This window comes from Elgaria multicarinata, chromosome 3 (genome assembly GCF_023053635.1).
Source record: "Elgaria multicarinata webbii isolate HBS135686 ecotype San Diego chromosome 3, rElgMul1.1.pri, whole genome shotgun sequence".
NCBI classification, from domain to species: Eukaryota; Metazoa; Chordata; class Lepidosauria; order Squamata; family Anguidae; genus Elgaria; species Elgaria multicarinata.
In genome coordinates, this window is record NC_086173.1 from 64,480,886 (window position 1) to 64,551,211 (window position 70,326).

At 46.0% G+C, this 70,326-nt stretch overlaps 2 protein-coding genes across 2 annotated transcripts; one reads left to right on the top strand and one right to left on the bottom strand.

The window, feature by feature from the left end:
- Positions 1 to 546: 546 nt before the first annotated feature.
- On the bottom strand, positions 547 to 29,157 carry HOOK2 (hook microtubule tethering protein 2). Its single transcript, XM_063120536.1, has 22 exons — positions 29,090 to 29,157; positions 24,247 to 24,332; positions 23,705 to 23,777; positions 21,380 to 21,430; positions 20,242 to 20,374; positions 19,667 to 19,734; positions 18,954 to 19,016; positions 18,306 to 18,386; positions 16,001 to 16,158; positions 15,782 to 15,922; positions 13,618 to 13,819; positions 12,741 to 12,851; positions 12,454 to 12,541; positions 11,167 to 11,236; positions 10,271 to 10,408; positions 7,634 to 7,721; positions 5,470 to 5,504; positions 4,735 to 4,817; positions 4,275 to 4,378; positions 3,968 to 4,075; positions 2,725 to 2,796; positions 547 to 1,878 (listed from the first exon to the last, which is right to left on the bottom strand). Exons 1-22 carry the CDS (start codon positions 29,135 to 29,137, stop codon positions 1,705 to 1,707), a joined length of 2,175 nt encoding a protein of 724 aa, XP_062976606.1. The 5' UTR covers positions 29,138 to 29,157; the 3' UTR covers positions 547 to 1,704.
- Positions 29,158 to 67,590: 38,433 nt separating this feature from the next.
- Positions 67,591 to 69,586, top strand: JUNB (JunB proto-oncogene, AP-1 transcription factor subunit). Its single transcript, XM_063120526.1, has one exon. The coding sequence runs from the start codon at positions 67,988 to 67,990 to the stop codon at positions 68,945 to 68,947; it is 960 nt and encodes a 319-aa protein (XP_062976596.1). The 5' UTR covers positions 67,591 to 67,987; the 3' UTR covers positions 68,948 to 69,586.
- Positions 69,587 to 70,326: the final 740 nt, after the last annotated feature.

The window sequence follows — 70,326 nt, forward strand, 5'->3', positions numbered from 1 at the left end:
ACTCAATCTCATTCTAAAAAAAGTCAGCAATTCCTATTTAACTAGGAGCTACAACTAACAGGGGACATTTTCCATGACTGGATGCTTGCTGTAGCACTACCAACAACAGAGCCTATTGCCAAGGCCAGTGGATGCAATTCTTGAACAGATAATCAGTTGCCACTCCGCTTTGAGCAACAATTTTCTGCTGTGCCAGCCTTTCCGTAGCAATACTAAATTCAAGGAAGCATTGTGCCTGGCTGTCAGGAAAAACCTGAGGCGGCACCTTGAGTTTTAACTGGTGGTAGCATATGGTATCAGGTTCTGAAGCAGGATTAAAAAACACACAAACACAAAAATACACACTTCTCAGGCCCAACAGAGACATAAAAATTGGCCTGCTATACATAAGAGGTAGTGGGAGAGAAATTCCACCTCAAAACAACTGCGTGGCTGAACTCCACCTACTCCATTAAAAGTAGTGCAAGAAACTGGTGTAAATTACCCTCCCAGAGTAAGGTTGCCCAAAAGTGCAGTGGTCACTACTAGAATAATCAAGCTACAGGAAATATTTCATAGCCTTTTTATTTGTAGTGTAAAGATTCTATAGACATATCCCTCTACATCACTGTATGCCAGGTTTCTGTCCAATAGAAAAATAAAGAGGCAGAGGTACCGACCTGGATGAACAAGATAGCTTTACAAAATGTATCATTTACAGCATTAAAACTATGACCTTTACTAAAAATAAAAATAATAATCAAACTTTAAAGAACAAATTTAAAAAGGACACTGCATCTTACAGTTCCTCTCAGGATGGGAATATGATCCAAAAAGGAAAGGCATACTAACAGGAAAAACAGAGTAACACTTTTTTTTTTTTTTAAAAAAAGCACCAAACTCTAAATTTTGCTGTGAGGACAGTACAGTTATAGGTGTGCACACAGACAATCAATGGGCAGGACCACACACTCTCCTCACCCGCTTAAGTCTAAAGCCAGTTTAGTGTTTATAAAGTTTGAAATGGTTTTGTTTTTTTGCACCAAGGCCCAGTCCCTTCTTGGAAGGGAGCGATAAGCCATTAAGCAAAGCTGTGTCAGATGTGCCTCAGGCACTGCAGTAGCCGAGGTGGGTGGGGGATGGGAGTTACTCTGCTCATAAGATCAAAACTGGAAAAGCCACCTTGCGCTTATGCCTTCATTCCCAAAACATAACCAGAGTGTTTCTGCTTTATCCTCACGGCTCCAGCAAAGGAAATCAGAACTACCAGGAACAGAAAATATCCCCTCTGTACCGTAGGAGGATGGGATCCCTGGGGAAGGAGCATTTTAAAAATGGCAGTGACAGGGCTATGCAGAAGCCACATACAAAACCAGAATTTAGGAGGAGGAGGGGATAATTCAGGAGTAGTGGCAAAGGATGCCTTCCCATCACCCAGGGCTCAGCCTTTGTAACAGTCCCCAGCTGTGGTGGGACAGGGAATAGGTAAGTCGGCATCTGCTAGAGTGAATCCAACTCCATGCTGCCAAAGATTCCTCTCATTTCAGAAACAAAAGCACTGTGACTTGGCATAGGAGGAATCCTGGACAGTGAAGAATTAATTTCAACTGCAGCATTGGAAACTGGAGTCCCTAAAGAGTGACCACTGCATGGAGAAGAGGAGCTCAGATTCCACCTCCTTTCGAAACACAGCACCCAAAGCATACACCAGGAAGCTCTTTCAGATCACGATAACTGAGAAGGCTTGTCTGCGCCAATGTATCGAAGCAGCAAGGGCTGGGCTCGGCCCAGGTGGCCCCGTCGAGCATTGGTGGCCAATCTTTGTTGGGCCAAGAAGGACTGGACTGTTGGAGGGGTGGAGGATCGCTCCTCTGTAGCTCGTTGGTGCAGCGCCAGGCCCTGTAGCAGGGGAGAACAAGGAGATTTTGATGTGCCATCAGACCCTTGGATGACAATTCTTCAATAGTATTCCTCCACATGGCTCTGATCAGGTCTGAATGTACTCTCTGCAGGAAGTTAGCTGATTGGACACTGCTTGCAGTACGGGACTTCCGCATCTTCTCCTTCCCCCTGCAGCTCCCACATCCTCTCCAAATCTGCTGGAGGGTTTGAATACCCTCTGGAGCAGATTTAGAGGGTGTACAGAGGGCTGCAACAGAGAGGAGAGGCTGCAGAAGTCCTGTTACACGAGTAGGTGTCCTTCTGCTGGTGGAAGGCAAGATCGGGATCCAAACCTCAAAATTCTGCATCAAAAGAGGTCACGTTCTGTGATCCAGACATGCAATGATCTGCACCATTCGCTGCCCCTTAAGCCTTTTGGCGACGATCAAGTGTAGTGTGTTACAAAAAAATACTAAGCGTACATGTGATTGTTTTACACAGTTAAGTCTACTTTCACTACACATGGAAGACAGAAAATATGTTGTTCCCACAATCCCCACTGCATCCACACACACTGGAAAGTCCTTTGAAACTCCCTTCTGGCTTCAGACATTTCACTCAGAAGAGGCTAGTGCCTGGAAATGTATTTTCCACACTTCTAACTACAGCAAAAGCAGAGATGGTCAAGATGTTAAATTCTGAGAGAAATACCAAACTTCACATGCACAATTACGTCACTGTCCAATGCATACCGACTGCACCCTATTGTCCAATGTGTACTGCAAATATCCCACAGCCTAAATTCTGCCTGCTCTGCTCTCAGGTAGTGCACCAGCCCCTCCCTTACATATATGCCAGACTCACCATGTTATACCAGGCAGTGATGATCAGCTTTTCTTCTTGCTCCTGTTGAGATTTTGTCTTCTCAAAATCAGTCTAATAGGAGAAAGCAAGAATTGAATATAATCCCTTTAGTAATTATATATGTATCAGGCCTACTACTAAAGTTAAATCATTTCTTTTACTTCAAGTATTATCAGGCACGTTACCAAATTGAGTACCGCAAAAGAAAAGATCTCAAGAACTTTTTGGAAACTCTTCAGCTACCCAATTCTACTCTTGAGCATTATCAAGTCTGAGTCTAAATCTTTTCCTTTTTAATATAAGACCCAATCTTATATTCAATAACTATAAAGAATAAAGCCACAGGATTAGATGGGTTAAGCACCTAATTTTATCCAGATTTTGCTCTAAACCAGGGGTGGGCAACTTTGGGAAGCCTAGGGACTATTTTGGGGGGCCCAGACTCTCCCCATGAGCTGTGTGCCACATGTGTCCCACCCTAAGGGGGAAAAGAAGAGCTACAGAGCATTACTATGGTGAAAATTAACTTGTTTACAAGCTAAATTTAATCCTTTTGGCACTCTGTAGTGGCTATGGAATATCAAACGGACTGAGTTTAGCTTGAAAAATATTCTTTTTATATGTCAGTTTGGGGGGCAGCAGGAGTTACATGTGGACTGCAGGCCAAACACTTGCCCACCCCACACTTGCCTAGTGAAATGGGAGGGGGGGGTTGTCATTCCAGATAGCTGGAACCAGGCCAAAATAGTGCTAATTCCTAAAGAAGGAAAGAATTTGCTCAATACACACTCATGTAGACTATAAAATCATGACCGGTATTTTAGTAGCTAGATTAAATGACACAACTGGTAAATACATACTCTCAGATCAACCAGCCATAACCCCGTCAACTATGTTTATGACTATAGAAAAATTGGGTCATATTTCAAGGTTCAAAATTAATAAGCATTCTGCTCTAGCTTCATATCTGTAAAGACTAGTGGGGCTACACTGCATTCCATGGTTCCCATGTGGCCCAAATAGAATGGAACCCCATATATAGGACATTCAAGTGCTAGATGATCCACTGCCAGGCAACATCCAGGTAACAATAGCATTAGGTTACCAAAAGCCCAGAAGTCTTCTGATTTCTCGGACATTCCAGCCACTTGACACAGTCTGATGTGATACTTCACCCAAGGACACTCCCAAAGTGTAAGAGGGGCTGGACCCCCTTGTCCTTTATAGAGAAAGTGGAGCTCACCTCCAGGTGGCTTATTTTCTTATCCTTTTCTTGCAGCTGGTTTTTCAAAGCCTGGATCTCCAGAGGAACCACATGAGGCTGCTGCTTGGGATCCAGCTTCTTGATGACCTGTGGAAACGTCGAGACAACTTCCATAATGATTCGGCTTTTTAAAAACACAGACTGTTTAGCCACTAGGAAGGCCCTGAAGCAGCATTACTGACCACAGGAGAGTGCGTGATCTACAAAGCCATACTGCAAGACTTTGCCAATCCATTTCCATGGGTATACAGAGGGTGAGACAAAGCAGTCGGGAGACTTTGCTTACTGTGCAGGCCTTGTCCATATAGCGCTTATAGCGCTCCTCCATGGCTCTCATATCTTCATCCTTCTTCTTCAAAGACTGCTGCAGCTCATCAATCTTCTTGGCAGCTGTTGAAAGAGGCAGGACATCAAAGTTGCCCAGACTTCCAAATTTGGATAGTGGAGAGAAAAATCTTCATACTTAGCCAGCCTTTCTTAACCCACTATCCTCCAGATGTTTTGGACTGTAAATCCCAGCATTCCTCACCACTGACAATGCTGGCTAGAGCTGATGGGAGTTGAAAACCAAAACATTTGGAGGGCACCAGGTTGAGGAAGACTGCTCTTAAGCTAAGGGAGATCTCAGAATTTCTGGATTTGGTCATTTTGAATCTTACAGGAAACTCCTCTCACCTGGTGGCCAGAAAAGTCTAGGCTATGTAGCTGGGAGTCTAAGGCAATGAAACCAACATCCAACCACTTACTGTTGCTGTCCACTTTGGGCTCCAGTTCATCAAGGCATTCCTTCTTCTTTTGAAGCTCTGCATGGGCCTCATGCAATTTTTCTCTGGCCAGGGGATGAGAGAAATGGGGAGTTAGGCAACAAAGCCCTATGAGGAGAGACTGAAAGAACTGGGCAAGTTTAGCCTGGAGAAGAGAAGACTGAGGAGAGACATGGCAACACTCTTCAAATACTTGAAAACTTGTCACAGAGGAGGGCCAAGATCTCTTCTCGATCCTCCCAGAGTGCAGGACACAGAATAATGGGCTCAAGTTACAGGAAGCCAGATTCCGGCTGGACATCAGGAAAAACTTCCTGACTGTTAGAGCAGCATGACAATGGAACCAATTCTCTAGGGAGCTCATGGGCTCTCCCACACTAGAGGCATTCAAGAGGCAGCTGGACAGCCATCTGTCAGGAATGCTTTAAGGTGGATTCCTGCATTGAGCAGGGGGTTGGACTCGATGGCCTTGTAGGCCCCTTCCAACTCTGCTATTCTATGTGATTGGCTTGAAGAATAAAGGCCAGAAACCCAGAGAATAAGAGACCAAAGCCCTGGTGTGGGAGGTATGGAGGAATTGATATGGTGCAAAAAGCACAGGTAGGACTTATATCTATCCAATGCAACCAAGCAAGTTTCTTGAGCTTCCTGTTCATGGAACCCTCTTCCCAACCCTGCCCACCCACCCACCCCGAGACTGTGAATGGAATCACTTACAGGTGTTCCTCCAGCTTCTTTTTCAGCAGAGAAGACTAAAAAGAGATAAAAATGATGGTTTATGATCTTTTGTTATGCAGAGTTAGTCAGCTACATTGCTTGCTAATCCATTTGCTAAGGTAGCAAGGAACAACCTGCCATGTGTTGTCTGGCTACTAGAGTGTGACCTAGTGCTATGTTCAGTGAACGCTGCATCAAACATTCAAACCTGTGTAGCTTCCCTGAGTCTGATGCACAGAAGGCCTGGAAATCTGCACTCAGGTTATGCCAGTCAGCTACATACATTTACTGGCCTTGGAGGCTGTATCCTAGCTGGGTGTTGAGGGCAACAAGAGTTCATGGCTTTTGTTCAGATCTGTCATCATGAGCCAGGGAAGATAGGTTGGGATGCTGCTGGACTCAGAAGCACTTTGTTAAAATGAAACAAAAGGGCTCCATTCAGTTTTGCAGGCACGGATACCTATGCTGGCGTTGCAGAGGGCAACAGGTAGATTTTTTAATATAAGTGAATGCAGAGCCAAAATTTACTTGGATTTATAGCACATGTTTTCAAACAGTTTCCATTGTCTCTTCACAAAATTAACTATTATCACACCACAAGAGCTGGACTCAAAAGTATGCAGACTTCATGAAATCATATCTTCTCCCACCCTGCAATTTTCTATGCTTCACATCTACCTATGCTTAAGAACCTCATAGGAAGGGATATCTGCAGAAATAAAAATCCTTCATCGAGAAAAGCAGAGTTCTATCACCTGCACATATGATGCAGACGCAAGCAAACTTAGCTTGACCTGTACAATTCATTCATCAGCTAATCATAGACACAAGGAATCATGTAGGGAATTCAGTTTTAACCTTAGCTTATTGGTATTCTTGTTCAGCTTAATTTTAGTGACCAAGATCTCACCAGGCATGCGTCACACACTGTGAAACTGGTCTTCAGAGCCATAAACGCTAGGAACATTTTTAAAAGCACAAATTAGGAACTTCCATGTTCAGGAACTGGAATATTGTGCACTTGTTACCCTCATACAGGAAACAATACCCTCTGCTCTACCTTTTTCTCAACTGCTAGTTGCCTCACCTCTCAGCAAGGGCTCTCAACAATCAGGAAATTATGACACATTCCCTTTCAGTGATCCTAGTGAGGCAACAACCCTCATTTTGGGAAATGGCAAACTGACTCTTTATAGACTGTATTAGTATAGGAGATACACTATGAGTTTTACACTCGTAATTCCTAGTGCACTGGTGTCCCACATGCTGCCCCTTATTTCAGAAACTGTGAAGCAGCTCGTGATTGTAGGTTGTTGTGCATAGATCTTCAGAGAAATTTTGGAGTACACACAGTAAGTACTGTGCACCAGTTCAGAAACAGATTCAAACCACTACCTCTTCAGAATATTAGCCCGTCATTTGGAACAGCAATTACCAACCCAAATCAGCACCTATGATTCTCAGCTTCACTTCAGCAGGGAGAAACCCGCACTCATGTCCCTCCAAGCCTTCAGAATTAAGGCCCCTTAACAGCTCTTTCCACATGAACCCGGAGTAGTCACCCCCTCCTTGATGCACCGAGACTGAACACTGACATAAGAGAAGCGACAGCGAGTTTGCAGCAGAGCAGGGTAGATGATGGAAGCAACACAGGACGTGCAAGTACTTACAATGGCCTGGACAGGACAGCCAGCAAATCAGAGGGGAGAAAGAGAGGGTAGTTAGCATAGTGAGAGGCAAGGGAGGGAGGGGGGCGTGGGAAGAGAAGAGGCGTGTTTAGGAGATCATGGCAAGTTTCAGAACAGGCAACAGGGGAGGAGAGACAAGGCTCTTAACTAGGGCCAAAACCACACTAACACAGCTTCCAGACAAGCAATGCTCTCAGCCAAATAGCACCCCGCTGCCCAGCATGGATGCTCCAAGCTGTGATTTAGCCGCTCCCAAGAGTGCAGCTTTATGTGTGCTGTATATCTTGGCAGTTCTATAATGTTAAGGAATCTATGCCATCCACGCTGTAAGAACTTTGTCAAGTGGACACCTCAGTTGAAAGGTGGTCAGCACTGAGGTGAAGAGTAGACCAGCTGCTTCTGTGAACATTTCCTTTGACACCTCCCCCATCAGCCCAACTTAAGGTCTCTTAGAGGCCATTCCCAGTGAGACTCACATCTTCTGCCTTGCTTCCTTGCTCCTGGAGGGCCCGCTGGAGATCCTCCACTTGTGCCTTGAGCTCAGAGATCTGTTGCTGGCTCAGTCTAGACAGGGAAAACAAGGAAGTTGGGAAAAACCAGCTGCAAACACGAACAAAACCTACAGTTAATATAGATTTATCCTAGCAATAAGGCACTAGGATGAAGCTACATCACTTAACAGTGCAAATCTGATGCATTTAGTTCAATGGGGCTTACTAACAAGAAAGTAGATATAGGATTAAGAATGTTAGAAGTGCCATGCTGGATCAGACCAAGGGTCCAGTACTCTGCTCACACAGTGGCCAACCAGCCATCGGCTAGGGATGAACAAGCAGGACATGGTGCAACAGCACCCTCCTACCCATGTCCCCCAGCAACTGGTGCACACAGGCTTATTGCCTCGAATACTGGTGATAGCACACGGCCATCAGGGCTAGTAGCCATCGATAGCCTTTGCCTCCAGGAATTTATCCAACCCCCTTTTGAAGCCATCCAGATTGGTGGCCATCACCACATCCTGTGGCAGTGAGTTCCACAATTTAACTATGCGCTGTGTGAAGAAGTACTTCCTTTTATTTGTCCTGCATCTCCCACCAATCAGTTTCATGGGATGACCCCGGATTCTAGTATTTTGAGAGAGGGAGAAAAATGTCTCCCTATCCACATTCTCCATGCCATGCATAATTTTGTACACCTCTATTGCGTGTCCCCTTAGTCTCGTTTTTTCAAGCTAAACAATCCCAGTTGATATAACCTTCCCTTGTAGGGGAGACATTCCAGCCCATTAATAATTTTAATTGCCTTTTATTTGCCCCTCGCAGTCTTAAGACTGCAATCCTATGCACACTGACCGGGCAGTAAGCCCCATTAAACACAGTGGGCCTTACTTCTGAGCAGATGTGTATAAGACTGTGCTGTCAATCAGCTCTCCTATTCCTAGAGACCCCACCCCTTCTTTAAGGTATGAGGGGGAGCGAGAGGAGCAGCCTTGTTCATCATCCTCCACAGCTGGTAAGGAATAAACTTGGCCTTGTTTTCCACAATGCAGGGGGAGGACCATCGTTACTAATAGAGACGTGAATACGCGAGGAACATGAAATGTTCTCCATGGCTTGAAGTAGGAAGTAAATCTCTAAACAAACACCATTATTTATGCATTATTCTACAAGACTCCTAATGAGGAATAGCAGATGAAATTAGCTGAGATTGCATACAACCTTCATGGAGCCCTAATGCTCATCTCTAAGAAGCGTAGTGCCCCAATATGTATTTATTTATTTATTGCATTTATATACCGCCCAATAGCCAAAGCTCTCTGGGCAGTTCACAAAAATTAAAATACAGAAACATAAATCGCAATATAAAACCCCAACATAAAAGTACAACCAGAATAAAACCGAGTAGCAATGCAGAGACTTGACAGATACTCCCCAAGTATTCCTTCTACTTGGATTAAAATACCAAGCCCAAAACAAAAGCCCAGCCTATCTTGCCCTCCAAGCCCCCAAAAGGACAGTTCGCTGTGGGCAAAGCCTCTCTCGGTTGGAGGAAGCATTTACAGCTGGGGACAGTGGGGGTTTCCAAGCTACCCTGACCTCTGGCTACCTTTGACAGCTGTATGCAACCAGGGGAAGCCCTGCCAGGATCTCTGCTGACCACAAAGCTATCAAAGGCCGGCCGGCCAGTGCAACCTGGGGGAGGGGTGGTGGTGGTTTCTCAGGCTATTTGGGGCTTCTTTGAAGGTCATGGAAGTTGGCCAAGCACCCACAAACTCAGCCTACAAATGACAGGCCCACAGCAGAGAAGAGGTCATGCGCAGTCTGGACTCATGGAGGCTTGCAGCCCTCGACAATCCCCAGTTGCACATAACTTTTGTTGTTGTTGCACCTTGTGTTTCTATGTTGGGAGGAGTTAAGGGGCCAAATTTCAATGGTCTGAGAGATAGTCAAAGCTTTTCCCCATTTGGGGGGGGGGAATGAGTTGGCCTGTTTCAGAGCCACTCGCATGTGAGCAGAGGGGAGCTTGCCCATCGCTAGTTAAAAATGCACAAGCTACGAAGAAGCTCAGTAAGAAAACATTTGTCTGAAGTTCATATTAAATCACGAAAAAGTGCTTAAGCCCAAGTGCCCCCCTCTTTGAATATTTACACGTGGTTTCATTTAACAGGCAAGCAGTAAGAGTTGTCCCACTGTTTGCAAATATTAATGGATTTCAAATGCTGAATAGAAGTCTAGATTTCTATGCTAGTACTGCAGAATTTAACAACTTGGAGAAAGCTATGCCAAGATGGCTATCTGGCATACCTTATTGTTATTATTATTATTATTATTATTATTATTATTATTATTTATTTATTTATATAGCACCATCAATGTACATGGTGCTGTACAGAGTAAAACAGTAAATAGCAAGACCCTGCCGCATAGGCTTACATTCTAATAAAATCATAATAAAACAATAAGGAGGGGAAGAGAAAGCAAACTGTTTCCAGTTAAGAAATCAATGCCATAAAATACTGTGTCTCTCTTTTTCAGGGGTTAGAGAAGAAAGACCAGGACTTGTAGGTCTAGCCCTCACACAGCAGAGACAGTAAACCTCTCCAGGTCGGATACCTTTGCTGTGCCTCCAGCTGGTTCTTGGTGCGATTTGATTCTTCCAGCAGTCCCTGCAATTCAGCCTGCTGCTGCCGGTAGGACAACTCCTGCGCACATAACATCTTGTTCTCATGCTGCAGCCGCACGATTGTCTCTCTAGGCACGAGAAACAAAAGTGTTAGGATCATCCGATAGGGGACACGAGACGCAGCTTTAACTGATGCTATAGACTGGGGGAGAAAATTTGATTTCACGCACCTCCGACTCCTCCCTTTCCCAAGAACTGGACTTAAGAGGCAGAATAGCTCCTAGAGAGGCTGCAGCCGCTATGATCCAGCTGTTTGCATATGTGTGTGTGGGGTGGGTGGGTGGGGGAACTCCTATCAAAACAGAGCAATGCATATTGGGATAGATGACCTTCAGGGATTATCCTTTTGTATTAGTAGGATATTATTATTTATTATTATTTATTTATATAGCACCATCAATGTACATGGTGATGTACAGATAACACAGTAAATAGCAAGGATATGTTTACTCCTGAACTTGACTCTAGTAAAGCCAGGCCCTGACTGGTAAGAAATATGAGAAGGCTGGGGTACAAGCCTGAGCAAACAAGCTGAAGGCATCCTTGGGACTGGGACCTCTACTTGCAAGAGCAGGGGAGAAAGACACCCCCACACCAGAGAGCACCTGCCCATCCTATTTCTCCATCAAGGACAGCAGCGGTGGTAGAATCTCTTCACTTTGCTGTCCTCATAAGCAAAGAATCTTTTGACCACAGTAATTTATGCTTCCAACTGATGGAAGTATTACCATGAAGAATAGTAAGCCCCTGATCTGGCCTAGGCCCCTCAGCCTTCCCCCCGCCCCCGCAACCTCCAACACAGGATCCCCTGGGAAACCAACTTTACTTGAGTTCTGCTGGCATAATCTCAGCTGCCAAGTTATCCACAGGAGAAGCCATTTCTTCTAGCATAGTATCTGCAAGGGAGCAGGGAGGTAAGAGAACAGGAGATTATTTTTACTCTGCCTTTTTACAGAAAGGTGCAGGTTTATGGGGAGGGAGCAATTGTCCCCAAATACTGCACTGGGATATATGCAGGCCCCTAAAATGGGATTATTACAGTCTTCCAAATCACTTGATTCATCCACAGTTGGTCTACCCTTAGTTGAAGCAGAGTTATGTGGCCTAGTAATGCTAAGCATAAAATGCTTAATGCTAACATCTCCCATCATGCTACCCTTACCCATCAGGAAAAGATCAGACAGGGAGAGTGCAGGCTGGGAAATGCTACCCAGGCTGAGATTGATAACCTTGTATCAGGCAATGCTGAACAATACTGCAGGGTCTTCTCTATAAGCTGGTTCAGACACTCGAACAAGAAACAGTGAAAGAAAGCAAAAGAGAACAAGGAAGTGTACATTCATACTGTAGGCAAAGCTTTTGGGAAGTTAGCATCTCACACATCTTTCAGCAAGGCTAGAATTCATAACAGACTAAAATCTAACCCTTCCAACTCTCCAATGGCTGATACAATTCCAACAGCAAAACCAGCTGTAACCCCAAAGTCAATCCATATCACAACATTCATTCAGCAATCAGATCAAAACTAAATCAAGGGACATCTTGACGAGATACACATCTAAACAATATTGTCTTAATTTGACACTTAGATGAACATAGAGAAGGGATTGGCCAGATACCGTGGGACACTCATACTCTGGGAACGACCAGAAAGGCAGCCCTGACCCACATCGCCACCCTCTAAATTTCAGATGGAGCCGGGCTGCCTCCTCTTATGGTCACAATCAATGGGCAGGTTCCCTGCTTCCACTCTGAATCCGCATGTGTTTGTTTATTTTTATTTATTTTTTATTTATTACATTTATATCACGCCTTCTTTCCTCCAAGGAACCCAAGGCGGCATACATAATCCTCCTCCTCTCCATGTTATTCTCACAACAACCACCCTGTGAGGTAGGTTCGGCTGTGACTGGCCCAAAGTCAGCCCCAGTGGGTTTCCATGGCCGAGTGGGGACTAGAACCCGGATCTCCTGACTCCCAGTCCAACACCTTAGTCACTACACCAAAACAAAAGCTACGTGCGACTGCCCTTCCACACACACCCATCCTCCCCCTCATGCAATCCAACAAAGCCTCCGCCAGAACAAATACTGGGAGGTTCTCTTCAGCTCACCTGCTTGGTTTAGGAATTTTTGCTGCACCTGAGCACATCGCAGCTCTTCATTGGCTTCCCGAAGGGCCTCCCGCTCTTCAATCAGCCTCTGTAAAAAGATTCAGTTATCACTCCGGAAGGAGGGGGTGGGGGAAACTTAAGACATCAGTCTATGTTGTTGTATTGTATTGCCTCAAGTAATAGAGTCTAGATGCCCCAACTCCTCCATATTTCCGTTCTTGCCACTAGATCTTCACCCCCCAAGTCAAGGGGAGCAGTACCCATCTCGAGAACCAGTCCTTCATTACCTCTTTTTCTTTTACCAGTGCCTCGAACTTCTCCTTGAGGTTCTTGAACTCAAACTGCCATTTCTCTGCCTTCAAGGCCTCCTCTGCATGTCTGCTGTGGAGCTCTTGCACCTGAAGAAGGGAAGAATGGGGGTTTGCTGGGGTACTTTCGGTGCACTATTGTCTCCTCTGCCTCCTTCTCGTCCCACCACCTTCCTGCTCTGCAGCTATTAGCAGCGTTCAGCCTGGGCTTACTTTTAGGTCTCCTATTAGCCAAAGTGAGACTGCTCGAGACAACAGACCTGCCCTGCAAAGCTGCTGGACAGATTCAGCTGCTGGTTCAACTTTGGGGCTTTGTTTTATTATTATTATTATTATTATTTATTTATATAGCACCATCAACGTACATGGTGCTGTACAGAGTAAAACAGTAAATAGCAAGACCCTGCCGCATAGGCTTACAATCTAATAAAATCATAGTAAAACAATAAGGAGGGGAAGAGAATGCCAACAGGTACAGGGTAGGGTAAGCAGGCACAGGGTAGGGTAAAACTAACAGTAGAAAGTAACAGTAGAAGTCTGCACAACATCAAGTTTTAAAAGCTTTAGGAAAAAGAAAAGTTTTTAGTTGAGCTTTAAAAGCTGCGGTTGAACTTGTAGTTCTCAAATGTTCTGGAAGAGCGTTCCAGGCGTAAGGGGCAGCAGACGAAAATATTGTATTACTCGAGAGGTGTTGCTTATGTCTGGATACCACCAGCCCTGGCCCAATGCTGCTCTAACTAACCTGTCTTTTGGGCACCTTCAAGCCAGACCACGGCACTGGCTTCTCACAATTGTTCTGAGTTTACCCTCTGGAAAGCTTCCAGCTGCCTACGTGTGGCCTCTGCCACTGTCTCACCTGTCTTTTGTATGCTTCCAATTGTGCACGCACAGCATTGGCGCGCCGCAGCTCCTCCTCCAGCTCACAAGTGCGCTGCATGTAGACAGTGTTCCGCTCCTCGAGCAGCCGGACCTGTCGCCGGAGGTCACCCAGGTCTTCCAGCTTTTTCTTGTATGAGTCTACCATGGCCTCCAGCCGTCCCACCCTGTCTGATGAGTGGCTACAGTGAAAGAAGAAGAATGGCAGAAAAGTGAAATGCTTTACCTCCCTTCAATATCAGAGCGACTTGAGCTATCACCTCCTATTCTTTCATTTTTTATCCAATAAAGTAACACTATAGAAAGCTTCAATGTAAAGCAACAGAAACTGCCTCAGCAAGGTCAGAGAGTGCCAAATAGCAGAATAATAGTGGATAAGAAACAAAATACCCCATTCATCTCAATCCAAAAACTGTACGCTCCCATGCGCAAACTGGAGTTATCTGATATTTTCTCTTGCCAAATGGGCGTCCAGCCCATGTACTCTGGCCCTAGAATTCATGGACACAGTAGCGACTAAGGAGCGGAACAGAAGCCAAGAAAGACTGTATTTCTTGGTTGCTCCTCTACATACAGGCCAAAACTGACTGATCGATATACACATTTTACAGTTGTAGAATTGAAAGATCTGTGCAAAATGGTCTCAAAAACTCTAGGTAAAGAAAGAGAGAGAGACTCTAGATAATATTGCAAAGTTTACACAAAGTTACTTAATGGCATTCTTTATATTGGTTGAAAACTCAAATATGGGAGAAAGAAGCCTAGCAATATATAGAAATAGCAGACTATGAATACTGACAAAACCATTCCAAGTATGCAGGTCCATTGCCCTCAAACTACTAAGTATACCAACTAACCAAGTTATTTTAAAAGGAACTGGAAATACGTTTCCAGGCTTTTTGACTGAAATCAACCCAAGACAGCAGAGATTTTAAAGATTCAGTAAAAATAACAGATTTTACATCAGAAGCCGCATTCCACATACTGAGACGAAATTCCTGGACTTCTAAATTATAGATACTACAACCTAGCACTTTCTCAGAGCTTCAAGCTAGGAAAGACACATTATTAATCAAGGCTTCAATTCAGGGGCATGAGCCATTCACAAATTCTCTGTAGTCGCAGTTCCTACAGAATTCCCAACTGTTTTTTAAGCGAGCAATTCAGGTGTGGCAGAAGAGTCTCTCAAAGGAAAAACAAAACAAAACTCCAGGAATATATTGCTTACAGATTGCAACGATTCCTTTCTAAGTAGCTTTTCTGTCCAACTCCTGGTCTACATATTAGTACGGAGGGAGGAGACACTGGAAGAATTAGTTTGAGACTGGTTGCTGGTTTAATTAACTTATACCCCATCCCACCTTTCCACCAAAAATTGTGCTCGTGGTGGTTAATAATAATGAAGTATAGGTTAAAAACATTTTAATTATAACATAAAAACAGATCCACAAGAAACACAATTGGGAAAAAAAAACAATGTTAGCATGTGGGTGGGGTGGAAAGAGAGCATGTGCAACTTTGAATGGAAGCGCAAGCGTAGCGCTCCTCAAGAGTTGCTCGATTTAGTCTCAAAGTGAGGCTTTCAATCTCCTCCATACGTGGCATTCGGCCATCACTAGCAGTTTGGGATTCTGCTGTTCTGCCTTCAGGAGTGGGGGCGCAAAGGACCCTATGGCCCTGTTCAGAACCATGGATTTAACCACATTGGCTAAGCCAGAAAGCCAGGCCGTGTTCAGAATTCACCTTAAACCATGGTTATAACAGTGTTGAATAAGACTTTTTGTCTTAGTCACCATGGTTAAAACCGTGGTTTAAGGTGTCTTCTGAACGGGACCTATATTAAATACGGGAAAGGATGTGTATGACAACTGACCATCTACCCAACCAGGTCCACACGAGAAGCTCAACAAGCACCAGGGCAGACACAGACCCTTACTAGTCCAAGGGAGGAGAAGGATCACCTATCAGGCAACAAAGAGCTCTGTTTGCTGAAGATCCACGAGTTGGAAATGTGACACAGCAGGCCTAGGCTAGACCATGGGCCACTTCCTATGTAACAGAGCTACAAAAATGAAGTGATACTTCTATATTACACCCAAAGAATATTTCACAGTATTACAGCCGAGCTATCAAGATGCACTCACCGGAGTACGTCCATTTCATCTTTAAGTGCTTGTGCTTCCTCTGCCAGGCTGGTCAGCTCCTCATTGCGGTGTTGCAGCTCCTGCACCTCTCTCTCTAGATCTTCACAGCGCACCCGGAAGTCATCTCTGCCATTTTCCAGTCTGGCCAAAAGACATCTCGTTAGCTAAACTTTCTGGTTCTAATGCACTGGACCCGACTGCTTTTGGTATTTGCCTTACCGAAAGTTCTCCTCTTGCAGCTGCTCTATCTGGGTCTGAAGTAGAAGCAACTTCTTGCCAGTGAGCCCAGCAGCATTTGACTCTAGAGAGCATTTCTGCTCTCGGAGGGTCTTGTTCTCTAGCACCAATGTATTTTTTTCTTCCACCAAGATGGAGATCTGAAAGGGGGAAGGGAAGGGAAGAAGAGTCAGGCACTCCAGGAAGTCGCAGGGCCACAGAACGCAGCACTGCAGCCATCAAGATTCCAGCATATGGGGAAACCGATAGGTATTCTAAAAGCCCAACAGCCTGTGAAGTTTAGCCTCATCCTACATGTGAACTGGAAAGCAGAGAGCCGGGGGCGGGTTCAGACAGAGCTCCTGAAGTCTTGTCTGTTGACCTCTTTGCCTTGCTTTAAGAACAGACTGAAGAGAAGCCAGGCCTCCCACCTTCCATCAGGCTGGCACACAAAGCCCCAAATGGTTTCCTACTTGCTGCTGCTGCAGCAGCAGCTATCTCCAGACTGCTGCATCCCCGGATGTTGTGAGTTGGGAAGCCATGCAGCTGGTAACAGAGGAGGATGGGCAAACATTTGTGTGTATGTCCAAGGCAGTGTCCGCAGTTGGCCTCCTATGACTCACAACCAACAGCTATCGAGACGAACGTTGTCCACTTCCTGCGCTAACCAACAGCATTTCCTTGCTGTACTCTAGCAGTTCCTGTTTGGATTTTGACTATCCAAACAGGAGCTGCTAGAGTACAGCAAGGAAATGCTGGCAAGCAAGCATGCTCACTCTCTAGCAGTCTCTCGCCAGGGCTTGTGCTCCCTCAATGGAAGCGAAGGCCTTATTACACGGAGGCGCCTACCTGCTTCAGGGGTGCTGAATTGCTGCAAAAATTAAATCTGGGGTGGGGGAATGTGTGGCTCTCCAGCTGTTTTTGGACTGCAACTCCCATCAGCCCCACCCAATGTTCAGGGTTGAGAGAAGTAGCAGCCCAACAACTTCTGGGAGGGACACACTTTCCCCATCCCTGGATTAAATGCTGCTAACTGAAGAGGCCACAAACTCAGCCCGCCTTAGAATACATCCCATAAGTCTAAATGATTAAAAAAAATAAGTCTTCATATGCAGTTTATTAGAGCCCGTAGGTGAGGAAGTGTGCATTCATGGCTCTATTAGTAGAGTCAGGGGTCTCTCCTAGCTCCAGCCAGGCACAAGACCACTTCTGTACCCGGTGCAAGCAACCCCCTCGGGCACTCTCAAGCAGCTGTTAACTTGTCAGCATGGGACATGCTCATGCAAGGAGGTTAGGCTGGCCCCAGCAGGCACGGGGGCGTCACTGCTGGGTGAGCAGCTTTGTTATCATAGGCAAGAGCTTGGAGGGAAAGGGAGGGAGGACACTCACCTTCTTGAAGGGGGCTGCATCCCCAGGGGCACTTTAGCACCTTGGAGGAGTAAAGGTGGGGGAGGGGGGGTTAAGGGAGAGAGATCAGCCTGTCCCTTCTCAGATCCCCTCCCTACCCACAGTCTCCTCCTACTGCAGTATCCAAGAGCATTCACAGTTACAGGCCCTCTATTTCCAGGGAGCTCCTCTGCAAGGCAATGGTCTGGTTGCCAGTGCTCGTAAAGGGAAAGGAGCCCAGGCCGGCCGGCTGGCCCAGGGAACACAGGCCACTTGACAAAGCAGGCACAAAACCCAGACCCAGGGGCAGCCCCAGAACCACCAGGCTGGTCTTGCTCTTCATCCAAAGCACCTCAAAACAACTGAGAGGGGGGATGTCAGGACAGAACAGGTACGCACACACCACACTGCAGCCAAACCCAGCTGGCTCCATGCTGCTCAGCAAGCCCACAACATTTTCAAATAACCACAAGGCGCTGGACTGCATGGTGGAGGGGAGGGGAGGAGGACAAGTCCTCACTTTGCCTTCTCCAAGGCGGGACAGAAGAATCAAGGGCTGGAGGAGGACTGGTCCCAACGTATCTGTAAACTCAGAACACGTGGCGCCGTACAATAGAGGGGAAAACGTTAACCGAGAGACCAGAAACGGCACGTCAAGACACCTGCAAATGTCCAGCCCAAGATATGCACTTTCCCAGACATCAGCATTCACCCCGCCAGAATGCACCGACCACTGCCGGGGACAGACTGACCAGAAGACACCTCAAGCTGCCCAGCTTTCCCCTTTGACTGAGCACTGCAGAGCTCCTATGAGCAGCCCTTGGCGGCCACCACTTGAAGCACATTAGAAAGTGCCTTCCAAAGCCCCCGCAAGCAAGGCTGTCTTCCACCTGCAAGAGCCCTGCTCCCAAGAGGCACCCACCTGCTGCTCTAGGTCATGGCAGCGCTGGCGCATATCATCTGTCTCTTCTAGGTCATCGCTGAGGAAGTAGTACTTCCGGGACTGCAAGGCAAAACAGGAGTGTGGAAGAGGGCAAAGACTCAGCGAAGGGCCGTTTTATCATAGTCACTATCCGATGCAAGCAACTCAGACCAGCCTACGCCTAGCCTCCTACCTTCTCTCCACCTCTTTTCACCCCACCAGCAAAGGAATGGCTCTCCATTCCTGTTCATTTGCCTACTGCAAGGGTGTTGACCCTCAAGTCCATCAACCAAATCTGGCCTGCCTGGGATCCCAATCCCACCCTCCAGGGTTCTCCGGATGGCCATGCCCCAATTCCCCTGGCCCTACCTAATCATTTGGTTCCCCCCTCAGTTTTTGCAGAGTTCCCCCTCCCCAATTCTAAAATCTCTCTCCAAAGGGTCAATTACTGGCAATAACAGCTTTAAGGTAAACTATGTTGGCATTTTGATCCTGCCCCTTCTGCTTTCATCCCTTTGGAATTCCTGAGTGCTTGTCTGAAATGGAATTTGTCCCTTGAGATGAAAGAGGTTCAGTGGACCCTTGGTCCATTGCTTTTGCATCATTAGACTTTATTCCACCCACCCCAATATACAACATCATGGGTACCTGGCTGTCAAAGTTCCCGTACGTCTCTGAGCTCAGTGTGTCTGATGAATCTTTGGTCAACAGCTGCAAGAGAGGAGGGGAAAGCATTAGAATCTGGCTGCATACAGGTGCCTGACATACCTTTCCAAGCCGTGCATTCTAGGAAGCAGCCATAGGATAAGAAGAACACATTGGCCAACTTTCATCTAGGAAGGAACCAGGGTTGCCATGGAGTAGGAGCACTGTTATTATTGTTGCAAAATGGCCAAGGCCCTCTGGACAATTCACAACAATTCGCCAAAAAAATACAAAACTCCAACATTATAAACATTATAAAACAACACTATAATAAAATATGATCAAAAACAATTAAGGTTCAAACTCTAAAACAATTAAATAGCTAAAAACAATTTCAATACACAGTTTCAGTAACAGACTTGTGCAGTACAGCTAACATACGTGCCCCATTATAAGTCATTAAATACTTGGGAGTAGAGAGCAGTCTCAACCTGGTGCTGAAAAATTAACAACCTTGGTGCCAGGTGGGCCTCAGTGGAGGAGCTCATTCATTTCAACTAACAGAAAACTGGAAGCACTTGCTGGGAGGGGGCGAGGTTATAGGTTGATCATGAGAGGCACTTCCTAGCCAGGGAGATGGCTGGTTATGTCAACTAAGCATCCTGTTCCAGAGCCTAATAGCTTCATGCCAAGCTACAGACCACAACCACACTCACCTCCTGTATTGCTGTCATAACAACATGCTGCACAGACTCCTCTAGGGTCATGATTTGCTGGATGTGATCTGCAAACAGATGAGGTTAGGCACTGACGGTAATGTCCCAACTGCTCCTTTCTTCTTCTGCCTAGTTCCCCATGCCACCCCCTTTCCAATTTATGAAGGTTGGGTGGCAGAGCCTCTGGGAGGGAGGCTAGATGAGGGAGGGTTTTGCAGGTACAGCAGAAGGCCAGGAGCTACCACACACAAGGATCTCCTCTGTCTCAAACATGTTTGAGCAGATGATATCCCAATGGGGATCAGGACTGAAGAAAAGAGAAGTGAGGTGAGACCCCAATGAGAAAGAGAGGAGGCATCAGCACAAGGAGAGCCTGTAGCTGTATGAACAAGGCAAGAGCCACCCAAGTGCAGCACTAAATTCCTGTGAGCAGGATAGCAACGCTCCAATAAATGGGACAGTTGATAGCTAGAACCTCTCCCCTGGGTATCTAAAGCACGTGTCGCAGAGACAATCCTCTCCATGAAGCTCCACAGTGACATGCCCGATTGTGCTACTCACTTGCAGACACATACCTTGTTTCCTCTCACAACTGATGGCACAGCCAAGCACCAGCTGCAGCAACTTGCCCAGCTCAGCTGTGTCAGACAGCTCTCCAACCAGGGCTACATCGGGCAGCAGCTGTTCTGGGACTTGGTGGCCCAGGACCTGAGGGATATGCAGAGGAGAAAGCAGTAGAAATAGCACCTGACAGCCAGTGGACTTTCCAATGTTTCTGCTGCCGCTACCTGCTTCACTCAGCTCATGGCACCTGTTGGTAGCAAGGTGTGTGCCAGGGAGAACAGACGGCAAAGGCAGTTTGTACAGGGGCTGGAAAGTTGCTTTTAAGGCTCTTTAATTGAGACTTGAAACAAACCACCTGCCTAGTAGTCTGTGGCAAGCAGAAAATGCCTCCAGATTGCCAAACAGGGAAGCTTTTGAAAACTGCAAGAGCCTTTTTCAGATTATCAATGAGCCATGTGTTACGAATAGATGGACTAAAAAATATATGTTACGAGCTAGTAATTTTGGAGGAGCTGTTTGCAAGGCTGCCTTCGCTAGGGATCATCTACTGTTATTATTGTTACATTTCTACCACACACTTCCTCCAAACACTGCAGGGAGGCATACCCAGACTCCCCAGTCCACCCCACCCCACCACTATGCCAACAAGCCCACCCTACCCCCACCCCTGCCATTTTATCCTTACAATCATCTTGTGAGGTAGGTTAGGGCAAGGGGAAGTTACTGACTCAAGGTGCTTTGAAGTTAAGCAGAAATTTAAACCCAACTCTTCCCAGTCCCAGCCCAACATTCTCTCCATGACTCCAGCCTGACTCTCAGTTGATTTATACTTTTAAACACAGAGCAGTGGGGAAATCGCAACTCTAGAACAGCAACAACACGCTCAGCTTATTTAGAGTAGAGCTATCTTATCAAAACTATGGGTAGGAAGCAATGAATGCTAGGCTGGAGCTATGAACCCCAAAGCTTCAGTTCTGGCTTCAATATAGCCAGGCTGGGCGATTGCAAACTTTCCCCTTTAGGCAACAAAGGAGCTGGTGAATGCTAATCAGATTCCCTTAATTTTCCATAGGAGTCTTGTCCCATCCCCAGCAATGCAGGGATTCCTTACCACCATGCCAGCAAGCCCAGCCCAGGGAAGATACTCACATCCTGGGAGTATTCAACCACACTCTGCAGGACCTTCTTCAGGTTGCTCACCTGGGTGCAAAGTGGGAGAAAGACGACACATAGATGGGCGTGTTTGTCCAAGTTTCCACTAGCCCCAACTCCCAAGTCAATTATGCTCCCACTTAAAACAGGTAATGCAGTCACTGAGCTGGAATCTAATGCTGGCATGGGAAAAGAGACAGCCGTTCCATCTTCTCAGTAGGCTTCAAAGCTACTTTGATGGGAGGTAATAGTGCTGCTGCTTCAGTAGGCAGCAGAGCCCAGAGATGAATGCAGGCCAGGCCTCCTATATTTAGATGACATGCCTTTCTCCTAATACCCACCCTTTTCTTCAAATCGCACAGCTGGGCTGACTGATCCAAGATCAACCCAGGCCAGTCAACACAACATGTTAGGAATAGCTTGTCTAAACCTGAATTTTGCACAACTCTGTTGCGGCTGGGAGAGCTAAGTTCCACTGCCATTTTGCGCATCCCCTCACAGAGCACCATGGCTCAAACGATTTCCATTTTGTTTTACCTGGGGAAGAACACTTGGAAAGCTAAGCTGAGAGTTGGGTGACCAGAGCAAATCAAGCGGATGTTTCCCACTGAAAACTCTATTGACATGGATAAGGGATCAGCCACAGCCGCTATTCATTGAATGTGGGACCTCCTGAGATAGTAAACATCCAACCTCCACTCTCTCCTACTATAGCTTCACTATACCCCAGCTTTCCCTGATCTGGTGCCTGTTAGATGTTCTGGCCTTCAACTCTCATTAGCCCGTACACCATGGCTAATAGTCAAGAATGCTGGGAGTTGTAGTCGAAAACATCTGGAGGGCACCAGATTAGAGAAAGCTACTGCGCATCTATTGAATTGGCTACCAGTGCCTTGAGAAGTAAAATGCACTGTACCAGAAATGCTACAGCACAATCTACTCTTTTGTTACACAGAAAATGAGACAATAGTTCACTTCTTGCACACTTGTGAATTGCCCTTCCAGGACCACTCTTCGTACCTCAACCCTCTTATGCCCCCAAGTCTATTAAGTGCCACACCACACCAGAATTCCCCCTGTTCCCACTTGCCTCCCTTTGAGTTCCCTTTCCCCGAGTCCTCATTCCTGATTCTGAGTTTATGAGCTCTTGGCTGGTGCCCACTTTCAGAGCTGATCATCACCCCCTTTTTTCTTGCATTCACAAAGAACTTAAAGGAATGACTACTTATTAATCCTCTCACCCTGCCTACACCTCCTTCTAAGTATTTTCCTTTCTTCTCTAAGTCCCACTGCACTTCCTCCTTCTCTCCACTTTCTCCGAAGCCATACTTGCACAGCTACACCACCAACTCATTCTCAACCTCCTCCCCACACCTCTCTCTTTTCCTGGGAAGTCTCACAAGCAACCATTTAATTGCTGTATAACAGCGGTGGGGAAACTCTTTCAGCCTGAGGGCCAAATTCAATTTTGTAGAAGCTCTTGGGGCCACGTTCCAGGGGTGAGGCCAAAAATACATATTTAAAAATAAATAAATCAGTATATTTTAACCTAAAGCTCTTGCTGCCAGGAACGAAGCTTAGGAGAGGCATATCAAGTTTTTAGAATGGGAAAAACACTGCACAAAAGCTAGGGAACCACTAATGATCAGTAGTTGGAGGAAAGGGAGGACCCTCTGGGGAACTACAAAGGGCCAGATTGGGCCCACAGAAGGGCTGGATTTCATACCCGGGCCTCTGTCTCTGTTGCCATCCTATGGGTACCCTACAAGGGCACTCCACTTCTCAGAATTAATTATCCCAGTTATTAACATTTGGTTCCCTGTTCTTTTGTTAAAACATTACTAGCCAGGGTGACTGTGGGCTCATCTACACCAAGAAGGATATTCCACTATGAAAGTGGTATATAAAAGGCAGGAGCCACAACAAGCAGCATATGGAAGTATGAAAGCGGTATATAGTATGTTTCAATGGCCCCCAACAGTTGTCAGTGCACTTCAGTACCGCTATAAAGCAGCAGTGTGGCTCCTGCCTTTTACATACTGCTTTCATTCCGCTTTCATAGTGGAATATCCTGCTTGGTGTAGATGAGCCCTGTGTGGACAGTTTCCCCCCCAGCATGCATTTGAGTTAGATTTTCCCAGCATTCATTTTCCAGAAGGGCTTATTCCCTACACACAGAAAAATACTTTAAGAATGTGTTTAGAGACACGTGTGTCTGAGCAAGTGAAGCAACACTCTTTTCGAGATATTGATAAACCAGAATCTCATGACAGTATCTAGGATTGTCTGTGGCACATCAATTCAACCCATCCCACTTCATACCTTCAGCCTCCAGTTGTCACCAGTATCATCTTTAATTCGCAGGAGCCATGTTTCATTGAACCAAGAGGGGTCTCTGGAAGGGAAAACCATAAAGCCATTGGCCTTGATTGGGGCAGTGGGGAGGGAAGTGCTCAGTATCTCCAGGATCCCCCACAGAAGCTCCAGGTGACAGGTTATGCAGTGGCCATTCAGTGGCTTTGCTGGCCCTGTATCTCCCGAATCAAGAATTCATTCACATGTTCCCAATGTGACAAAGAGTATAACTAGCAAGCGTTCTCCCCATTCCTAGTTGTCTATCATTCTGCTCTGCACTAGCACCATACTGTTCAGCTACAGGCTACTCGTTAGAAAAATAGTAATAAATCTAATATTTGGCACCACACATTCAAGTTGTCAACTTGCAAATCAGGGCTGGGAAGAAAAGATGAGACATTTGTGGGTAGGGGGGCAGGCAGGGATTTTCTGTCTGGCAGTTTCATGATTAACTTCAAGAGAACCCTTTAAGATACTTCCACACTCAGCTAGAGTCCCATGATACTTACATCTTGTGCAGCACCTGGGCAATTGTAACCCCACTGGCCAGATCCTCCTCCTTAGCACATGGGGATGGAACATGAAATGTTTGCATCTGGAAGAAGCAAATCAAGCTGTTAAGTGATACCCTGCTCTGAGAGAGTGAGTGAGAGAGAGAGAGAGAGAGAGAGAGAATGACTCAATCTGGGAAAAGGGGAAGCCCAATCCAAAAACAGAAACAGCTCTGGCCTACATGCACCCTACAGAGACACAAGTGGAAACTGTCAGGATGGTTGGTGGTAATGTTGAGATACGCAACTTCTTCTGGATAACCCTCGCCTGATGTGCATGTATATATGAGAACTTGGCATTACACAAAACGTTGGCTCTGTCTGACTCAACCTGCAACCCTATGCAGAGTTAGATGAGATTAAAGACCAGCGATTCACTTCCAAGGTCTCTATAATTTCTGAAGACAGTTAACAGAACTTAGAATTCTATGCCAATAGATGAATTTGCAGAAAGATAACAGTGCCACCTCCACCCCCACAAACAATGAGCTCAACACGAGTACTCCTACATGCCTGCATGGTACTCATACACACAGTGAATCACTAAGCAGAGGCAGCCCAGCTGTCACGCTCACAGCCAGGACTTCTTTGAGTACAATGGCACAAAAGTCTTGCAATAGCCACCTCCCCTCGAAGGACGAAGATGCCTAGAGAACAGCTACAGGACTTACACCTAGGAGATTTGGGACCAAGAAGGAATGCCAAGTGTGGAGTTTGAAAACTGGACCCTTCTGGTTCCTTAGCACTGCACAAAATCTGGCCTGGCAGTGACCTTGGCTCACCATTGCACTATTTGCACAGCGTCTCTTGCTTGTTTGCCCATGACTTCCTCAATCACTTCCAAAATGCTTTTAAAGTTCTTCATAATAAAACCAAAAAGAATGCTAAAACATACAAGTAAGCTTCCTTAATTTGCACTCTCATAGAGTTTGGGTTTTTCTGGTTCCACTACGATTCCAGATTTCTCTTACCCACTTGGTAATAAATATTTGCTCTGGGTAGGACTAGTTTTCATGTCTCCTCTTCTGATCATCACATCCAATGAATTCCACAAATTATCTATGGGGAGAAAGCCCTACGCCCCCTTGGACCGTTGGGTATCTGCTCATAATTACATGAGTTGACATCCTAATTCTCACAGCTTGTAACGCAAATAGGTAAATGGAAATATCTTTTGCTGGGTTAATTCCTTCCTTCCTTCAGTTGCACAGAACTCTCATTCATGCAGGAATCACATAAGCTCTCTTAGACACTGAAATAAAAAACAGGTCCCTAAATGTTGGATTACAAGCCTCATCAAACACACCTCAGTCAGCATGGCTACTGGTCAGTGCTGATGGACATTGTAGTTCAACAACATCTGGAGACCCTAGTATAGAAACCACTAGTATAAACCAAGAATGTATTTTATTTCTAATTTATTTTATTTATTACATTTTTATCCCATCATTTTTCCTCCTTAAGAAACCCAAGGTGGAGTACATAATTGTCCTCTCTATTTTATGCTCACAACAACCCTGTGAAGTAGGTTGGGCTGAGAGTGAGCTTCCATGACCAAGTGGGGACAAGAACCTGGATCTCCCAACTCCCAGTCCAGCACTCTAGCCACTACACCAAGGAAAGAGTATGTGCCTGTTCCCTCTGTGTTTCTTCTCTCAATGGACTACGAGGGGAAGCTTCATCCTTTTTGCTGAGGCAGTGCATCCCATAAATATAAACAGGTCTCCTACAATCTCAGATTTTGACACCTGACCTCAGCATGCCTATGACTAGAAAGGTCACTCCAGTAAGGGGCAGTCTTAGCAGCTCTTGCCATGTAAAAGAATCCTGAAATGAACTGTCTGGGAACTCAGGCTAATCTGCCTAATAACGGCACAGCACATGGACAGCCATCTTCCCTTCACAACTAGCTTGATTCCCACCTCCAGCCTTCTCATGCAAAGCTGACAGATGTTCACTTCTCTCTTTAGGCATGACAGCAATCCCACTCTGAGTCTGGAAGTCCACTGGTCACCTTGCAATTCAGTTTCCTGACTGTCCAAGCCCCATAAGAGAGGTCCTTTCCTGCCAGAAGGGAGCTTCAAAAAGTATTTGTGGGCTCAGCCACAGGGAGAACAAATTCCGTTAGGGTTGCTAAATTCAGTATGGAAGAGGACTCGTGAATCTTTAATACTTAGTTGAAGGCAAGACAAATGTGTCATTTGCAGCCTATTGCTGCAGTGGCTGCTCATACCAAAATCCTTCCTCCTAACATAGCTGTTGCGCAGTGAATCTAGGAACAATAATTCCAGTATCTTCTGCCCTGGGCTGAGCAGAGGAACAGTTGGCATCTTTAGACATCAACACACAATGAGCTGGGGATGGAGGGGAGAAAATAAGAGTATTAGCAGTAAAAGAACAAGTGTCAGTCACCATTGCTTATTAATGGTAAACGAACAGAGGGCAATCATGCCGGACAGCCATTCTTAAAAAGACAAGCATGTGGGATGTTCAGCTTAATCATTTGTCCAGCAAAAAATGCATTATATGTAAACATCATGCTTAAAATGTGGCAATACAGATCACAGCACAAATAAAGATTTAAAGAATCTTCCTATTGACTCCATTTGTGTAAGAAACAGCATCATAGAAACAGTTGTCCTTCAACAAGGTGCTTATTTTTCTGTCCTTGTTTATTGAACAAATGAGCAAAGTCCACTTATTCACCACTTTAAGAGTGCAGAAGGTTCTCTATTATGCTAAGGCACAGAGGCATAGACATTTATTAGAAGAAATTCCTTCTAATCAAAACATGTGATTAAGTTAATGGGAAAATAAGAAGTTTAAAGAAAGCTACTCTCAAGAGCTGCTAAATGGTCCTAACATGGGTCAGATCCAGAGTCTAATTTAGGCTGCAATCCTATACATTTGGACTGCGCTCAATGGGAGTAAGTCCAATTGAACTCAATTGAGTTTACTTCTGAATAGACATTTATAGGATTGCACTGTTAGCTTATTTTAGGTAGGGAGATATTCAGCAACAGCTAACCAAGGCCATGTCATCTGATACAATACTGATTACTTCACCTTGATCTTAAAGTTGGACAGAGATGTGTGTCTTTGGAGACCCTTTGTTGGCAGATATATATGGGCAGTGGGGAAGTTTGTTTACACAGTGTAGAAAGTACAGTTCTTCAAAGACCAAAGAGCATTTTACTACTAAGACTGATAGTTTGGAAGACGGACCCATCACTGCTAGGTAATATCAACCTCTTCAGATATAAAACAGAATATTGATATGCTAAAAACAAACCCTATCGAAATATCCACCTTTTAATTATCACTCTTACTGGAATCCACAGCATTAACTCTGTAGCATTAAAGAAAAAGCAAATAAATGCAAAATGTGTTCTTGTTTCAGGACTGGTAAAAAATGGTCCAAGACTGGTACTGGAGCCCAGTCTAGTCACTGAGAAATATATTTCTAATAATCTAATTTTGACCTCTGGGAGATTTTAACTCAACCAATTCAACCAATCATAGAAATAAAATGGGTAATAAATGGTGTTTTTTTTTTAAAAAAAACTTTTAAGTTAAAAAAAAATAGAGCTCTCTTTTTCTGATGAACTACAACTTCATATGCCTTGCACTAATGCAACAACCCTGCATATTTTTAGCAGCTGAACTAGATCCTTCTCCCATTGTACTACTACATATAAGTAGGCTTGCCAGATATAGACTACCATCTGTCAGGGATGCTTTAGGGTGGATTCCTGCATTGAGCAGGGGGTTAGACTCGATGGCCTTGTAGGCCCCTTCCAACTTTGATATTCTATGATTCCATAAGATGTCTTTCAATGGACCATCAGTATTTGTACTGGGCATCCCAGCAAAGCAGGTGGGAGAACATACTTTGGGTGGAAGGGAGAAATCAGAATAGCAAGGAATATAAGTTACTTCACAGTAAGCAATAGGGAGCTTCTAATATATACATGAGAGAAAGATCAAGTTTAAGGTGTGAGAGGCTGCATTGCGGGGGGGGGGAGGCGTTCGGGGAAGAGAAGCGGAGATTATCCACAGAACCAGGAAAAGTGGTCTTAAATGCAGAGTCACGATGTGCCAAGCCCAGCCTGCAAAAATAGCCCGAAGCTTTTTTTGTTGTTGCAGGCTTGTAGCATCGGGAGACCTTTAAGAGGCTTTTGGAGTTGAGGGAGTGGTGCAGGGTCACAGCAATCTGGGCGAAAAGTATTACAGAAATGTGGATTTTGGCATTTCACTTTTGCTCAACACGATTGCCCCTTTCCCCTTTTCTTTTTTAAGAGAGAAAGAGAGCGGGTTCAGTACCTCCGTGGAAGGGAATCCAAGGCGCTGAGACACCGGGGGCAGGTTAATTATGCCTTCGCATAGTCTAACCAGCAATCAGGTGATTATTGGAGGCGTCTCCACGGTGAAAGCCCCCCCCCCCTTTCCGGTACATGTTTATGCGTGGAGCAGCGGCTGTAAACCACGTCCGTGAAAATGTAGTAGGAGTCGAAGTGAGCGTGGCAATACACGAAGCCCGAATTAAAAGGCTGCGCGTTCTTGCGCAGCATCTCCTCCCAGGAGAGAGTTATCTAAGCGGGTAGGTGGGGGCAGCGGTTAGGTTCAGACCCCAGAGCAGAGAGGGCACCTGTTGCAGAAGCACTTGGGAAGGCGGCGGCGCCTCCTTACGAAGGCTTCGTGTCAGCGGGGAAAGGCGGCAAAGGGACACTGGGCCTCTCTTCTAGCTCGCCGTTGGGCTTCCCCCGCCAAGGCCGCCTCCCGCGCCCCGACTGCGGCTTACCCAAGTGAGAAGCGCACCGCAGCGCTCGGCCGGGCCCGTCTCGCTCATGGCTCCTCCACCACTAAAGCGGCGGCACTCCGAGCGCCACGCCCCCTGCCGGCCTAGAGCGGCCCTGCGTGACGTCGACACCGCTTTCTCCGCCATTTGTGTCTTGGGGAGGAGGCACAGGAAAGCCCCGCCCGCACCGCTGGAGACGCTCTAGGACGGAACGGCGCCAGGCAAGTGTTTATTACTCTGTATGGCAACGGAGATTCCCACGAGGGTGGGGTTTGTGCTCTCAATTTAATTTCCAAAAAGCAGCGGGGGGAGGGCGGTTGGTCAAGCTCACATGGGAGAGTGTTCCTTAATCTGATGTGTTCGGGACTGGGTTTCTGGGGGGTTCATTCACCGCAAATGCACTCTGCACATGCTTAGAGGCACACTTTATTCCAGCCGTGACATTGAAAACAAACTCCTGAGATTCTCTCACTTCCAGGGCTGTTCTGCCTTCCACATCAAGTCGCAATGGTGCTATATAAATAAATAAATAAATAAATAAATAATAATAATAATAATAATAATAATAAAACAGTTTGTACCATCTATCTATCTATCTATCTATCTCAATACTTGTTTCTCCACGGGACAAGTATACTGAAATCGAATTGGAAACAAATGAAGGATCTTTTAAGAAAGCGCTGTGGGGGAGCAAATGCTTAAAGAGTCTTGAGCGCTGCTCGAACGCGAGTTCCCGCCAGGGGACAGCAACGTGCCTTGATCTGAAGTTGCTAGTAATGGAGGAAACGTTAGCCTTGCATGGGCGATGCCACTATCATCCACGCTTGTTTGTGTGTGTGTGTGTATGATTTCAAGGAATGATTTTCACGCCTACTGACAGTGTTTCGTTTCGTTTTATACAGTCAATAAGGAGACAGAAGAGCGTTGCTTATTCCATATCCCAGTTACTGAGGCTGAATCAAGGCTATATCCTAGAAGGCCAAGAACCCAAATAGTCACCTATCACCCTTTAGGAATAGAAGAAGAGCCTTGCTGGATCAGGCCAAAGACCTATTAGTCCAGCGTTCTGTTCTCACAGTGGCCAAACAGATGCTTGTGGGAAGCTCAGAAATAGGACATGAGTGTAATAGCACCCTTCTGTTTATGTTCCCCAGCAACTGGTGTGCGACACATACAGCCTCTGATACTGGAGGCAATAGCCATCAAGAAATAGTCTTATATAGCCTTTATTCAATGTCCTCCTTACCTTGTTTCTTAGCCCCCTCCCGGTCCTATGATTCTGCTCAGCAGCTTTTATCTGGGGTTCCAAAAGCCATTCTCAGCTGTGTAGTTTGTTTTGAAAGCTTCCCTCAATCACAATCCTGTTATTCAAGTTCTTTTGCTGATCTCAGTCTCAATCCATAGTGGTGAGGTATTGAGACAGTAAATACTGCAATCTTATGTGGACTTACTTGAGAGTAAATCCCATTGAACTTAATTGGATTTATTTCTGCATAGGATTGGTTGTACGAACCTCAGAATATGCTCTAAACCAAATAACAGCAGACTTACCAGCTACCGGGCTTTGATCCTTTTAGGTGAGTGCTAGATTTGAGGCATTTTTTTTTAAAAAAATGTTCTCATACAAGGGAAGCCTATGGTCTTGGATGTGTAAAATATTTATTCGTTATATGTATATATCACATTTACTCTAAGGTATGCAGAGTGGTGTTTTAGTCTCAAAACAAGATAGGGACTTGCCTAAGGTCATCCAGCATGTTCCACAGCTAAACCATGATTTGAACCTGCGTTTCTCACACCCAAGCCCAACACTCTGTCTATTGTGCCACACTGGCTGTTTAGCAGCATTTAGCAAATGTGCGCCTCAACAAGAAAACCTTGTGTTTTATTCTCTCACATCCCCTGCCACATGCAACCGCTGGGATGGAAAACAAACTCCATGTGGGAAAGTTCCCAGCCGGGTTATTTTGGCTGCCTGAGGTGGAAACGTGTTATCGGCCTATGTGACTCAGGAGCAACTCAGACACTGTCTGCTCCCTCCTTCCCTTCCTGGGACAGTCTAGTATTAACCCATATAGTGCTAGCAGAAGGTCACTTCTTCACCAAATTTGTTCCAAGGCTGTGAAAAAGTTAAATGGATTGGGTTTGTTCTTCTCGTGGTTCTCCTGGTTCGGGATGGCCAATTCTAACCAACAAGAGCAACCCTGCTATCCCACCTCCTTTCTGACAGTTGGTGTGGTGGAGTGGCTAGGAGTGTAATCAGTGAACTAAAAATCCTTGATTCAGATCCCATCTTGACTACAACTTACTTAATCAAGCCACTATTCTCTCAGCCTCTACAACATGATGATAAGAATACTTGTTGTAAGGATTACTGATACAATGTATCAGTAATCCTTGAGAGCCAGTGTGATGTAGTGGCTAAGGTGTTGGACTGGGAGTCGGGAGATCCGGGTTCTAGTCCCCACTCGGCCATGGAAACCCACTGGGTGACTTTGAGCCAGTCACATACTCTCAGCCCAACCTACCTCACAGGGTTGTTGTTGTGAGGATAACATGGAGAGGAGGAGGATTATGTACGCCGCCTTGGGAGGAAAAAAGGCGGGATATAAATGTAATAAAAAAATAATGTATTTGTGTGTGAAGCATTTTTAATACCCCTAGAAAAGCTTCATAAATTATAAGGCGTTTTATCTCCCCGTAGCAGTCCCTTGATCCCATTTCTCTGCCCTGTTCCTAGCACTTCCATCAGCTTTGCTGGCAACCTTCAATCCGAACAGGGTTGTCACTTGATCACCTTTTTAAAAATGAGAGCTTTGGCTATTGGGCAGTATAAAAATGCAATAAATAAATAATGGCCAGTCCCTATTTGTTTTGATATGGCATATTTCTTTGGGCTATTTTTTTAAGCTGGCAATTCTACACACACCACCGCCACACACACCCTGCCTCTCCCTTGCCTAACCACTCTAATACTCCTTACTGTTCAGGCAAGTCCTGGCACCCTTTAAGGCTTTATGTTGACAGGGAAACTTGCCCAGATCCACAAATGGAGTGTCTAGAGTTGGACTTTCTGGCAGGGATTTCCTAGTAGGCTGGAGAGGTGAAAATGGCAGAGCATGCTTTATTCTGCCTTGCAAATAAAACTACAAGAATTATTACTCCATAACATTTCTTTACTAGCCCACCTGTCTACACTTACCTCTATTAGTGATTTGTGATATAAAAGTAACAACTTCTAAACACTCCTCATTGGTTGCCTGGAAACACTTCTTACCACAAGCATCCTGGTGAGTATGGGTATTTACTAGCTGGCATGAACTCATATTATTACTGCCCCTTCTCAAACACTCTCACACATTCAATTATGCCCGCAATTTTAATCAGACCCTTCTTTATAGACAAAGTAAATACACATGTTTTATAACAGCTCTCTATATGCAAATGTTTTATAGCATACTATACAAACTCTGATACACTTTTCCATATGCTGTTCAAGAAAATACCTTCTACATTCTAAATCAATTGCTTGGGATGCACTCTCTATACATTTGTATAATATGAGCAAAACATAATCAACAATCTTTTCGGTGAAATACACACTATGTGCTAAACACACTATACATGCTTTATATGATCTATTGATCCCCCTTTCCCACATGCTTTAATACATTCCTACACACTCCCACTTACCCTCTGCATATTTAAGACAATTCATCCTATCACAAACCCCACGCCACATATATCCACCCTCTCTATACACATACACACACCCTGTCTCTGGCGTGCGGTTCCTTGGCAGCTGTTCTGCTCTAGGCACGTCCTAGTTGGAGAAGCCGCCCACAGTTAAAAACAGATGATTTCACAGAAAAGCAAACAGGGGAGGCAAAAGAGGGAAAGAAGAATATTTTAAAATGGGAGTTAGAGGTCAGGGCAAGGGTCCTTAGTTACTCCTGACTTTCCCTGTTTTGTGACAAATGTAATCCCTCAGGTGGGGTGGGGTGGGTTTGTGGGAACACCAGAAATTGGGTGCTGGATGAGTTCAGTTACACGACATACCCCCATTTAGCACTGACATACAGTTGCTTTTAAAGTGAGGTGTACTACCCAGTCCAACAATATGGAACAACACCCAGGAGGAGGAAGTGATTAATCCCATGAAGAGCAATGAGGGAATTTTGGGAACCAGGAAGAATGGAAATAACTAGACTGGCAATGGACCAGAACTTTGGGGGTTTGTGCCCCAGCTCCTGTGAAGCATTTACAGAATTTCTGTAAACCGCCCAGAGAGCCCTGGCTATGGGGGTGGTATATAAGTGTAATAAATAAATAAATAAATAATAAATATTGAAATGATACAGATCTTGGGGTTATGAGACTTTTGAAAAACAGGATTCTCACTCCCTAGTACCATACAAGGAGGTTGAGGTGAGTGTTGACTCTTGGTGGAGAAATCCACCCCCCACCCCCGCCTGTCTCTCTCTCTCACATACACCCCACCACAATCAACTCTTTCCTGTGCCCATTAATGGGGCTTTAGAAAGATGGAGTCTGATTTTATTTCATATACTAATCAGAGATATCGGCAACAACATCTATTCCAAGCCTTTCTCCAGATTATGGAAAAGAGACTAAATATAATTTGGTATTAAGAAGAAACAAAGACAATTTCCAAGCAGCCAATGGATTCCACCTGCATTTTTTTTATTATTATTTTTTTTGGGCCGGTAAAGGGGGAAAGATATGTTAAACGTATGACCCTCTGTCAAAATCATATTAAACTTGATGTGATTTTCTTTTGTGTTTTTGTTTCTTTGTATTTTGAAAATTAATAAAATCCTTTAAAAAACAAAAGAAAACAAAAAGAATTGAAGTCAGCTCTGACTCCCTCCACCTTATTGGACCTGCTCAAGTATCCCTCCCTGACCTGCTCAAGCGTCATCTATTCCATCTGCTCTCTGCTTAGTGGTGGTATTCCAGCAGCTGGCAAAGCTGTAAACAGGCAGGTAGAGAAGCCAACACCCTGGTGCTGAGGCCAAGTTGTTCCTACCTAGTCATTAACTTCCAGTTTGTTAATGGCCTTTAATAGCTGCTAATTACAGCTTGGGCTAGGGAGGGACACAGCCAGGTGCCAGTGTCCAGAGGATCAGAGAGCTCCAGAAAATATTTAGGGGCAGGGGACGGTGTAGCACTTTGAAAGGGTGTCTTGTAAGGTGATGTGAGAATGGGAGGATACATGCTGAGTCTCTTGCTGGGTTTGGTGGCAGCTGTCCCAGGAGACAACTGAATGAACCTAGCCCAGCTGGGTCTCTGCTTCTGGTTTTTTACTGGGATTTCCCAGTTGCCACTGAGCAACAGAGTCTATTTGGGGCTGTCCCAAAGGTAAGAACAGGGACCTAAATCAATTCTCTAGCAATATGTTTTGGTATTTTTGAACCATTCAGTGCCCCTGTGTAGGCTGGGATTGACAGACCTCAACGGGGGTCCCCATATGGCAGTGCATAGTCTAAAGGGCATTGAAGTTACAAGATGGGGGATACTTGGCTCAGCAATACTACAAACAAGAAGGATCTTGGAATTGTTGTAGATCACAAGCTGAATATGAGCCAACAGTATGATGTGGCTGCAAAAACAGCAAATGCTATTTTGGGCTGCATTAATGGAAGTATAGCTTCCAAATCACGTGAGGTACTGGTTCCATTCTATTCGGCCCTGGTTAGGCCTCATCTCGAGTATTGCGTCCAGTTCTGGGCACCACACTTCAAGAAGGATGCAGACAAGCTGGAGCGTGTTCAGAGGAGGACAACCAGGATGATCAGGGGTCTGGAAACGAAGCTCTAAGAAGAGAGACTGAAACAACTGGGCATGTTTAGCTGGGAGAAGAGGAGATTGAGGGGAGACATGATAGTACTCTTCAAATACTTGAAAGGTTGTCACATAGAGGAGAGCCAGGATGTCTTCTCGATCATCCCAGAGTGCAGGACACAGAATAATGGGCTCAAGTTACAGGAAGCCAGATTCCAGCTGGACATCAGGAAAAACTTCCTGACTGTTAGAACAGTACGACAATGGAACCAGTTACCTAGGGAGGTTGTGGGCTCTCCCACACTAGAGGCATTCAAGAGGCAGCTGGACAACCATCTGTCAGGTATGCTTTAGGGTGGATTCCTGCATTGAGCGGGGTGTTGGACTTGCTGGCCTTATAGGCCCCTTCCAACTCTACTATTCTATGAAGCACAAAATAAGCATTTTCTCTTATTTTGAACAGGGTTATTATTCCCTTATTCCCTCATTAACCACACATTCTAGAAATGCAAATAGGGTGCCTTCCTACTTGGTGGTGGGTAGGTGGGAGTGTCTTACCTGTTTGCCGCTTCCTTATAGCCCAAAAATCAGATACTTTCGGCTGCCACGATGAAGTGGGGGAGCATTTCTACTGAAACTAGTTATAGGGAGAGATAGCATATTATGTACTCAGACTGTCAAAAAGACAGAATGTATGGACTGGAACCAAATTCTCTCTCACACACATGTCTCCCTCTTCCTAGCCCAACAGCTGTTCTCACCAGAGACCCCTCTCCTACTATTGCCAGTGGCCACTTCAGAGCAGCCACGACTCTGACCCCAGCTAGCACAGTGAGCCTTTCCCGGCAGGCAAGTGGCTGAGCCCATGGCCCTGCTGGGAAGGGAAGTCTGCTTTCTGTGACTCATACCCTGGGCGAGGCATCCCCCCTCCCTTCATGACCGCAGCCACCACCAGGCTGTAGTCCAGATAACAGTGGGGAGAGAGGTGCAATGCAGCACGCACACACACACACACACACACACACACACACACACACACACACACACACGAGCTCAGCCTAACTCTTCCCTCCTTCTCTCTATAGGAATGACTCTCATTGAATACATGTGGGACCCTTGCTGGCAGTATTGTGTTGCAGACTGGTTTCTTTTTCTTTTTCCAAGCACTGTGCACTACATCTTAACAGCATGTATAAGTTTGTGTTTAGGGCTGGTTGTATGTGTGTTGTGTCTTTAAATGATATTGAACCTTGAATGCATATGTGGTATGTGCGTGTTACAGACAGTGAGCATGGTGAATGGACTGTGTTGTGTGTTACTTTTTAATTATTTTTATGTAATGTGGCATGTATGTTCATGTCTCGGTACATTGCATATATATGGTTTGGGCTTCTGTTTAGTGATATATTACTGCAGCCCTATATTGTAATTATATGCTTGCTGGTCAAAATCTTTTGGCTGTACTTTCATTGTTGCATTGTGCTGCCTTTTGGTTGGGTACATTTTGTTGCTGAGTAGTACCACTCAATTCTGTTCCAACTATGTTGACATTATCACTATTTGGAGTAGGTATTTTCATGTCTGTGGCTATATTGCCTCTGGTGTATGTGTCACATGGGTTCTGTGTGTGTGTCTTCTGGGAAGTGTTTTGTGTGGTTGTGTGTCTGCTTAGTGCACCTGGGGCTTCAGTACAGGTCAAGGCAGGTAGTGAACCCAGTGACCTTGTTTTTCTTCACCCCTTGCTGTGGAGTGTGAAGGGAAGCAGTTAGGACTTGCAATGGGAGGAGATCAGAGAGAACAGCCCAGCTAGCACGGATCCTGTTCCCATGACAGCAAGAAGACGGTGAATTGGGACATATCCCCACACCCATTATGGCGCAAGGTTTGCTTCTGTGCACGTCATTGCCATGGTAGCAGCTGCTTCCTGTATTGTCTGGCAGATCCCGGGGCCTCAACAATGAACTTCCTGTTATAGGAGGGAAGGAGCATCCTCACTGGGGGATGGAGAGGGAGGGGATAGAGTTGGCTACTAGGGCATGGGCCTTCCTACCTAGAGGGCATTGAGTTTAGCTAGCCCCATAAATCATGTACCAGACAAGATCTTCAGGTCTGACCAGCAGAATATCCACCTCAGGATCATAACCACAGATCTAATAAAGTGATTGTGCCCCCCCCCCCCACTCCTGGATAATGTTGTTCCATCAATAACACATACAACACAATCTGGCCCAGCCTCCATCCTAGCATCCTCACTATGGTATTTTGTGCTGCTTTTGATAGCCCAATGTCTGTCTTATAGATTGTCTCACAGCAGGGGGCAGGCCTGGTGCCAGTGTGGGGTTTGATATCCGAGAACACCCCCCCTCCCCAACTTCCCTCCCTTTCCTGGGCTTGCTCTAGCGCAGCTGCTGGGAAAGGGAGCGGAGCGGAGCTGACGCAGGGATGGGGTGTGGGGAGCAGCAGCTCCCAGGCCTTGGAGTGTAGCCCAATTTAAGTTAACCCTTCCCTGGGCATCAATACAGGATGTGCCAATCTGTGGGGGAGGCAGCACATCCTTCCAACGCTGTGGGCAAATGGTAGTGATTCACACAGGATCCAGCCAGCAGAATCCCCAGCTGTATGCTGTCACAACGTGGAGCAGGGATAAACCATTGGAGGCAGGAGAATGGGTCAAAAACAAAAACGTGGAGCAGGGATAAACCATTGGAGGCAGGAGAATGGGTCAAAGACAAATAAATAGAAACTGTGAATTTGTTATTGGGTCAGTGCATACACTCCCTTAACAGAGAAGATCCCACCTCCTGGAAACATAATTGGCATGGATCTAAGCTAACTTAGCAGGGAAAATGGTATTGTATCCTGTTTTCACTCCCCCCGCCCCTCCTTCCAAATCAGTCAGTTCTCTTAGCTGTGGTCCAGATTAGAACTGGAACACACAAGGAGGGTGGTGGGAACCCACATCCCATTCCTCCCACATTCTGTATCAATAACTGAACGGACAAACAAAAGATGCCTAAGATCATTTTTCCACCATCACCACCACACACACACACTTCACATCCATTAGTCAACCAGGTTCATTAGTAGGCAAAGCAGAATATGATTGTGAATGATATGGGGGACACTATTATGCAAACGTTAAACTATGGAGTTTGCTAGCACAAGATGTAGTGATGGCCGGCAACTTGGATAGCTTTAAAAGCTATCACAGTGTGGTGGCCCCCGTCCTATGGGGCTCCCTACCTCTGGAGGTTAAACGGCAGATGTCAACACAGTGTTGTTTCTGGTGCCTCCTGAAAACAGCTCTTTCCAAGAAGCCTTCTTTGGTTGAATAGCCATGGCTTAATTGGCACTCTATTTTTAAATATACCGGTATCATGTTTTATTCTTTTTATGTTTGTATCATTTTATTGTTTGCTGTTTACCACTCCAGAATCTATTTAGATGTAGAGTGGTATACAAATGTTGTAAATAAATAAAAAAATTAGACAAATTGATGGACAAGTCCACTAGTAACCACTAGTCATGCTTGCTATACATTGGGCCTATTCAGAAGACACCTTAAACCATGGTTTTAACCATGGTGGTTAAACCAGAAAACCAGGCTGTGTTCAGAAGACACCTTAAACCATAGCTTTAACCATGGTGAATAAGGCTTTTTGACCATGGTTAAAGCTGTGGTTTAAGATGTCTTCTGAACACAGCCCGGCCTTCTGGCTTAACCACTGTGGTTAAAGCCATACTTTAAGGTGTCTTCTGAATGGGGCCAAGATACTTTTAGTACCAGTTACTGGGGAACACAAGTGGGAAGGTGTTGTGCTCATGCTCTGCTTGTGGGTTTTCCTTGGGCATCTGGTTGTCCACTGATGGTACAGTATGCTGGACTAGATAGACGTTTGGCCTAGTCCAGCATGGCCCTTCCTGTGTTCCTAAGCATTGCAGGCACCTACTGAATATTGAATTTTTACAAAATAATTGCCTGTTTTCTTTCCTGCTGTACCACTTAAGACCAGGTTTTTAGAATTCTGTGCATTCCTTTTCCAGCACTGGAGCATACATGTCCCCTGATTTTCTTTAGAATCATAAATGGAACCATGACTGTCCTCCCTGGATACCAGATTTATTTATTTATTGTATTACAAGTGGTGGCAAGATTCATTCCTAAGTGTAAATGGGAGGGATGTGAAATCTCCATCTATGCATGTACTACCTTCAGCCAAAAAAGGCTCCCAAAGTGGCTTACAGAGATCTGTAATATAAGTCAGTTCTTGCCCTTAGGCTTACAATCTAAAAGATGTGGCAGAAAAGGCAAGGGGGTTAGGAGGCAGGAGGAAAACAAACAAATTCAGGGACTCCTTTTTTTTAGTTACATACAGTTCTTATAATGACCAGCTGGAATAGAAAACAGTTCAAGGAGAGGAGGAACCAAATGTTACTGGTCTTTCAAATGAACTGGTTGAACCGTACTGCTTCCCTTTTCATCCTCCCTCTGCTACAGCCTGATGGAGGGAGTAGCCTGATATGTCTTCTCTAGACAGCTGTTGATGACCCTGGCTCCTTTCACTCTCTCTGCTACAGCCTGATGTAATGGCTGCTGCCAGGTGTCAGCTGATGGGGCAGATAGTCATGTGAGGCAATGTAGTTTGCTACACACCTTCTATGTTGGAATTTAGTAACATGTGATGTGGGCTTACATTGAAAATAGCTACAGTCATTGTGTATTGCTGCCAACACAAGATCACAGTCTTGCAAACAGCAATAATTAATCCAGAATTACTACCACTCCAGTTTCTTTACTCACAATCACTAACACAAATTAGAATTCCTGCTTCATTGAAAAGGTGGGAAATATATTCTTTTATGTACTCTTTAATGACTCTGAATAGGAAAGGTAGTTACAGGATATCAAATAAAGTAACTAATCCAGCTGTGTCAAGTGATCTTTACAATCTGCCTTCCAGATGTGTTAGATTACAACTCCTATCCCATGCTGGCTGTGGCTGACCTTCAAATGAATGCATGGAGGTGGGGGAAGGCCCTGTATATGCATGTTCCCAATCTCCCCCCATGTGTTTTAAACAATAGGCTAGAAACAAGGAGGGTACCAGGCCCCCAGGATTCCTTAGTTACCCATATTCATTCAGGGCCACCTCACAGATTATGTAGTGACACATATTCATGTTTTTCATTGTGTTTACAGGTAGTGGAAAACCATGGGCAGTTGTAGGATATGCCCATGTTAATACATGTCCATGTTAATACAAATGTTTCATGTTTACATTTACATGTAAAAAAAAAGTTTGAAGCAGCCCTAAAAGGAAGAAACAATTCAGAACAGTTGTAGGTTTTGTGATGGGGAGGTGGGGGAAGAGAGAGATTGTGGGATGGTGCTGGGAAAGAAGAAGTTCTCCACGGAGATGATCCAGCCACAAGTGCCCCATCATCCAACTCCATCTGGCTCCGCACGTACCTCCCTGCGGGCCCCCCCTCCTCCTCCTCCTCCTCCTTCTCCTCCTCTGCTCTTTGCAGCTGCGTTGCCTCCAGCTTGGAGCCATTTGGATTTTGCAAGCTAAGCAAGGTCAGGCTAGGGGAAAATGTGGAAGCGACAGCCCTGAGGAAAAACTAGGGTGCTGCTGCAAGGGCGCTCCCTTTGGCGTCAGAGCCTCCTCTGCCGAGCCACTCCAGTGCCAGTGGGTGTTGTGATGATTGGGGTCATGAGGCGATGTCTTTTGTAATAGCCGGCTTGGGAGAAGCTTTCCCTTTTGTAAGCAGTGCTCCCCAGACGATTAGCGTAGTGATGGGGTGCAGTGCTCTGGCAGGAGGCGCTTCCTTCTCTGACGACACTGAAACCCAGGCATGTGCTGCCATTCAGTTTGAGTAATTCCAGCCACCTCCTTCACTTCCTTTCCTAAATTGCCCGACAGGACTGTTGTGTGGCAATTAGAGAGCAAGCTGTTCTCCGCCCCAGAGGCAGCTGCATCTCAGGCCACAGGCGATTCCTGTATAAACAGTTGCCCATGCCCAAGAGAGAACTGTAACTCAGCTCTCCAAACAAAGCATCACGATTTTAACTCAGTAATGCTCTTTAATGCCTTCCGAAGCAAATTATACCAGAGATACCCTCTGCTGCTTAGTTTCTGTTTGCACACACATTGGGCTTGAATGTTCTGCTCCGCGGCAAGCCAGAGTTGTCCGACTGATTTTCTTTCCCTCCCTTAGTTAACCCCAACCTATATTTTCTTCTCTTTGGAAAGTCTTGTCAGAGCCTTAGCCTCTTGCTGTTCCCCTTTTGGTATCCTCAACAATTTCATCACAGTCAGGCCTGGAGAGTTTTCTATTTATTTGTTTTATTTTAAATGATTTTTAGGCCACCTTTAAAAGCAGAACTCTAAAGTCAGAACTTTAAAGGCAGATGGTATACAAGATAAAAACAGTACAAAACAATGCAAAAGAAATACCATTTAAAAACCAATAAATAAATCTTTAATTTTAAAAAATCTATAAAAAGAGGTTTTACCAATGAAACCTGCAACCTACGGACTATGGGGAGGCTAGCAAAACCAGGTGGGTCTTCAGAGCCACCCTGAAGACCTGCAAAGAAAGGGCCTGATGAACTCCTGATGGAAGCCAATTCCAGTTTACCAAAACATTTTCCAAAAGTCAATGGAGGCAGGTGGCTCCAATGTCAGTAGGGCTGTGAATCTACTCTGGGTTTCAGGCAGGTTTCACCGCCCCACTGACATCAGAGCCACCAGCCTCCACTGCCACAGGTTCGTGTTAGAAGTAATAGGAGCCAGGAGTTCCAGGTTTCTAAAGCAGACATCAGGGTCACAGACCCGAATTACAGAGCTGATAGGTTTCTTGGTTGTGCTGATTCTTATCTCCAGTCCTTATGCACCTATCTGGTACCTTGGAATCCTTTCCCATGGACAGCTGGTTGGCCACTTTGTGAACAGAATGCCATGCCAATAAAGAGCATTTCCCACTGTATTAGCTTTTACATTTCCCATGTCTAGTTTCAATGTAATGTATCAACAGCGCAGTGTTTATCCAGTTTTAAAAAGTCTCTTTTCCACTTTCTACCCTGCACTAATATCCACACATTCACACAAAGGAGAGTGGCTCAAAGGTGCTTTTGTCACGTGTGGAGTCCAGAGTATTTTCAGATTGAATGAGAAAAAGATACAGCATTTTGTGGTTATTTAGGAATAGGATCTGGAGTTGGGATCTGATACTGAGAGCAGGGGAAAGCTGGGAGAACCAGAACTGTTGGAGTTGTACGTTCATTTCAGAGAATGAAGTGGCTCTAAGTTTCTTTGTGAACTCTTGTTAGTGAGTCAGGCCACAATCCAGTTATTCCAGATCATCCAGTTGCTTTTAGAAGGACCACCAGTGATATTCTTGGTGGGCTTCTCTTATTTTCCTGATCTGTATTTTAGTAGCAGTTCATGTGACTATTTTATTTATTAGAAGATTTTAATACTGCCATTCTTAGAAGATGAACACTTCTGCACACACCATGTCTGGTGCTATATGCCTAACAATGTAACACATACAGCTCTGGCACACAGCTAAATACAACATTTGCTGATCTGAGATAAAGGAAATGTATGTGCTAGCTGTGTATGTGTGTGTACACATACATAGATAGTGTGTAATCTAATGGCTAAGTAACTGAATTACAAATCAAAAAGTACATGGTTCTAATCTCACCTCTGTCATGAACTCACTGGTTGGCCACAGGCAAACCACTCTTTTAGCAAGCAACCCCCCCAAGAATGTGGAGAATAGTAATTCTGATTTACCATACCAGGTAAATTATCTAGCTGTCAATAAAGATGACAGCTAGATAATGTGTGTGGAGCACTTAGATCATTTGAAAGCATGATAAAGATATGACATACTACTATTATTTTTACTGTTGATATGCACTGGAAAACAAACCAACAGACTTTGTGATGTTGCTTCCCTCCCAACTCTTGTACATGGCAGTGTGAAGTGTATACTCCTAGACCAATCACTGGTCAGAAGGCTCAGATTAGCCAATCACATTATTGCCCTAATCTGTGGTCCACAGGCCACTCAGTCAGTTTCTACTGGGGAGGGGGAGAACACCTGTGACGTTTTGCTATAACATATGCCCCCCCCCCCCCAGTCTGCCTCTCCTTTTGAATAACTGTTTCTATAAAGTAGGCAAAATTAAAGTCTGTTTTGATTTCCAGCAAAAGGAATAGTATCTTGCACCTACTCCTTGACATATTTCACATTTGTCCCCTCGTCCTGATATGACCCAACATGGTCTCAGATGTCCGTTAATCTTTATACTAAATGACATTTAATCTTTATTCTAAATGTGCAGTTCATGTCTACACATAAAACACTGATGATGGAGGAGTAGACTGGGATGCGCACGCACCCCCCAAATTCCCCTTAAACCTCGCGTTTCTACCACGGAATTCTTTATCTCAGTACTACGCTCGCGGAAAGGCACTCTGCACGGACCCGGAATTGGAAACCGGTTCCAGGGCTTAAGTCCTGATTCAAATAAGCTCTAAAATGCTGCTCCACCCCGTCTCATACCGTTCTGCCATCTCCGCTGGTGGCTTCAAAGCAAGCTTTTTCTATCTAGAAATAAACCAGACCGTGGCTAGACTGTTGGGGTCGTTTCGTCTCGGAGGTGGGGTGCGGTGCGGTGCGGTGGGACAGCGACCGACTTGGGTGGGGGCGGGGAGGGATTGTGGACTCTGCTGCTCCTTCGTCCGGTGACTCAGCCGAAGACTAGCAGAGGCCGGTGCTGCGGCAGGGCGGGGAAGGAGGAGGAGAAGAAAGAGCGGCCACTTTTGAATCCCCTCCTTCAAGCTGTACTATTAACCCTGGAGTCATCGGATCGATGGCAGCTGGAATGAAAGGGTTGTGTCCCATGTTAGTCCTACTTCGAGTAGACCCATTGAAATGAACGGGACTTAAGTTAGACTGGCCTTTCCCAACCGAGGTGAGGTGGGGTCCTCTCGATGTTTTGGACAACTCCCTTCAGCCCCAGCCATCATGGCTGGTCGTTAGGGATGATGGGAGTTGTAGTCCAAAAACATCTGATAGACACCGGATTGGAGATCGATGAGTTAGGCTAACGTAGGCTACAACCCAAAGCCAGCAGTAAACTGCGGAGGAGGGGAAAGGGCAGGAGACGAACGGGAATGGGACAGGGAAAAGTCTAGGCCAGCGAGAAGTTCCGGTCGCGTTTCCCCGGTCGCGTCGCCGCTGACTCAGCGCTTTCTTGCTGCTGACTTGGGATTTTAGGGATCCCTCACGCTCCCCGCCGGTGGACGCGCAAGGAGCTGCCAGTCGGAACTCTTTCTGCCCCCGCAAAAGGGCAGAGGGTTCACGCGGGTTGCGTGCGCCTCACCCTTCCCTCCCCTCCAGGATGTGAGCATGGTTACAGGAATGAGGTTGAACCCGTTGGGCTGGTCCCTGCCTCGAGGCCCCGGAACCTCATTCCCTAGCGCTGAGCAGGCCGGACCCAGGAGCCACAATCTCTTCCCAGTTGGCTGGCCTAGTGCCAAATGGGGACGGCTGGCTGTTACGGGCTTCCTGAAGTGGGCAAAGATAGGCAAGTGCGGACCAGGAGCTCTGTGTGGGTGCCTATGGAATATTACCTCCGCCTCCCCCCCCCCCCCCCGGGATTGGCAAACAGTTCGTTTGTGAATGATACTTGGCTTGTCAAAGCTGGTAAGGACATGTCATTTTTCAGGTCCTTTACATTCTCACCATACAGCCTTGTTCCCATTCTACAGAGAAGGAACTGAGGCTGAGAATTCTTTACTTGCTCAAGATGGGCACACATTACGTACAGCAAACCCTCCCTGTTTGCCAACAGATGAGATGGTAAACCTGTGTCTGGATATGCTCAACCCCCACCCCCCAGACCTAAATGTAGAAAGATGCATAGGAAAAAACCCTTCCTTTCTATGTGCCGTGATTATATTTAAGTATGATTCAATCATGTGAGCCCCCATCGTGTGAAGTGGCACCATCCAGAGGCTGGTTTACCATCTCACTTGCTGTTTTTAGGAAGTAGACTTCAATCTACATTGTGTCAAGGAGCCATGCCAATTCCAACTCATTGACGAGAGCATCCATGCGGAATATAAGCTTTTTGTCGTTGTTGCAAAGATAGATTTGTTGCATTTCTGTTATGTAATGTTGCTGCTGCTGTTATTTGAACATAACATGTTTTAGTTGTACACATTAATATGAAAAGCCCCTTAGTTAATACATGGATGGGATTCCAGGTTTCATAGGACCAGAGTTCAACATTCTATCCACTGGTGTCAGTGTTCAGTTTATGATGTCGTTTGCGTTGGGGGCTAAGGGAGATATAGTGAGATGAGGTTAGGATTGGGGAAAAAGTAAGAAATACTCAGGGGTAATATCTGGAGTACATCTGTTATGGTCTATGAAGCCTTCCCCAACCTGGTGCCCTCCATAACTTTTTGACTTCCAACTCCCATCAGACCCAGATAGCATGCTGGGCTCCTGGGAGCTGTAGTCCAAAACATTCGGAGGGCAGCAGGTTGGGGAAGGCTGGTCTCTGAAATGGTGTTTCAGAATGAAAGCCTTAAGGGGCATTCCCGAAATCAAAGGGCATCTCGCACCATTGGTCCCTAGGGGAAAGAGCCCTGGTAGTTAGAGGAGGAGGGGAGTCCAGGCATCTTTTGGGGAAGCAGCCTCTCTCTCTGACATCAAACACTTCCTCTGACTCTCAACCACTTCCTGAGCGCCAGCACTTTGTTTTCTGCTGGTTGACTTTAGAGCAGAGTCAAGGAGGGGGTGAAAAAAACCCACACTTGCCAGGCACATGGCAGGGGAATGGTGGGTTAGTATTGCTGCAAATCATCTCCGATCTTCTACAGGGAAAGGTGGAAGCCATGAACAGGGAGTTCCACTGCTCTGTTAAGCACTTCAGAGCTTCTAATTCCCAGCCCTCCCTTCCCCCCTGCCTGGGAGCTTCAGCAGGGAGTTGTGAAGCCAGAATTCTATGCCTGCTCTGCCACAGGCTCCCTTGAGTTCCTTGGGAAAGTCCCTGCCACTCCCTAACTCTCTTTCCCCATTAGTGCAATAAAAAAATCCAACGATCCACTCTTCCTCCAACATGTTTAGGGCAGGGTGTTGTTTTTGATGATTTTATCGTTGGGATCATTAATGAATGTAGCAGAATTCTAGGATTTGGATTAAAGGCCTGAAGATAGTGACGTCCTTGAAAAGAATTGCCAGCCAAATGGGTTTAGCGCTACTGCTCTTGGGTACCCAGGTGTTCAGTGGTCCCCTCCTAGAACGGTCTGGAACAGGCTCAGGAAAATGTTGGCAGAGGCTATGGATTCTCAAAGTAGTGGGGTGGGGTATACTGAGGGAAATCTATTCCTGTGGCTCAAGGCTGGCTCTGACTCACCCCTAGGCTAGAAGCCTCTCTGCATAGTTGACCTGACTAAAATCCCACTTCTGTGATTTCTGAATTTCCTAGACCTCTCAATATGTCCTCATATAGCCTGTCTGGTCCTGTGGTTTGTCAAGTTCTAACAGGTCTTTCCCATACCTTTCAAGCACCCCACCCTGACTAGAGCACATCCCCTTTTGTTACCTTGCCTCTTTTTCACCCTGTGTTCATATTTTTCTCCTTGCGATTACCACCATGTTTAATAGGATGTTGTTGTGACTACTACTGAACTACCAGTGAAACTTCTTCAGATATTGCAACTTCCCTGTGCCTTTCAAGGCAAAATATGTGATTGTCAGGAAATGCAACAATCCTGCTCCACAGGAGACATCCCTCAGCTTCATGAAACCCCATGTAACACACTGTTCCCTCCAACAAGTTCAACCTCCCTGTTTTTATGAAGACAATCCCCATCTTACCCAGTGAGTCACAGCTCACGTGGAACTGTCACATTAGGTAGCCTGAGTCTCATGAGTTGGAAAAAGCCTAGTTCTAATTCAGTTTATCTACTCCATGACCTTGTGCTTGCGAAATAAAAGATTTGGTGGAGGACTCCAAATGTAGGTTTGGGTATCAGTAAGATTGAGTAGAATATAATTCCCATTTGGCTCTGATGATGGTCTCCCATTGAGTTGCATTATGGTGCCAGTTAGTGTTGGGGTGAAAAGGGCTTAGAGCTGACAGTTTTGTCAGCTCACTGGGCCATGTGAATCATTGGAACGCAGAGATCAAGATAGTGGGGCACAGTTAGTGCAATTCACTGGACAGAGCATTGGGACATTGTCCTGGGAAACCTGGAATGGTTTTTGGAATCATTTAGGGTTCAATTCACTAAAAAGGTCCCTACAGGGGAAAGTATTTGCTATTCATTCTGACTCTTGAGTCTCTGGTGAGCTATGTGATGGGCAAATTCATCCCCAAATCTAAACCGGTTCCAAGAATCCTGACTCCTTCTTTGCTTTAACCCAGTTGACCCTAATCTGCACCTGGGATCTGTATGCTAATCCTTGCCTTTCAGCCAGTCAAATCCAAGCCTTCAAGTTTCAAACTCCAATCAAAGCTGCCAATAGACCCCTGGAAACCAATCCAACTTTCCTGCTTGACCCAAGCCTTCTGGTACTTATTTCCTCCCTGCTGTTGACTCAGTGATGTTCCTTAGAAGGAAATTCTGAGTGCAGTGATTTTCTTGCCATGCTCGGGGTAGGGTCTTGGTCACCCCCTCCCCTCTATTAGAGGGGCAGAGACACCAACAAAAAAGAAAGACCAATTGCACTTTCCATCCCTGCCTGTGCCGTCCCACGCAGCTGTCTTGCAGCTGTGTCAAGGGGTGTATTTATAGGAAGGAGAAGTTGAGCCAGCCTTAAAGTCCCTAAAATTCATGAGTATTGGTCAAGCAGCAGAATTTTGTCTGGAATCAATACAGCTTCCTGGAACCTTACAATCAAACATATGAAATATAGCCTCACACACACATGCATTAAAATATGGATTGTGCACCTATTCTCTTACCATTCGAAATTAATTTATTCCATATTCAGGGCAATGAGGGGGAAATAATGTGCATTAAAGTGCTCTTGAATATGAGAATTCTGGATCCACCCTGGGATATTGCCATTATCTAGTAGGATCATGATACTACAGTTATATAGCCAGTACTTAATTTCTTAAAAGAGGTGCTGGGATTCATGCCTATCTGGATATCATACCCACCCTTTAATTTTTAATCACAGATGTCCAGCATCTGGTTGTGGTTACATAATGATGATATATTCTGTTATTATATACTCCAAAGCTGAGCTTTGGCACTGAAAACAGGTTCCTAAGATAAGCCCTAACAAACCTTGTATTAACTGACACCCCGTATACCTTATTTTAGTTCGCTCTTCCTACTGGTTACTCCCAGACAAGTGCTATGTGCACTTGGAAATTCCTCCAACTTTTAAATGTATCAGAAACACAGTTGCAAGGGAGTGAACTCCATTCAACCCAATGGGAATTTCTTCCAAGTCAGTATGGAGAGGATTGCACTGTGAAAGAAAAGGTGGGTTTGGAGAAGGGAAGGGGAGTACTTGGTTCCTGGAACAATGTTTGGCAGCATTTTATTTTCTAAAAAAATGGAATCCCAAGCTCTTAAGCAGAACAGATGGGCATGGAGAACCTATGACTGAGGTCTCTACCATGGAAGTCAAGATTTGGGATAAGAACAGTTGCTCGACAAGGCTGGAAGAGAGCTTGGTTGTGGTTTGGTGTCAGAAACAATAGTAGCAAAGTAGGGACCTGAAAAATTCAAGATTTTCACATTTTATTTTCAGTAACTGGGATATACCCATGACTGATTCACATATTCAAACACACCATTCATATACTCATACTTGCAGTGGGTCAACATTGTGAACTGCACTGCTTTCCCCTCAACAGCCCATAAGCTCTTCCTGCCTCTCAGCCCTTTGGATTGATCATTCAAGCCCTGGGCAGTTAGAATGTTTATGACCATTCTATGATATTTTCATCAAATTATCTAATAGCTGATTTGTTGTTGTTTTTGACATCCATGCTTCTGTGATATCACTGCAGCTCATCCAATTGCTAAGGCGGTCTACAAAACAGCAGGCTACATTTTCCTCAAATTTGGTCTTTTACAAAAATCCTTAGATCTGGGTGTGGGGTAGCGGATAAGCTACTTTTGCCAACTTGAGATGTTCGGGGTTTTAATTAGGTCACCCATTCATCTTTTTCCCACCATGTGTTTGTTGTTTCCCACACTATGCATGTGTTAGTTATGTCAGTAAGACATGTTGTTATTAGTCTGGCTGTTTTGATTAGCATACATGTGCTTATTGTTATGATTTTCCTGACAAACATGGCCAGGAATGGAATGTAACAGAAGAGCTCTAATGATCCCAAAGATCCTGGAAACTTTCACCAACCTTGAGAATGTGTTACCTATCAGAATTTGGTGGCAAAATAGAGAGAGAACAGGTAGAAGCCATTTTAGTTTGAATTTGAAGACTTCTTGGATAGAATTCTTGAACTGGAAGCTACCTGAGGGGCTTTGGGAGCCCACACTCTGGCATTTAGAGAATCTGATGCAAGACTAGCAGTTTTGCTGCCTGCTGTAGGAATTTGTTTGCCTCCACTATGCTCTGCAAGTGTATTTGCAAATAAAAGAGAAATTCCAAAGACCACACAAGCCTCTAACACTCTTTTATCCAAAGGCAACTTAAGGATGCAATGCTACACCCACCAACCTGGGAGTAAGCTCCCCTGAACTCCGTGGGACTTATTTCTGAGCAGACATGTATGGGATTGTGCCGTCGGCCTTCCCCGGCATGGAGAAGTGGGGAGCTCATAACAGAGTTCTGATGGGGAATCTCATGGCTCAGAAGATCATAGGGAGCTGTGGGTTAGGCCTGGAGGGCAACCGTGTGGAGGGGCAGGCAGAGTGTCTCTGCCTGGAATTCATTTCAGGCTTGAGGGGTACTTTTTTATATTGCGTTGCCTATAATTAGCCAGCTCTTCTTGTGCCTTAGGAAAGTTCCAGGTGTGGCCAGTTAAAGGGCTTTAAAGCGCTGACTCAGGCTTTGACGCCCCCTCCCCCTTTCTGTCCCTGAGATGCACTGGTCTGGCCAGTCTGGGTGCCAGGCCTCCCATTGTAGCAAAGCTTGGAGGCGACGCCAACCTGGCGCCGTATTCTGCCCAGCCCTGGCTGGCAGGGAGGTGTCTCTGGCCCAGATGCTCCTGCAGGGGCAGGTTTCTCCAGGGCGGAACGTGCCCGTGTGGAGTGAGGCTGGGCTGGAGACCTGGCGAGAGGGATCCTCCTCCAGGGAAATATTTGACATACCCACCGGCTTCTTTCAGCACTTCAGTAGAGCTGCATGGCCTCATTCCTTTCACTCCTCACCGGCAGCCCTGAGCAACTCTGTCTGTGAACTTGTGCTGCATCTACAAGCAATCCTCGGCCCTGCTCTGCCATCCTCATGCACAGAGATCCTGTGCCTTTTCACACTTGTATGACGGGCATACATTCAATAGGAAAAACTTCCCCACTGCTGGTTTGCATTGGAAGGGAAAGCTGCACCTGCTGAATTTCTACCTGTCCTGAAGCCATTGAAGGCGTGGTCTTGTTTTTTTTTGTTTTGTTTTTAAAGGTTGGCAACCCCTTATGTTCAAAAGATGTAATGCTGTATGATTTCCTCATGCCAGCATTGGGTTGATACTCCTTTTTTCTGGCAGGGCCCCTATGTCTTTAATGGCTGCATGACAGGGAGAAATTCCTGACCTGGACAGTGAAGAATAAGAACATCTTGAGGATGTGATAAGACCCTAGGGACCCTCAACACCAGTTTCTAGGCCCTCTTCCGCTCCAGCTCTGCCTTGAAATGTGCTGGGCCTCTGGGTAGGTCTGAGGAAAACATTTGGGGCTTGCTATTAAGTCCGCTTCTGAAGATAGCTTTGAAGGGTTGGGAAGCTGGTAGGAATGGCTCCTTCAGCATGAAGCTATCCTTCCCCCACCCCATATGAGCCAGATCCACAGGGCTATTGTTTTGTCTAACCTACATCCCAGGGCTCTTTTGGGGTAAATCCATGTATTCCATTCTACGGTCTGGCTGGAAATCAACTTGATGTAGTTGGTATGGTTTTCCCACCTTTTTTCATGAACTCTGGCTTCAGATCAGAGATGGGTGCCATCTTGTTCTTTGCCTTGGGCAGCAAAATGTCTTGGGCCAGCTTTGACTACGTGCATATGAGATAGGCACTGTTCCCTGCTACTCTGTTTTGTGTACAAACACTACCACTTCCATTAACACTGTAGGTGTTTTCTCAGTATTGACGTCCTGCAAGCAATGCTGTTCTTTCGTGCACCCCACCCCCATGCATGTGAGTGCACATACACTAGCAACTAGCACTGTTGATGCATCATCTGAGTGTTTTCTGAATGGTTGTGCAAATCTCATCTATATGAATGTGTGTTCAGTTGCTTCAGCTGTAGTTGGCATTGACAATGTATGTTTAAGGGGGCTGGAATTTTGGCAGCCCACTTTTGAAGTGACAGGACTGCATTGTATTGTTCACATTCTGTCGGTGATTGCCATACTGACCTTGTGAGTTTTCCTTCTCCTCCTCCTCCTCCTCCTCCTCTTCTTCATCTTCTTCTTCTTCTTCTTCTTCTTCTTCCTCCATAGAAGCCAACCATGTCCCTCTTCTTGCAGAGACAAGACCATGATCATAGATCCGATTTATCAGTTTGGGGATAACCCCACTGCCATCTTTGCACCAGAGAGAGAAAAAGGATTGAGAGCTACAAAGCCATGGCTGCAACTGTTCCATCTTCTACAAGTAATGCACAGACAATTTAATTTAATTATGATGGAGCATTTTCCCTGGAACCATGAGTGCTAGAAACTTAGAAACATAAAAAACACACCAGACATTCCATCTATCTAATCTAGAGGAAAATGCACCATGTATGAAAGTGCATGTGAGGAGGGCTGAAAGGAGGAGCTTACATTCTGGAAGATGTGGCTGTCATTGTAACACATTGGCCCCTGACTTATTTACAGCATCCCACTTAAACCATGTTAAGGCTAATTGGTGCAGAGAAAAAGAGACACTAAGATGGGTTCTCAATCTGATTTGGGAGAAAGATTTCCTATGAATGGGTTCCCTGTTTTCTTTGCCTTGAACAAATCCCTCTTTTTTCCCTTTTAGTGGGGGAAGGGCAAAACTTGCAATGTTGCAAGGGGTGAGTAGGGCACAGCCCTGGGATGGGCAGGGACACGAAGTGCCAGGATTGGAAACTCCCTGCCCTTAGCATAAAGCTCCAACCGCTCTGAAAATCCATAGTGTGGCCAAGTCTCTTCCCCCCTGCCCTTACCCTCAGTCTACATTGCAGTTGTGGGGGGATTCATGTGGGGAGAGGAGTAAGGGTGGAAATCCGTAAAGAAATGGTTAGGTGGTAGAGTTCAGACACCAAAGCCAAAAACCACGAGAGTGAACTTTGGGAGAGAAGTAGCTTCTGGGTGGATGAGGAGGAACAGAAAGCAGTGCTGTATGCCGCTCTAGAAGGGCAGTGGGACTAGTGGGTAGTTAGAGCTGGGCTATTTGTCTGTTGTGAACCTTCACCACATCTAGCTTCAAGTTCCTGATCCTGAATAAAAACTGAGAACTAAGACATTGTAGAGGGAGGTGGGTCTGGGCTTGGGCAAATCAGAACCAGCCCAGTACTCATCCATCTTACAGATTTCCTGCTGACCAGCAGCTTAAGATAGGATGCTAGTTGTAGTAACCTGAGCTCAGTGTTGACCAGAGAGAACATTTTGGGGACTCCGATTCTGCTCCCTGGAGCCGTGCCTGGTTCTGCTACTGCTTCTCCCCTGATAAGAGGGAGCCCTACCCCTGTCTCTGTTTTTATGACTGTCTGGAGTTTAGTCCAGACCAGGTTTGTTTATTTCCGTTAGAGACTGTTCCAGCGGGAGCCTTTGTGTGCACGTCCGTTTTGGAGAGGGCAGCTCAGGCAGGGCTGTGTTGGCTCTGAAGCCTGTGCATTAGCACAGTTGATCCTCTTGGAGCTCATTCATCCATATGTCCAGGTGCCAGCTGTGCCCTCCCACATCTGAGACACTCCTCAAAGGTCAAAGTGGTGGCGACATTCCCTGCTCCTTCAAACAGTGCATAAACATCTGTGCAGACTATACTTTATTAAGTAAAAGTTCAGCATCTCTCTCTTTCTCACACACACGCTCGCTCACTCACATACCTTTTTACTCTATTACAGTCATGGTGGGATAGCTGTGACTCCCTACTTCTGTTCTTACAATCTTCCAAGCTGGGGTCCTGGGCGTGTGTTTGCTGCATTGTGGGTAAAAACACCTGCCTGTCCTTCTACACTGCAAAATGCGCCCTGCTTCGCAAGCAGTTGGCCAGCAGCCCAAGTCTTCAGTTGAGCATCTAGTTTGGTCTTTACTAAAGTATATTATAATCCCGACTTCACTTGTTTGTTTGTTTTTGACATTTATATTGTTGTGCACCACCTTGATGCCTTTTTTGGTGAAAAACCCATCAAAGTGGTGCACAACAATTTTAAACAAAACATTTAAAAAACAAGAATATTAAAAGGCTCTATTAAAAATACGTGTCTTCACACCACTTCTAAAAGCCAAGAGATTGGGGGTTAAGTGTGGGATTTTTTTGGGGGGGGGGGAGAACATTCTACAGTTTGGGAGCAACACAGGAGAAAACCCTTTTACGTGTGAATGACAAATGGGCCTGTGCAGGCAGTGGTGCCCTCAAGAGTGCCTCCCCCATAGATATCAATAACTGGAGAGGTTCATAATGAGACAAGTGGTGCCTTAGAGAGCCAAGTCCTAAGCCATTGCAACAATGCAGTTTCTTCAAAACGTCCTGATACTGTGCACTTGCTAGCAGCCTGTTGAAGCTTCTGGACACTTCAAGGGTAGCCCCATGTAAAGCACAATGCAATAGTCTAAATGGGATGTAACCAACACATGGATAACTCTTCCCAAGCTTAGGGCCAAGGAGTAACAGACCTGATCCTTCAGTGGGAGCACAACCCCTTGCCAAATAGTTAGAATCCTAATCCCTGAGTGAGTTAGGCTTTCTATTGACCAACAACACTTCTGTCTTTAACCTCAGCTGCTCATCCCCATCCACCCTCTACCAAACTGGGTATGACTAAGCGTGTTGGATAAAGTGTTCCAAAGCAATAGATATCCCACATTAAATAATATTAATGTGTATACTCATAGAGTAAAAGGGTCTAACTTTAATTAAAGTAGGTTCCCCACAGAGTGCCTCTACAATGAGGAGATGCAGGAACATGTATTTCAGTGGATACATAAATGCAGAGAAAATCCTTGGAAGTGTAGGCTGCTATAAATGATTGTATAATGGAACTCACCTGAATTATGAAGAGTGGATAGATCTTAGAATTGTATTTATTTATTTATTACATTTCTATACTACCCAATAGCCGAATAGTGGCATTACACTGGTGAAATGTTTGCTGTATCCAATACTTCCTCAGCCTGGGAGGGGAGGGGGAACACAACGCAAAGAAAATTGCCCAGAAATGCACCAATCTGGGACTGCTCACAAGCACCATTTTGGAGCACAACACACCAAAGGAAGGAAGGAGAGGCCACTGAACACACCATCTGTATACTTTCCTGGCAGGACACCTGCAGAGAGTACACAGAGACCTTCCGGGACAAGGGTTCAAGACCCATCCAGGAAGGGAAAGGCTCTTTTTGCCAAGCAGAAAAGGGAGGGGCCAGGACATGGAAAAAGGCGAGCCACACTGACAGTGGCATCTTCTATCTAGTGACTCACTACATAGAGCATAAGGTTGAGAAGTAGGAGATGGGAGTTTCAGTCCCTCCAGGGGAAAGGGGGAAATTCCCCCTGGCCACTTACCTTTTGCATGCCTGGCCAAAAAACAATCATATCAGAGTCAAAAGAACAGGAGCTCTTGGGATTTGAACCAATATGACACACCACAGAGAAATTCCCTAACCATTCAGCTGCAACAGCAGACAGGAATAAAACACTCTATGTGGCATTTGTGTGTCCCTTTCCCCCACCTCTCAAAATCTAATTATAGACTCTCGGAGCTACAGGAGGAGCCTTGGTCTGGTGGAGCAGCTTGTATTTTACATAAAGGTGATCCCAGGTTCAAATCTAGGGTACAACCTGACATTACAAAAAGTGTAAAGGGCTCGCCTACAGCCAGGCACAGCTGAGCCAATCAGGAGGAGTATAGACAAGGGGTGGCACCCACTGGCCCCTTCAAGGGTGTCCATGTAGCTCTCCACTCCCTGCCCCTTAAAAAAAAAAAAGATCTTAAAATACAATCCTTTGAAAATGTGAGGGCAGTCTTCTTTCTCTCCCGTTCTAGCCTCAATATTCCTATCTCTCCACCTCTTTAGCTCACTGTTTCCCCCCTTAGCCTCTAGCCTTGCTCTTTCTCTACTCTTTTACCTTTCTGTTTGCTCCGTCCTCCCAGCCTCTAGCCTTGCTCTTTCTCTCCCCTCAACCCTTTGCCTTGCTATTTTCCTCCACCTTCCCAGCTTCAAGCCTCACTGTTTCTTCCCCCACCGCACCCCTTTAGCTTACTTTTGACTAGCCAGGCTCCCTCAGCAGCCATTATGTGACTAGCCACATCCTCAGTGGGAGCCTTTTTGTGGCGGCACCCACAGCAGTTTCTCAAATTCCCAAATATGCCCACAGCTCCAGAAAGTCTGGGGACCCCTGGTACTGTTTACTTGAAGCAACCAGTCCATGTGAGCAGTCTTCCCCTTGCAATTTTGACCATTAGGTCAGCTGTGCCTGGTAGATCCCAGAAGGCCTCATTGCCTTCAGAATTGCATTCTGGTCTTTGCTGCTAGTCATGGGGTGGGCCTTTCTCCTCATCTGCATATAACCGATGGCTAGAGGGAATGCAGGAAGGTGCCTTATACAGAGTCAGACCATTGGTCCATTAGCCCAGTATTGTTGATACTGATTGGCAGTGGCTCTCCAGGATTACAGGCAGGAGTTTTTCCTAGGCCTTTCTGGAGAAACTGGGAGTTGAACCTCGGAGCTTCGGCATGCAAGGCAGATACTCTACCATTGAGCTATGCCCCTGCCATGCCTGTGGGAAAGCAGGGGGCACACAGAGTGCAATGGGTAATATTCAGCAACTGGAGCACATATTCCCTCAACCTGGATGTGCAGTCTGTGAGAGAGAAGAGGGAGAGAGCAAGAGGACACCTGTGTGTTCAGCCAGTGCTCATGCCTCAGCCTAAGCTTCCAATAACAACAACTACCCTCCATGTGGGCACAAGGAGACTGCAGTGACTGTGAGTCTATGGCTGAGTTTGGACGACACGCTAATCAACAGTTGTTTCTCATTCTGTATCTGTTACCACCACCACCACCCCAGTTGATTAGCATGTCAACCGAACTCAGCCTATGTGTTTTCCCTCCCCGTCTGGGTTTTCAGTGTGTGTAGTGACGGTTTGTTCTGCTCCATCCGGGCTTTGATCTTGCAGGGCAAAAATGCTCATGAATGTTTGGCCAGCAGTGGCAATGGTTGGAGTGGAGTGACTGGCCTTTGCCACAAGTGCTTACCTGCATGTAGGGGCAAGTGCTTCTGCGTGTGGGTGACAATGCTCCTTGCTGTTGGGGGATAGAGTATTAGAGCAATATAGTTCAGAGCAGGCCCAGTATTCACTTATAGCAAAAGGGCATGGGTGTGTGGGTGGAGGTGGGGGGAACAGTCACAACAGTTCCACTTCGTAGCATGGTTGCTCTCTTCCCTTGCTTAACTATGGCCCCATTCAGAAGACACCTTAAACCACGTCTTTAACCACGGTGACAAAGGCAAAAAGGCTTATTCACCACGGTTAAAACCATGGTTTAAGGTGTCTTCTGAACACAGCCTGACTTGCTGGCTTAACCACTGTGGTTAAAGCCATGGTTTAAGGTGTCTTCTGAATGGGGCCTATGTGAAGTGCTCTGTTCCGCCATCCCAGCCCCTCCGTTGGTGTAGTGGAATGTAAGTTACTGTTGGGTGTGTATGTCTGGAATCCTGAGGTGATGTAAGGGTTCTAGATAGAAAAAAGTTAACATTTTGCTCAAGTTCCTATGCATGTTCTGGAGACATGCATAGTTTTGTTGAAAATGCTCCTTTTGCTTTGTTTTGTTGCAAAGTGCCCTTCCTCTCTTGTTTCCCCCTCTGTCTCCTCACCAGAGTTTCTTTTTGTGATGTCCATCACCTGGGGTCAGGGAGATAAGAGTCCCGTGCTGCACACTCTATCATCTGAGTCATGAGTTTGCCATGGGGTTTATAATACATTCTGGTGGTGGGGTGGGGTGCTGTGATTGGGTGCTGAGTTCTGCCATATCTTATGCTCTGTCGTGGTGACTCTAGAGGGCTGGGTGGTTATGGACACAGAGGTGGCTATTTTCTTCCCCTGCCACCTCCTATTGATTTCAGCGAGAGGAAAATTTCTTGCATCAGGTCTGGGGCTGATGTAAACCCCCGCAATTGACACTCTTGTCGAGTGTGGCTGTGATCTGGAGGAATATAGGGCATGATCTAACTGTGCTCCTTCCCTGTGCCACCTCCATCCTGCCCATGGCTCCACCCCATTTTGGCTCTTCACTGGTGTACCTTTGACAGTAGAGCAGGTGAAACATGCCACCAGCATATAGTTTGTGTTGGCCCATTCTTCTTGTTGTTGTATTTATGATTCTCAGGTTATTGATGGCTTATGGGTTTTCTTATCATTTTAACAGTAAGTTTAACACATTCTCTCTCTGTCTCTGTTTCTCTCTCTCTCCCCGTGTGTGTGTGTGTGTGTGTGTGTGTGTGTGTGTGTGTGTGTGTGTGTGTGTGTAGAGGGCATTTCTGCCAGGCTGAAGAGCCATAGCACACAGGTGGTATTAAAAGCTGAGACTTCCTGTTCAGACATTGTTTTCCAGAGAACCTCTCTTATATACAATAAATCACTGTGTCAATTTACAGACACCAAATATTAGCTATCAAATAATAATTGTAGGCAAACTGCGGGTCTAAAAGCAGGATGCAAGCTGAATGAATGAATTTAAAGTACTGAAATATAAATGCTTGTTAATAGCGATATACATATTATAGAACAGCAAATATCCACATACTGGTAAACATCAAATCAAACCTGGAAATTGAATATCAGAAACGAAATATCAAACATAATCTCTTGTCAAGTATCAAATGTAAACTCTGCAAGGTGTATGCTTTTGTCATGCATAGGTGTTGCCTTCCAGTATTAACAAGGAATGTTCTAAAATTCTCTTGGGACATTCCTGGGGCTTTGCTCTGGTTGAGGTGTAGAGTCACCTGGGACACGATAGATTTTTAAAAAGTATTTGCATGATATTTTCTCCTAAAAAGCTAAAGGACAGGTCTCTCATAATTATAGAGCCAGATGGGTGTTTCCACCATTTGCTAAAGTTCTCCTGGGTATCTTTTTCTTGAGTAGGAGAGTGTTAACATTTCAAATATGGCAGTTTATTGAGACCTGTTATGCTTTTTGGGGATAGCAGAGCTGCCCTGTCCTGCATATTTCCCCTTCCTCCTTTGGAGAATTCAGTGGGGGTGGAGGTGGGTGTTATATTTAGTGCTTCCTAGCCAATGATCCCAAAGGGCTTTCCACAGATGGGGAAGCTGAGGCCACAGTGGGGAAGTGAGTCACTCGGCTTCACATGCTGAATCAGTAACAGGCCCAGGAATAGAACCCAAGAGTCCTGACACCAAGCTCCTTCCAAACCTAGATGTCTTCATACCCTTATTGGAGAACATAACCAGAATTGCTTTCATCCATGTGCATCCCAATCCTATGCATGGGTGGCATTTTTCCTGCAAAAGTAAGTCACAAGTGGGACTTTCTCCTAAGCAAATATGCATGAGATTGCTTAAGTGTGAAATCCTGTGCACAGGTACCTATCAGTGTATCCATTTGAACACAGTGGGACTTACTCATGCATAAACATGCACTGTTAATTTCCTCCGATTTGATAACTATGCCCGCAATTAGAGTTGCCAACTGACCGGGGACAAGTATAGCTTCCAAATCACGTGAGGTACTGGTTCCTCTCTATTCGGCCCTGGTTAGGCCTCATCTAGAGTATTGCGTCCAGTTCTGGGCTCCACAATTCAAGAAGGACGCAGACAACCTGGAGCGTGTTCAGAGGAGGACAACCAGGATGATCGGGTCTGGAAAAAAAGCCCTATGAAGAGAGACTGAAAGAACTGGGCATGTTTAGCCTGGAGAAGAGAAGATTGAGGGGAGACATGATAGCACTCTTCAAATACTTAAAAGGTTGTCACACAGAGGAGGTTGTCACACAGAGGAGGGCCAGGATCTCTTCTCGATCCTCCCAGAGTGCAGGACACGGAATAACAGGCTCAAGTTAAAGGAAGCTAGATTCCAGCTGGACATCAGGAAAAACTTCCTGACTATTAGAGCAGTACGACAATGGAATCAGTTGCCTGGTGAGGTCGTGGGCTCTCCCACACTAGAGGCCTTCAAGAGGCAGCTGGACAACCATCTGTCAGGGATGCTTTAGGGTGGATTCCTGCATTGAGCAGGGGGTTGGACTCGATGGCCTTGTAGGCCCCTTCCAACTCTGCTATTTTATGATTCTATGATTTGGGGTGCAAGTCTTAATTTGTGGACTTGAATGGAGAAGGGGGGTTGTATGGGAGCAAACCCTCCTTGAGTTAACTCAAACCAGACCACTTAGGGCTCTAAAAGTCACAATCATTCTTTTAAATTGTGGCAGGGCATTGGGAATTTACAGTGAGCTAAGTCGCTTGGGGGCAACAACTTCTTAATAAAGACAGAGCTTGAGTTTAATGAATAAATAATAAAAAATAGTAAGCCATCCATGGAGCAGGCTAGAAATGGCAAAATAACCAAATTCTGAAAAGCGATTCACCCAGCAGAATAACTTTTCACCTGGTGAAACAGCTAATCAATCAAAGTATATATAATGCATAATTAGTAAGTTAGGCTGTCATCTTAAGTGCACTGAACAGTAAGTCCTATTGATCGTCATGTCTCGAGGTTTGAAACCCTAATGAAGAGCAATTGAGCAATGTAATTAACATACTGAATGCCAGATCAGCACACAAATGAAACGGAGACTAGTCAACCTGCATTCAGTCACTAATGTTGAAAAAGTTAAAAACAGTGATTTTGTCTTGCACATATTGAATGCCATACAGCTCCATTAAACGCAGGGGGATGTTTTGCCAGCGACTTTTAATAGGAGAGAAATTGTGCCTTCCATTTGGAAAGCTCAGAAAGGAGGAGTGAATTTTTAACTTGGATGCAATGACTGATATTTGATTCAAACGTTCACTGCGATCTTAATAATGGACCAAGAGACATGGAGTGGGGGTGGGGTGATGGAGGAGGGAAATAGGTTGTTTCTGAGAATCACACTATTGAAAACCTGAGAGGAAGCCAGAACATGTTGCCTGGAAAGCTGCCACCAAGCAAACATCCCCAGATCTGCATTGCTTCTCAGCCACCTACAATCCATCATTTCCATAGTGCTCCCTCCTGCCCTTATTGATTGTGCATTCAGACTGACAGTTCTAGCACATTCATATGGCAAATTCAGCTAGATTAGAAAAACTTCTGTTGCAAAATACAAAACATGATTAAATGATGATGCTCCTTCATCCATCCACCCCCTTCCACAAGCATCTCCATGCCAACAACACCAAGAAACCTGTCATCCAGGCTAGACAATCTGCCCTGATTGAGCAGTTGTCCTTTTTGTAGTAAAAGGGGGCTTTAGGGGTTGAGACCGGGATATAGCTTGAAGAGCTATCAAAGACTAGATGCACCCAGAATACAGAAGAAATCTTCAGGCCTAGCTGGGAAGAGGGATTCCAGATGCCACTTCCTTTGATCAGTGGTCAGTAAGAGGCCTCCAAAGTGGACAAACCACGTCTACTATAAAAAGCAGAAGCCGAGTCTTTTCCTCTTCCTGGTCAACAGAGTAGTATTTCCTTGATTCCAGCTTTTTGTGTATGACTTCCAGCTCTTTCTGGAACCTGGATGTTTACCTTCTGCTGTTCCAACCCCTATTCATGTTCTGGTTTCCTTTGCCCGACCTCCTTTGTTCTAGTTCTTCTTCCCAGAACTCTAGACTATATTCCTGGTTATGACCTGTGTTTTGGCCATAAACTCTGCCTCCACTCTGAGCTTCCTGGACTCTTTTCCTCAGCATGATCCTCTGCAATAGCCCTTAGAGCAGTGGTTCCCAAAGTGGGCGGTACTGCCCCCTTGAGGATGGTGGGATTGCATAGTGGGGCATTAAGAGGCAAGGGGGTGGCAGGGGGCACTAAGAGCCAAAGGGGCACTTGAGGTGGTCTTTTCCAAGAAGCGCCTCTCCAGAAGGTCTTAAAACCCAGGGACATTTTTATGGGAGAAGGTAGTTTGGTCCCAAGCCATATAGGGGAAGAATGCACAAATGTATTAATACCGTTTAAGAAGAGTCCTTTTAACGGTGAATTGAAAAGTTTCAAAAGCACCAAAACACTAATGAAGAGACATACCCTGCTTGGTGTGCCCCGCCACGCCAGCTACAAAACAGAGGCATTCACTCTCTTTTCCCTCCCTCTGTCGGCAAGCCTGCGGCGGGTGCTTCGTATTTTGAATAAATATTCAATTAATTGTTACTGTTTTGTATTTTATTGTTATTATCTTCCTTATTGGGTCGTTGAAAACTGCTATTCTGAATAATGCTTTTTATAGTGTAGGGTAGGGGGCACTGGGCATGAATTTGTGGAACCAAGGGAGCAGTTACCTGAAAAAGTTTAGGAACCACTGCCTTAGAGGAAAGGTACCTCTAATCTGGCCATGACAGGTGGGGCTGGAAAACAGTAACATATGAAGTCTGTAGAGTAGGGGTGGGCCACTTGTGGCCCTTCAGATGTTTTGGCTTACAACTTCCATCAGCCATAGCCAGCATAGGCAATGGTGAGTAAGGGATGATGGGAGTTGTGCTCCTTCCAAATGGTTTGGCCTACAGATTGACCACCCCTGTATAGAGGCTGCACATGTGCATCATACAACAGTCCCCCTTTTAGCTTCTGGTTTCTCCCTCTGGTTTCTCCCACCCCCCAACCACAAACACCAGGCACTGTATGATATACTCTAAGCCATCTCTTTTATTTCTTTATTTTTTATCACGCTGAGGATCACTTATCTTTATGACCTGAGCCTTACAAGAAACACTCAAAACTAAACCAAACCCCAAACATGCCATTTTAGTCATATGGAAAATTCATATTCCTGCTTACTTTTTATTTGCACTTCTCAGACTGCATATAGTTTGAAGAAAATGACTGCATTCCCCCCTGTTGGTCTTAAAATAACTGGGTTGTTTGAAGGCTTCACCATTGTATTTTATACAAACGCAGTAGGGGCAAATCATAGTTTTGCATGTGCTGAACAACGGCACTGGGCTGTCTGCTGAAAGGAGCAATAACCGATTAAAAAAAAAGGTGCACAATGAGAAATACAGCAAGGCTAAGCAGGTTGTTTTAGCACCACACTGCAAAGGATAGCAAAGTACCTGCCTGATGCAGCATTAGAGGTCAGATATTCCTGTCCTTTTATTGCCTGGCTGCCCCAGTGGAGAAAAGTGTCTCTGCATGCTGGGCTGCTTGCCTCTTTCTCCCTGCCCCCATTATGCAAGCTCTCAAAGTCTGGGCACCTTTTAGATGCTTGCCATGCAAGGGCGTGTTACCTGCCGCACCCTAACCTTCACCCTCCTGCGTGATGCCTGGGTTAAGCAGGCAAACAAAGGCAGCGATTAAAGGGCAACGCCAGAGGCTGGCACTTCCTGCTGTGGTGCCTGGGAGGAGAGCAAGATCCAGGGTTGAGCCTCGTTCCAGCCTGGTGGCGCCTGTGATATTTGCCCACTGTGGCAGAGAGCCCATCTGGATCTGCTCCTTTCATCACTCGGACTTGCTCCATCACCTGTGGCAATGCAGCTTCCTTTCCTTGGAAGTCCGCTTCCCGCTGCCCCCATCCTGCAATTTCCCATTGATTTAGTTCCATGCTGCTTGGCTTCCATCATTTCCACAGTCTCTGCACATGTGGCAGGGTTTGGATGTACATCAAGGTGACAGAATGTTCAGGGGCTTTGAGGAAAATCAAAGCCCAAGGATATCTAGATAAGGAGTCATAGAACAGCAGAGTTGGAAGGGGCAAGATGCAAACCTTTCCTAGACGAGAGGTGAAGAATCTTTTTTTCTGTCAAAGGCAGCAGGGGTGATGAACCTCTTTCAGACAGAAGGCCAAATTCAATTTCAGAGAAGCTCTTGGTGGCCCCAATGCAGTGGTGGATGGGGCCAAAGGGGGTAGAGGATGAAATAACAAAAATATATAACAAAAATCAATCAAACAAACAAAAAAAATCCACCAGCATATTTTAGCAGAAAGCACTTACTGCCAACAACTAAGCCATAAGAGAGGCTGTTCAATATTTTAATATGGCAAAACATGCACAAAAGACAGGAAACCATAGTGGGTTGGGGGAAAGGCGGTGGAGTCAGGGAAAGGGTGCATGGCCATCTGAGGACCCCTGCAGGGCTGGATTCACACCCGGAGGGCCAGATTTGGCCTACTGGCCTGAGGTTCTCTACCCCTACTTTACAGGTAACCTCTTGAAAGCCACATGCTGGTAGTGGCTTCCAAGAGATTACCTTTCTCTTTCTGCTGGCCCCTTCTGTCTCTGACATCCCATTCCCTCTTCCTCCCTGTCCAATGTGCTGCTGAGGAAGGAACATATTTCTCCTGCCAGAGATCTGAACTCATTGCTTGCAGAGGGCTTTTGAAATTAGGCCTAGGATGGCAGGTTGCCCATACCTGTCCTAGACAATGTTATGTGTATGAACTGAGCCAGGAAGAATTCTGCTAATGCACACTGTAGCGGCAAAGAGTTTGCCCATAAAAGTGCTGTTCATCCAACCCAGGACACTTTCTCCTCAGATAAGGACTCAGTTGGTGTGGAGGACAAAGGCCTTATGGGACAGATAGGGCCACCTGATTCTAGCAATACTCCAGACACTCCGACCATCCAAGAAGAGGCTGCACCAGGCTTGGATGAAGATGGAAAGAACTTGATGCATCTGCGGCAGATGCCTCACCTGGGAAACCAGAGTGGGAGTTCAAATTGGTTCCCAGCCCTCAAGAGCTTCAATGCTAGAAGGTGCATGGGGCCACCAGTGACAAAGCACACAGCACCAGGCTCCACATGAGTAAGGGACTCCTCAGGAGGAGGGAGGCCTTGAAGTTCAGACTAATCAGTTGCACCTAGGCCTGGGCAGGGGCTGAAAGACCAGTCTATATTAGCTCTCAGTAATGGTCTACTGGATGAACACAGGTCTTATTGACCTTGCTTCCCACACTAACCGTTTGTGCTACTGATCCCTGGGACCCTGCTAGACCTTGCTTCTGGAATGACGCCTGCCCTTGGACTGCCCCACTGCGCTTGGCTCCAGCTTCTCTTTGAGATCCTACTTTTCTGGACTGCCCTGGTACCCACTGTTATTCTCCTGACCTTGGGTAGTCCACGATGGGGTGGCACAGACTCGTTTTGGCCTTTGTTCAAAGGCCAAGACAGGGCTCAGCCTAAGCAGGACAGGCAAAGGAAAATTGCTAACATTGTTTGTTTTGTCTATGGTTCCTCTTTGACAATCTTGGCTTGTTTTGAGTCAAGACTCACCAAGGCTTTAGACCCTTTATCCAATACCAAAGGGCAGTCAGCCCTGGGACATGTGAAATCATAAAGTAAGCACATGTAAAGATCATTCCCTTCACCACTGAGTAGTAATTATCAGCTGTTACACATCATGGACAAGGAGGAAGGACTTCCAGGAGAGCTTTAGCAACGTCACCTCTCATTTTAAATATTAGGCACTGCGTAAAGCACGCCACAGTTCACCATGGCCCTTACCCCAGCCTTTTCCTCTGGTGCTGCTTGATCATGAGCCAGGTTTAAGAGTAACATTTTTGTCAGTTTTATCCTAATTACATATGAAGAGGCTCAGAAAAATTTACTCTGTGCTAGAAAATCCCAATCGGACTGTGCGTGTGAATCTCTCGACTAGCAGACTCTCGCTTTTAGAGACAGAAGAGAGGCCTATCGCTTGGGGGAGAGATCTTGTTTATGACAAACAGCTGTTTTTATACCAGACAAACTATTAACCCCCTAATTACATCAGTAGTACTGACTGGGAAAACCTCTGCATGCTTACTTGACTCCATTAAAGGCAGCATATAAGCAACATGCAATGTGTTTAAGAGTGTGGATTGAACCACTCATGTCCAGAAAAAGAAGTGTTCGCTATATTTGCTGTAGAAAAGTGCCATGAACTGATTATTGCTGTGTACATATCTGCATGTTTCCTAGGCCATTTCTACACCTGCCTCCCCCCCCCCCCTTCCGATCATCCCTGTATGTCCAAATGACACACAGGGGATCCCAGGAGCAGGCAGAGACGATCCCTCCATTTTCCTGGGATAATCCTTAGGTGTAGAAAGGGCCAAAGTCACCTTTCTTATCCCTATACAACCATCTAAACCTAATTATGGGAATAGTGTCTTTTGTTTATGTTGTTAAGCCGGCTTCTTAGCTATAAAGTTATGGCTGTTGGGGCAAATCTTAGCTGCAATTAGACAGCTCATCTCCATTTACAATTCAGTCCCTTTGAAAACATGCCTACCAAGTTCACCGAGACTAAAACTAATGAGTGACAATTGAGGTGGCTGGGGGGTAGTTTGCAGGCAGGAGAATGTGGGCGATGGAGGTTCTTCCAAATATCTGTATATCTATATGTTAAAAGCCAAGATAAAGAACTAAATGTAATAGGTATTCCTGTTTGTAGAAAAAGAGAGACCCACCCAAAGTTTGGCCACTGGGCTTGATTATCACTTTGCACCTTGTACTTCTAGCTGTGGGTGTACAGGTAGGGTGAGGGTTGGTATATCTCGTGTGTATTTCAGAGTCTTTAGGTATATGTATTTGTGTGGCCCCTCCTCAAAACTCACCTTTTCCATGAAGTGTTTAGTTTAATCCCTTCATTCTCATGCCTAATTACTGCAACTGTGCTCACATTTATCCTTTGTTACTGCTATCTCTGCTATTCACTCCTTTCTCTTTCGGTTCTTTCGTTCCCACTTTCAAAATTTAGGTTGGAAAATACCTGGGTGCAGAAACCTGTCTTTTGTTGTCCTTGGTGATGATGGTAATGAATGATGACACTCTAAAGTGCCATGTATATATCATATAATAATTTATTGTTACATTAATTATAACAATAAATTAATCATATTGCCACCATTATTTAAATGTTAAAAATTCTGAACTTTAGTGTACATTGTAGCCTTTGGTGTATATGTGTTTGTCTTTTTTAGAACCTGAATGTGGTATGCAGTTCTCTTAAAGGTTGTGTACATCAGTGTTGGTTTTGAACATGGCAGGGTGTAACTTTATGTTTGAGTTATGTCTTAAAGTGGCATTTAAGTGTTTGCGGTTTGTGTATACAACTTTTGCATTTGGTATGTGATTATTCTGGACATATTTCTATATTGTATGTGTATCCCTGCATTAATCCATGTCAGGATGTACATTTAGTTCCTAGTGTGTTGGAGGAGCTGTGTGGGTGCAGTTATATCTTTGTAAATTATGGCCAAGTGTCCTTAAGAGCCCAGCGAAGTTGGGTTTAATTGTATATATGGCCTGTGTCCTGTTAGAGGCTGTACATGTATGTGATTTATCTACTTTAAGAATACAGGTTAGTTCTTACAAAGAAATGCCTTCCCTGGGATTTGGTAAAGTTCGAAGCTCTCTGAACGAAGGATAAATAAGCTGGGGGTGGTGGTTTAGTGCTTGGAGAGCGAAACCAGCCTGCAACTAAACTTTTTAGGGAGACATATTTATCTGGTTCACCTTTCTTCCAATGAGGTCTACTTATCTTATGGGACATTAACCCTGTTAGGGAATGACCTGCCAAAGACCACCCAGCGAGCTTAATCTCCTATTGGTATTTGAACCTGAGTTTCTCTATCCAACCCCACACTGGTTGTCAAGAACCCTAGCGATGATGATGATGATGATGATGATGATGATGATGATGATGATGATAGGAACTCCCCAGGCCGTTTGTAGTGTTTATCCGTAGTGCGTATATCACTTTTCCGGCGGCTAAAAGCGCGATCCTATCCACGTCTACTTAGAAGTAAGTCTTGAGTTCAGTGGGGTTTACTCCCAGGAAAGTGGGTAGAGGGTATCGAAGCCCATGTTAGGCATTCTCCTATTCCGCGTCTCTGCCGTTGTCGAGGGTCTGCCCCTTTCCCCCACTCCCTCGTCCGCCGTGGCGGCTGCCGCTGCGTGCGTGCGTGCGTTTGTTTCTTTGCTCCCAGGCTGCCCCCGCTCTCCCCCGCCCAGTCCCGCTGCTCTGACGCGCATGCCGTACAACTCCCCCTCCCGCGGGCTGTTTACTGGAGCACGAGCTGCCGAGCAATGAGCTCAGTTTCCCCCTTCGCGTGCGCCGCGATGGGCGGAGCAGCCTGCGCTGTCGAGCCAATGGCGGCGCGTTTCCGCCGCCGCCGCGCGGCTGGCCGGAATAAAAGGCCCAGGGAAGCGCACGCTGCAGCTAAGATAACTCGCGATCTGCACCCGTGCGCCGGACGCTTCCCCCCCCCTTGGCCGGTACGGTACTTTTTGCTTCTCGGGGAGGGCTCGAAGCCGGCACGCTCGTCCACCGGGCCCGCCTTCTGTGGGGGACAAACGTGAATCATCCGAGCTTAGTCAGGGCGGGTGGTTGGAAAAGCCGCCGGAAAGACGAGCCTTTTCTTCTTCGTGTCTCTCGCTCTGAAATCTGGAAGTGAAGCTTGGGGAGGGAGGCGGAAGCGCGCACTCCTCGCTTTGGGAGAAGACTCGACCCACGCCCCAGGCAGGCAGATAGGGAGAAGGCCCTTTCTGTGCGCTCCGGACCGTCCTAGCCCGGGTTTCCACCCCCTCCCAGCGCGCGGCTGATGTGCACGAAGATGGAGCAGCCTTTCTACCCTGACTCCTTTTTCTCCGGCTACAGTCAGGACTACAAGACGCTGAAGTCGGGCATGGCCCTGAACCTGTCGGCCGAGCCGTTCCGCGCGCTGAAGTCCCAGCTCCCCCATCACCTCCGCGGCCAAGACGACGGCCCGGTGGGTTACTTCCCCGGCTCGCTCCAACAGCCCTCGGCCGAGACCGGCAACTCCTCTCTCAAGCTGGCTGCTCCGGAGCTGGAGCGCCTCATCGTCCAGAACAGCAACGGCGTGATCACTACCACTCCCACGCCGCCGGGCCAGTACTATTACCCGCGGGGAGCCACCGAGGAGCAGGAGGGCTTCGCCGACGGCTTCGTCAAGGCGCTGGACGACCTGCACAAGATGAACCACATGCCGCCCCCCAATGTCTCGATCGGGGTGGTGGCGGCGGCGGCAGCGGCGGCCGCCGCCTCATCGGCCAACAGCGGCTACGGAGCCTCCTTGCCCCAGGAACCGCCTCCCGTCTACACCAACTTGACCAGCTACAACCCCACCGGTTCCCTGAGCAGCTCCTCCAGCTTCCCCAGCGCTAATCTCAGCTACATGCCGCAGCCGCACAGCTTGGCCTTGGCCCACCCTGCGCGGGGCTTCAAAGAAGAGCCCCAGACGGTGCCGGATGTGCAAAGCCCGCCCGTGTCTCCCATTAACATGGAAGATCAGGAGCGCATCAAGGTGGAGAGGAAGCGGCTGCGCAACCGCCTGGCCGCCACCAAGTGCCGGAAGAGGAAGCTGGAGCGCATCGCTCGGCTGGAGGATAAGGTGAAGACCTTGAAGACCGAGAACGCGGGACTGTCCAACACGGCCAGCTCGCTGCGGGACCAGGTAGCGCAGCTGAAGCAGAAAGTCATGAACCACGTGAACAACGGCTGCCAGCTCCTCTTGACGACCAAGATGCAACAGACCTTCTGATGAGGGGTGGGGACTGAGCCGATCTTTGCCGCCTCAAAAGACCTTTTTTGGGGTGGGGTGGGGAAGAAGAGAAGCGGACTTGTAACGCAAAAGTTTACACGGAACCGGACTGATGCCCCGAGTTCCCCAACTCTTCTGAAGTCCTGTTTTCCAAGTTGTTATGTCTGTGACTCTCAATCTGGTGGATCCAGAACTCCGATCTGTGCTGAGTGTGTACGAGTTTTTTTTATATCTGTATGTGTGAGTGATTTTTTGTGTGTGTGTATTTAAAAACAAAAGCCTTTTCTCTCTGCTGCATCGCTGGATGGTGCAGTAGAACCGGAGGTACTCTGGACAGAGCCAAAAACTGGCCTTCTGCTCTCTTCCTTGTGCCAGTAGAAAAGGAACCGATCTTTTAATTTATAATTGAAACAAAAGGGACCAGAAAACAGGTTGACAGGGAAGTGATGGAATCTCAGCACCTCTTTTCCTCAGAAGGCCACTACATGGACAGAGGGGTCACTGTGGAGGGAGAAGGGGATTGTTTACTACTTGCGCTCTTATTGCTTTTGAGTCCTCAAATTCATTTCCCCCCTCAAAAGATTGTATTTGTGTTTTTGACTTTTTATTGAAACTATTTAAGTAAACATGTTCTAACTACTTTATCTGTGTGCCTCTTTTAATATGCCACAAACGCTCTCCCATCAATTACCTTGATTCTTTTGCTTTCATATTGAAAAATGGGGACTTTCATTTTGTCAAGTCCCAGACTTTTGTCAGTTTTTTTAAGGAGCAGTTTTAACTCCCCTGGTCTTTAGTGTCTATCAAACTTAGAGGGATTGGAGGGGGGGTGGGGTAGTTTTTGTTACACTTTGGCAACAACTTAATAGCCCTGATTCCTGCCATTGCCTGGTCATCTCCCTTCCTGTGTGGCTATGTTTGCTCTTTGTCATGGGCTTATTCAATGTAAACCTAGGATAATTGGGGCACATCATCATCCCTGTTGTCTTAACTGCGTTTCTGACTTTTTTTTCCCCTCGGGGTATTTCCCCTAAACAACCAGATCTGTGCTTTTTTGTATGCGCCACGATATTGTGCCTTGCTCCACTCTCTGCCTCGCGTCATTCTCCCGAGTTTTTTGGGAGTTGCTCACTCTCCCCCCCGCCCCCCCGCTTTCCTTTTGATGTCAAACTAAGCTTTGATGCAAAAGCTCTGGTGCTTCGACAGCCCGCTTGAGCCTCTTTCCCTTTCTCTGGCGAGGGACGGGAAGCGGAGGGGGACGCGCGCGCGCGAAAGCCCCGAGGGGTGGCCTCCCACACGCCTAGCTTCACTTCCTTGATCTCGCCAGCTCTGACTTCAGCTCTAGTGGGCGGAGCTGCCGGGCCTGAAAGGAGGGGGCT

Excerpts from the sequence above, each read along its gene's own strand:
- HOOK2 (XM_063120536.1), bottom strand. The coding sequence starts at position 29,137 with ATGAGCGAGACGGGCCCGGCCGAGCGCTGCGGTGCGCTTCTCACTTGG. Across the intron at positions 18,387-18,953 it reads ACGGGAACTTTGACAGCCAG|TCCCGGAAGTACTACTTCCT; the intron begins GTACCCATGATG and ends TTTGCCTTGCAG. Across the intron at positions 4,818-5,469 it reads AAGAAGCTGGAGGAACACCT|AGAAAAATTGCATGAGGCCC; the intron begins GTAAGTGATTCC and ends TCCCCTGGCCAG.
- JUNB (XM_063120526.1), top strand. The coding sequence starts at position 67,988 with ATGTGCACGAAGATGGAGCAGCCTTTCTACCCTGACTCCTTTTTCTCC.